The sequence below is a fragment of the Symphalangus syndactylus genome, chromosome 3, assembly GCF_028878055.3.
Source record: "Symphalangus syndactylus isolate Jambi chromosome 3, NHGRI_mSymSyn1-v2.1_pri, whole genome shotgun sequence".
NCBI lineage: Eukaryota > Metazoa > Chordata > Mammalia > Primates > Hylobatidae > Symphalangus > Symphalangus syndactylus.
The window spans coordinates 66,047,680-66,119,768 of NC_072425.2; the positions used below are offsets into that span (position 1 = coordinate 66,047,680).

The 72,089-nt window shown below is 44.1% G+C and overlaps 1 protein-coding gene across 2 annotated transcripts; it reads right to left on the reverse strand.

The window, feature by feature from the left end:
• Window positions 1–22,412: 22,412 nt before the first annotated feature.
• PSAT1 (phosphoserine aminotransferase 1) lies at window positions 22,413–56,081 on the reverse strand. Of its 2 annotated transcripts, XM_055272196.2 has the most exons (9): window positions 55,854–56,081; window positions 52,475–52,535; window positions 51,128–51,197; window positions 48,225–48,430; window positions 46,696–46,868; window positions 44,535–44,704; window positions 34,684–34,812; window positions 24,307–24,444; window positions 22,413–23,529 (listed from the first exon to the last, which is right to left on the reverse strand). In XM_055272196.2, exons 1-9 carry the CDS (start codon window positions 55,911–55,913, stop codon window positions 23,424–23,426), a joined length of 1,113 nt encoding a protein of 370 aa, XP_055128171.1. In that variant the 5' UTR covers window positions 55,914–56,081; the 3' UTR covers window positions 22,413–23,423. The 2 variants fall into 2 exon arrangements, with proteins under 2 accessions (XP_055128171.1, XP_055128172.1); XM_055272197.2 differs by lacking the exon at window positions 24,307–24,444 and having other exon boundaries at window positions 55,854–56,012.
• Between the last annotated feature and the right edge of the window lie 16,008 nt (window positions 56,082–72,089).

A 72,089-nucleotide genomic window follows, 5' to 3' on the forward strand; every position in this document is an offset into this window, starting at 1 on the left:
GTTCTGTCACCCAGGCTGGAGTGCAGTGGCATGATCACTCATTGCAACCTCGGCATCCCAGGTTCAAGTGATCTTCCCACCTCAGCCTCCAGAGTAGTTGGGACTACAGGCACACATCACCACGCCCGGCTAATTTTTGTATTTTTTGTAGAGACAGGGTTTCTTCACGTTGCCCAGGCTGGTCTCAAACTCCTGAGAGTTTGCTCAAGCAATCCACCTGCCTTGGCCTCCCAAAGCGTTGGGATTACAGGTGTGAACCACCACGCCTGGCAAGATATGTAAACATTCTACACCTATGGTACAAATTGGGCTGTCTTAGAGGCACTCCCCCCCAGCCCCCAGCCCTTGCACAGTGCACAACCTGCCCAATTGTATGCGGCAGTCCTCCCCTTCTCTCTCTCCTCAAGCCTGAAAGGAGAATGAGGCTAATTTGCCCTGCCTTTGATCATTTCTTTCTGCTTCACAAATTTCTAAGATGCTAAAGGAAACCCAGGAGCTGACAATACCATCAAAATTCAAGCCTCCTTGGGGTTTGGTTTGGGATTGACCTTTCTCCACTCTGGGGTAAAGATTCAGAAAATAAATCCCATACTGATCCTTCTGATTTTCTAGTCCAGCCACAAATATGTGACAGGCGTGAGATACTAGTAACATTTTTTTTCCGTCATTGCTGAAGCAATAGATAAAACAATTTTATAGTTGTGTTCTGCTATCCCTAAAGCAGGCAATATTAATTAGGAAATAAAGCAGTGACAGGGTGTGCGTTAATGGGCTATTAATGCCTGCCATGGGTGCCCCGCACGGCCTGAAGCCAAAGGTCGAGTGATTTCCACCACCCAGTAAGTGCTCTAATAGCCAATTAAAGCCTATCCTGAACTGGCTCCTTTCTCTTGGTCAGGAATTTTTTCAATTTAAAAAGTCATGAAGTTTCCAAGTAAGCATAGATTTAGTTTTAATGCAAGTTCCTTCTCTCTTCCTGCAATAAAAGAGAAATCCACCCACAGAGGATAAGGGAGAGAAATCAAAGGGAAGGCCTGGGGTGACAGGGACTGACATACCTGCCCTTGTAGCAATTCTTAGACCCTGCTTGCTGGACGCAAGAGGTCCCTAGTGTGGGATTATTTACTCCAGCCATTCCCTTCCTGTTTGTGCAAGCTTCAGGAAGAAAGGAGACTGACATTTTTGTAGGAGCTTTTGTTTTAGAGTATATTTAGTCCTGTTTACACTGTATCTTCTAACAATACCTGTCTCCTAATAAAAATAAGAGCTGAGATAACATACACTGGATGCTTACTTTGTTCTGGTGCTGCTACGGGCATGCATCTATTATCTCACTTAATTTCAATAACCCAGCCTCCTGGGGGAAGGTCTATTATTATGCCCATGCTGCTGATGGAGAGAAAGGCACAGAGAGGTTAAATAACTTACCCAAGATCACACAGCTGGCAATTGGGAGAATCAGTTTTTAAACCCAGATCATCTACCTCTAATTCTAGCAGCCTGGAGCTGGAGTCAAGGCCTGCAGAGCTCTTCTGCCTACCTTGACTTTGTAGTACAGGCCAATGCTCATGAAGCAAGTGGATTATAGTATTCACATTGCAGATATTTTCTACTCCTGGGGTCAGAATGCAAAATCAACACACAAAAATCAGTTGCATTTCTATACACTAACAATGAACAATCTGAAAAAGGAAATTAAGAAAATAAAGCCATCTATAATTACATCAAAAAGAACAAAATACCTAGGATTAACCAAGGTGACAAAACTCTTGTATTCTAAAAACTACAAAACAAAGCTGAATGAAATTAAAGAATACACAAATAAGTGGAAAGATATCCCATGTTCACAGAGTGAAAGACTTAATATTGTTAAAATATCCATATTACCCAAAGCAACCTGTAGATCTAACACAACTCCTACGAAAACCTCAATGGCATTTTTTTTTGGCATTAATGGGGGAATATTGTTAAAATTCATCTGGAATCCCAAAGAACCCTGAATAATCAAAACAATCTTGAGAAAGAAAAACAACCCAGAGGCCAGACATTTCATGATTTCAAAACATATTACAAATCTACAGTAATCAAAACAGTATGGTACTAGAATAAGGACAAACACATAGACCAATGGAACAGAATAAAGAATCCAAAAATAAGCCCTCACATATATGGTGAGATGATCTTCCACAATGGTGCCAAACTACATAATGCAGAAAGGGTAGTCTCTTTAACAAATGAGTTGTAAAAATGGAATATTCCCATGCAAAAGAATGAAAGTGAATGCTTATCTTATACCATATGCAAAAATTAACTCAAAATTAAAGTCCTGGCTGGGCGCGGTGGCTCATGCCTGTAATCCCAGCACTTTGGGAGGTCGAGGAGGGCAGATCACAAGGTCAGGAGTTCGGGACCAGCCTGGCCAATACAGTGAAACACAGTCTCTACTAAAAATACAAAAATTAGCCAGGCGTGGTGGTGGGCTCCTGTAATCCCAGCTACTCAGGAGGATGAGTCAGAAGAATCGCTTGAACCCTGGGAGTGGAGGTTGCAGTGAGCTGAGATTGTGCCACTGCACTCCAGCCTGGGCGACAAGAGTGAGATTCCGTCTCAAAAAAAAAAAAAAAAAAAAAAAAGTCATAAATATAAGATGTGAAACTATAAAACTTCTAGAAGAAAACATAGGAGAAAGGACTCATGACATTGGATTTGGTTTGGCATAATTTTTTATATACAACACCAAAAGCACAGGCAACGAAAGCAAAATAGATAAATGTGATTACATAAACTTTAAAACTTCTGCCCATCAAAATAAACAGCAAAAAGGCAGTACAAAATGGTAAGAAATATTTGCAAACCATATAATATGGTAAATAACTGGATTAATATCCAGATTACTTAAACTATAACTGAGCAACAACAACAAAAATAACCTGGCTGGGCATGGTGGTTCACGCCTGTAATCCCAACACTTTGGGAGGCCAAGGCAGGTGGATCACCTGAGGTCAGGAGTTCGAGACCAGCCTGGCCAACATGGTGAAACCCCATCTCTACTGAAAATACAAAACTTAGCTGGGCATGTGGTGGCACATGCCCGTAATCCCAGCTACTTGGGAGGCTGAGGCAGGAGAACTGCTTGAACCTGGTAGGCGGAGGTTGCAGTGAGCCAAGATCATGCCACTGCACTCCAGCCTGAGCGACAAGAATGAAACTCTGTCTCAAAAACAAAAATTAAAAAAAAACAAAACAATTTAACAATGAACAAACAACTTACATAGATATTTTTCCAAATAAAATATACAAATGAACAGCAAGCATATGAAAAAATGCTAAATATCCCTAACAATCCAGGAAATGCAAAGGTAAACAACAGTGAGATATAACTTCACACAAATACAAAAAAAAAAAAAAAAAGAAACAGAAAAACAGAAAACAACAAGTATTGGAGAGGATGCACAAAAACTGGAACTCTTGTGAACTATTAGTGGGAATGTAAAATGGTGCAGTTGATATAGAAAACAGTATGAACGTTCCTAGGAAAATTAAAAATACAATTACTATATGATCCAACAATCCCAGTTCTGGAATATATCCAAGAGTTAAAAGCAGGGTTTTGAAGAGACGTTTTACACCCATGTTCATAGCAGCATTATTCATAATAGCCAAGATGTGGAAGCAACCCAAATGTTATTGAGGGATGAATGGATAAACAAAATGGGGTCTATACATACAATGGAATATTATTTTGCCTTTAAAAGGAAGAAAATTCTATCACTGCAACAACATGGATGAAACTTGAGGACATTTTGCTAAGTGAAATAAGCAGATCATAAAAAAACAAATACCGCATATGAAGTACCTAACACAGTCAAACTCTTAGAAACAGGAAGTAGGGTGGTGGTTGCCAGGGGTTGGGAGGGAAGGGAAGAAGGATGGTGGTTGTTCAATGGGCATAGAGTTTCAGTTTAGCAAGATGAAAAAGTTCTAGAGATCTGTACTACAGCACTGTGCGTATAGTTAACCCTACTATTCTAGACACTTAAAAATAGTTACGATGGTAAATTTTGTTATGTGTTTTTTACCACAATAAAAAAAACTGACATTAAAAAAGAGCACAAGGCAAATGTGAGAAATGAATTCATATTGTGAAGTCTCTGAATTTGGAGACTTAAAGAAAAAGGAATCTGTTTTTCTGGGTTGCTTAAAACACAGTACCACCAGGTGTAGTAGGGAGTGAACAGAGGGCATCTCAAGGTCCCTTCTGGACTTAGGATTTAATGCCCATTTATTGAGAACCTCTTGGTGCGTTTGCTCAGTACTACATCAAGATGGAGTTGTTCTATGTGCCCTAAAAGCTTATGATCTAAAAAGGCCAGAGAAACAGGAGAGACATAAAAAATGCCAGAACAATGCAACAACCTTAATCAGACTGTCTTTGCTTTTCTTTGCTTCTAAGTCCCTGGCTTTAAATTTAATATTGTGTCATGTCTTTATTTTTCTTGAGTTTTCTTAAAAGATCATATAAAGATTTTCTTCCATGCTAAGGCTTTTATATTGTATTTTTCTTAAAATGGAGTATGGTACATTTACCCTTCATCCAAGGATTGCTTATAACTCAACTTGCTTTATTAAGAATGCTGCTAGAGGCTTCTATGCCCCTAGTAATAAAAATGCATTTTCAGGCCCATTCAAACCAATGAAATTCTGAGTTTTCAGAGCACAAGATAATGAAAATTCTCTAGATCGGTGTCTTTTAGTACTTTTAATCTGTTAACAGACACTGAGTGTCTCGGATGAAAGGGACACTAGCGTGAATTGCTATCATTAATAGCATTCCATCCAGGTAACTCTTGATTATTCCAATTTCTTACAAATTTGGACACTTTTACTGTCTCTATAACATCTCTAGGGGGTGAGAAAGAAAAGGGACCGGTGCAATTTATTTCTCAAAATATACACGGAAATATAATTGCACATACATACAGGAAAGCATTATAAATAATGGATGAGTAGCAAGGGAATGCCAATAATAGAACTTCTCATGTAGCAAGACAACACTCATCACTAAATGTCCCCTCACAAAAATGGATTGAGAATTCTTAGGGGCCACCAAGCCAGAGATGGAGATTTATAGAAATCTGGGATGTTTGAAAAGTGAGAGGTTGTGTGACCTCCTTGAATAAGATAGCAGTTATCTTCCAAAATTTCAAAAATGGTTCCAACTAGTCTCCTCCTTATATCCTTCCCTTTAGCAATGTGACTTTACAGCTTCTCCCATCAAGGGGTGGAGTCTGTTTCCCCATCCTGTGAATCTGGGTTGACTCTGACTTGCTTTGGCCAATAGAATGCAGCAGAAATGGCCAGGTGTAGTGGCTTACATCTGTAGTCCCAGCATTATGGGAGGCTGAGGCGGGCAGCTGGCTTGAGCCCAAGACGTCAAGACCAGCCTGGGCAACATGACAAAACCCCATATCTAGAAAAAACACACACAAAAAATAGTAGGGCATGGTGGCACGCACCTGTAGTCCCAGCTACTTGGGATGCTGAGGTGGAAGGATCCCTTGAGCCGGGGAGGTCGAGGCTGCAGTGAGCTGAGATCACACCATTTCATTCTAGCCTGGGTGACAGCGAGATCATGTCTCAAAAAAGAAAAAAAAAAAAAAAAAGAATGTAGCAGAAATGATGGTGGGCCACTTGGGAGCCTAGGCCTTTGGAAGACTTGCATCTTCTACTCTCCCACCTGGAGCCCTGCTACAGCCACAAGCACAAGCCCCTGCGACCTGCTGGATGATGACAGACATGTGGCTCATCAGCCCCATGAGCTGCGCTGACAGCCAACCCCTAGCTGACCCCACAGATGCAGAAGCAATTCCAGCCAGGATCAGCTAGGTTTTGGGAAAGAATTAAGAATTCACTCTGTGGCCGGGTGCGGTGGCTCACGCCTGTTAATCCCAGCACTTTGGAAGGCCAAGGCAGGTGGATCACAAGGTCAGGAGATCAAGACCATTCTGGCTAACATGGTGAAACTCTGTCTTTACTAAAAATACAAAAAATTAGCCCACCGTGGTGGCAGGCACCTGTAGTCCCAGCTACTCCGGAGGCTGAGGCAGGAGAATGGCATGAACCCGGGAGGCGGAGGTTGCAGTGAGCCAAGATCGTGCCACTGCACTCCAGCCTGGGCGACAGAGTGAGACTCTGTCCCAAAAAAAAAAAAAAAAAAAAAAAGAATTCACTCTTGTATGTGAATATGCTGTATGAGCTCCTCTGCAAACAGACTATTTTTCAAAAGCATTTTTGTTATTGTGAATACCTGTATGAACATATCAAAAATAGCACATCAATGATTATTAGAGAGTAATGATGTAAATTGAAATTGAGGGTGAAATATAATGATCTATCCAAACTCACAAAATTTTGTATATATTTATATAAATATATATAAATTTTCTTCAGACAATCATCTGAAGGAAAACAGACTTGGATGAAAAAACAGTCCAAAGAATAAGAGCAGTAAAGGAACAAGTTAATTTAACCCAACTGGTGCCTCTAGAGTATAATGGGAAGTATATGTTTGGTTCTTTGTATAATTTTGATCACACATGCATTTTATGAGTTGTAGATATTCGGAAGAAAACACAGCATTAAGATCATCAATAAAGAAGGATGCCAGGAAGGTAGCCTAGGGCAGGAAGTCACTCCCCATGTTAAACTGATTGACAGGGCAACCCAAGGAGGTGGATATGAAGTTTAACTAGGGCTTGGCAGTAGGAAGAATCCGGGGACTATCCTTGGGCTGGTACTGACCTTCCTAAGAAACGAAAGGACAGAAACCTGACTGGAGTCAAAACAGAGAACCGCAAAGGGCAAGGCTGGGTGTGTAACATGTGGATCCCAGCATGTGTGTCTCTACACCTCTGAGGCTCTGTGTGGCTGCTAATTTTTCCATCCTCCATGATGCCCATCGGTATAAATAACTCAGGGTTGGCTCACTCGGGTGGCCTCATCACTTCCACCTATCCATGGAGTTGACAGCCACTTGCTCAAAGTCCATCTCCCTGGGCTTACAGCCACCAGGGAGGGATGAGATCACCACAAGTCAGGGAGAAACACAGATTGTCACCAACAACCAGATGAGAAGGAGGAAGACACGCTCAGTGGAGCAGCTGGGTGGACTGATGACATGGGGTTGAGTTCTGAAGGCCCAGAGGAGGTGGACGTAGGAAAAGAACAAGGGAAAGGCAATCATGAGGATACAGACAAGCCCCATAATATGGATATTTAATTTATATATCTTATATAAACTCAATTAAATTTGTTCTGAATTAAAAAGAGAGAAAATGATCATTGAAACCATGTCCATGATTTCACTCACCAATCTGCTCAATGAGTTCAGAGCCTAGAGTCAGAGGGAAATGGGAAGTGTCAATCTGCTCTTCTCTCAAGAAGTCCCAGTCCTTTGAATGTCTCATACGGACACTTGAAACTCAACTCACCCATATTAGTCAATGTTTGGTCAGAAAAACAGCCCACGAAAGGTCGTTCAATGAAGCATATTTCACCTGATGACGGAAAAGCCAAAAGGCCAAACGGGAAGTCAAGACAGCCCAAAGAGTCACAACAGCTGGAAGCCACAGCCACCCCATGGCTGGGGGTGAACGAAGGAGATGGTGTGGCCAGAGCCCTAGCACAGAGCTGCCCGGTGAGGTAGGGACTCCAGAGATAGAGCAGCCAGTAGCCTGCGGCAGGTGCAGCTGCTGGAACAGCCTGAGTAGACAGAGAGGAAGAAACACTCTGGCTTCTCTCTTGCTCCTGTTCTCCAGCGTCCTGCCAATGCTTTCCATTGGCTGAACCTACCTGGAAGAGTTGACAAAGAGCTCTGGGAGGTGACATTTTCAGGGCCAGCCCCCTGTGACACTGAGCAGAGCAGTGGAAAGCCAGGGAGTGCATCTGAATCAAACAGGCAAATGATGCACGATACCCACTTCTTCCTTTGTCCCCTATTCCAGTGAATGGACCATCTTACAGTTGCATGGTGTTAATATTTCATTTTGTGAATGTACCATAGTTTGTTGAACCCATTTCCTCTGTTTGAGCATTTTGGGTAGTTTCTAATGTGTGGCAAGTATCAATAATGCTGCAGTCAAATAACTTTTTGTGCATATGTATTTTCATATTGTTAGAATTGTATCTTTAGGATAAGTTCCTAGACATGGGATTGCCAGGTCAAATGTTAAATACACATATATTTGTTAAGATATTGCCAAATTGTCTTTCATCAGAGTTATACCTTTTTGTATTCCCATCAACAATATATGAGAGTGCTTGTTCTGTGGCCACTTGCAAGAATGTCAGCCTCTGGAGGGTACCATATTGCTTGTATATTTTGAGTATCACATACCAACTCTCTTAAGAGAAAGTCAAATGAAAAATGTCCTTTCAAAGATGCCCAAATTGCTCATCTCTCCTTAATCGCTTTTCAAAAAAATTAACTCCTGCTCTACCGTTCAGATCTTAGCTCAGATGTTACCTCCCACATCCCAGTTTGGATGGTGCCCCTCTGACATACAGTGTCCCATCTCTGTATTGCTTTACTTCGTATTTTACATCCAATTGTTTACTTGTTAATGTCTGGCTCCCCAACTAGGCTGTAAGCTGTAAGAGAGCAAAAGAAAGCAGAGATTATTTGGCAAACTACCCAGGCTTCCATATGGTTTAGGTGTGCTTGACTCCACACCCAGTTACAAGGTGGGCCCTGATTTTTATTCCTGCCAATTAGCATAGCCCTTCCTCATTGGTTTAGAAATGAGAACCTGACTTAAGACGGTCCTATCAGAATGTGCCTCGACATCATCACTGGGAAGGCTGAGAAACCCGTTTTCGTCACCTGGGCAACCTCATATGAAGAGGCAATGTCAGGAATGTCTGTGCCCTGTGGTTAGAATAAAACAAGACATGAAGAAGGGCAAAGTCACTGAGCCCTAAAAAAGCAGGCCCTTTGGAGCGAACCATACCTGGGGCTGGCCCTGAGTTCTGATTTAGATATGGTGTGTCTTTGCAAAATTCATGTTGAAATTTAATTGCCAGTGTAAACGTGTTGAGAGGTGGTGGGATCTTTTTGGTTAGTTTGTTTGTTTGTTTGTTTGTTTAGATCCAGGGACAAACTGGAAAAGAGGCATTTGAGTCTTGAAGGATCCACCCTCATGAGGGATTAATTCAGTCTCTCCGGAGAGTGAGTTCTTTCTCTTGTGGGACTGGATCGTTGACCGCAAGAGCAGATTATATCAATCAACAATTTTTCTTCTTCTTTTTTTGGCTTTAGGTAGTTTGGATCAAGTTTTCTATTTATTGTGAACATCAAATCCTAATTGATACAAAACATTCATTGTTTTGCTTGTCCCTGTATCCACAAGAACCCTGCACATGGAAGATGCTGAGTAACTACTGTATCTGTTGTATAATGTGCAGCCGGGAGAATTTGGGGTGGCTTAACACAGGGGGTGACAGCTGAAGCCTTAATTTGAACCTATTTCCTTAGAAAGTGTGTAACATTGCCCTAGATTTAAATGCATCTGAAATCCTAAAGTGTTTCCCTGTGTATTTTATAGCAGAATGTTTGCTACCTGAAATTAACCTGCTCACCTGTCGTTTCCCAATAACTCCTGAATATATTTCTGCTTCAGCCCTGGACTTTCAACCTCAAGAAACTAGGCTTTTAAACTTGGGGAAGGGAGCAGAAAGGAATGATTTGGCTCTATCTGCTGTTCACTCTGCTGGATAAGATAATCTTTTTTTTCTCCCCCAAAATGACCTGTAAATTCTTAGATTTCAACTTCAAGTCTCATTTGTCAGGCATTTAAGATGCCTTGGGCTTTTTACCCGGCTAGATGGAAGCCAAGATTTTATTATTCTCTTGGGGACCATTCTGCTGAGCCAGAGCCATCAGAGGCAGCTTTAACTTTAGGCTGTTATATGATATCTTTCAAAGTATAATCAGGCTGTATGGCTCATGATCTGGCTATTCAATTAAAGGTATGTGTTGCCAAAGGGCTGCACTTCTGAAAATACTGAGAGATAAACAAACTTGACCAAATGAGGAATGAAAATTCTACAAGTTGAGTCCCTATATTTTGATCAGGGAATTCTTTTCCTCCTTTCCTCGTTCACCAAAAACCACACTTGCCCAGACTATTTACATTCTCAAATGCATTTGTTACTCTCAGGGTTGCTGGAATATATATCCTACAACTACTGATTTTTGACTTTCCAATGTATCTTTTGCACACTTTTGCTTCTACTTTAAGGTGTTTTTTTTTTTTTTGGGGGAGGAGGAAGAATAGGTTGCAAGAAATACTGGTAGAAAAGCAGTAATAAATCACTTCACCTTTCCCGTCAAATAATTCCTCTTCTATTATCCTTTTTGTGGGACATCTATGCAATTGGTTTGGTGACTATCAGGATATTTAGAGTCTTAAAACATCTCCTTATAATCACTTATTAATTACAAAGAGACAAGTAATACCTTGATAGTGGAGAAACCTCGTGGACACCACATGAACCAAGACACCAGGGACTATATCACCAATAAGACGAACCAACATCAGGTGCCTCCTCCCAGGATGCACTGAGGAGGACACAGTATCGCTTCCATGGTAACCCTGCCAAAAATGCTTAACCTGAAACAGTCATGAAGAACTAAATTTGAACAAACCCAAACTGAGAGATGCCACAACTTGCCTATACTTTTTCTTTTCTTTTCTTTTCTTCTTCACTTTTTTTTCTTTTCTTTCTTTTTTTTTTTTTTTTTTTAAGACAAAGTCTCACTCTGTCACCCAGGCTGGAGTGCAGTGGAGCCATATGCAGCCCCAACCTCCTGGGCTCAAGTAATCCTCCAACCTCAGCCTCCAGAGTAGCTGGGACTACGGGCACACGCCACCCCTAAGCCCAGCTAATTTTTTTTTTTGGAGAGATGGGATCTCATTATGTTGCCCAAGCCAGTCTCAAACTCCTGGGCTCAAGGAATCCTGCCACCTTGGCCTCCCAAAATGCTGGGATTACAGGTGTGAGCCACTGTGCCCAGCCTGGCCTATACTTTTCAAAAATCGTCAATAAAATGAAGAGTGAAGAAGGTGATGAACTAATTCATATTTAGATTAAGAGACATGAGAGGTAGGTGCAACGCATGACTGTGAACTGCATACTGAGCTGAAATAATAGCTACAAAAGATGTTACTAGGATAATTGGCTAGTTTTGAATATGGACTGTAGATTAGTTAAATGTATCAATGTTAAATTTCTCATTTAGATAATTGTGCTGTAATTACATAGGAGAATGTCCTTGTTCTTAGGAAAAAAACACTATTTAGAGATAAAAGGCCACAATGTCTTCAACTTATCCTTAAACAGTTCAGGAAAAAAAAATATATATATATGAAAAGAGTAAATGCAAAAGGCAATGAAGCTAGATGTTAATAATTGGTGAATATGGGTGAAGTAAAGAATAAGAGGTATTTGCACTAATCTTGCAAATTTTCTTTAGGTTTGAAATTATATCTGTATAATATATAGAGATACAGATAGCTGCAAATATGTAATATACACATCATTCAAAATAAGTTGATAACCCAGTGCATCAACCTAAAATCCAACCTAGTCCTCAGGTTAAGGTATTCTTTTTTAAAAAACAATTTTTTAAAATTATTATACTTTAAGTTCTAGGGTACATGTGCACAACTTGCAGGTTTGATACATAGGTATACATGTGCCATGTTGGTTTCCTGCACCCACCAACTCATCATTTTCATTAGGTATTTCTCCTAATGCTATCCCTCCCCCAGCCTCCCACCCCACGACAGGCCCTGGTGTGTGATGTTCCCCACTCCGTGTCCAAGTGATCTCATTGTTCAATTCCCACCTATGAGTGAGAACATGCGGTGTTTGGTTTTCGGTCCTTGTGATAGATTGCTGAGAATGATGGTTTCCAGCTTCATCCACGTCCCTGCAAAGTACATGAACTCATCCTTTTTTATGGCTGCATAGTAATCCATGGTGTATAAGTGCCACATTTTCTTTATACAGTCTATCATTGACGGACATTTGGGTTGGTTCCAAGTCTTTGCTGTTGTGAATAGCGCTGCAATAAACATACGTGTGCATGTGTCTTTACAGTAGCATGATTTATAGTCCTTTGGGTATATACCCAGTAATGGGATCGCTGGGTGAAATGGTAATTCTATTTCTAGATCCTTGAGGAATTTCCACACTGTCTTCCACAATGGTTGAACTAATTTACACTCCCACCAACAGTGTAAAAGCATTCTTATTTCTCCACATCCTCTCCAGCATCTGTTGTTTCCTGACTTTTTAATGATTGCCATTCTACTGGCATGAGATGGTATCTCATTGTGGTTTTGATTTGCATTTCTCTGATGACCAGTGATGATGAGCATTTTTTCATCTGTCTGTTGGCTACACAGATGTCTTCTTTTGAAAAGTGTGTTCATGTCCTTTGCCCACTTTTTGATGGGGTTATTTGGTTTTTTCCTTGTAAATTTGTCTGAGTTCTTTGTAGATTCCGGATATTAGCCCTTTGTCAGATGAGTAGATTGCAAAAATTTTCTCCCATTCTGTAGGTTGCCTGTTCACTCTGATGGTAGTTTCTTTTGCCGTGCAGAAACTCTTTAGTTTAATTAGATACCATTTGTCTATTTTGGCTTTTGTTGCCATTGTTTTTGGTGTTTTAGTCATGAAGTCTTTTCCCATGCCTATGTCCTGAATGGTATTGCCTAGGTTTTCTTCTAGGGTTTTTATGGTTTTAGGTCTAACATGTAAGTCTTTAATCCATCTTGAATTAATTTTTGTATAAGGTGTAAGGAAGGGATCCAGTTTCAGCTTTCTACATATGGCTAGCCAGTTTTCCCATCACCATTTATTAAATAGAGAATCCTTTCCCCATTTCTTGTTTTTGTCAGGTTTGTCAAAGATCAGATGATTGTAGACGTGTGGCATTATTTCTGAGACCTCTGTTCTGTTCCATTGGTCTATATCTGTGTTTTGGTACAAGTACCATGCTGTTTTGGTTACTGTAGCCTTGTAGTATAATTTGAAGTCAGGTAGTATGATGCCTCCAGCTTTGTTCTTTTTGCTTAGGATTGTCTTGGCGATGTGGGCTCTTTTTTGGTTCCATATGAACTTTCAAGTAGTTTTTTCCAATTCTGTGAAGAAAGTCATTGGTAGCTTGATGGGGATGGCACTGAATCTATAAATTACTTTGGGCAGTATGGCCATTTTCATGATATTGATTCTTCCTATCCATGAGCATGGAATATTCTTCCATTTGTTTGTGTCCTCTTTTATTTCACTGAGAAGTGGTTTGTAGTTCTCCTTGAAGAGGTCCTTTACATCCCTTATAAGTTAGATTCCTAGGTATTTTATTCTCTTTGTAGTAATTGTGAATGGGAGTTCACTCATGATTTGGCTCTCTGTCTGTTAATGGTGTATAGGAATGCTTGTCATTTTTGCACATTGATTTTATATCCTGAGACTGCTGAAGTTGCTTATCAGCTCAAGGAGATTTTGGGCTGAGACAATGGGGTTTTCTAAATATACAATCATATCATCTGCAAACAGGGACAATTTAACTTCCTCGTTTCCTAATTGAATATCCTTTATTTCTTTCTCTTACCTGATTGCCCTGGCCAGAACTTCCAACACTATATTGAATAGGAGTGGTGAGAGATGGCACCCTTGTCTTGTGCCAGTTTTCAAAGGGAATGCTTCCAGTTTTTGCCCAGTCAGTATGATATTGGCTGTGGGCTTGTCATAAATAGCTCTTATTATTTTGAGATATGTTCCATCAATACCTAATTTATTGAGAGTTTTTAGCATGAAAGGCTGTTGAATTTTGATGAAGGCCTTTTCTGCCTCTAGTGAGATAATCATGTGGTTTTTGTCATTGGTTCTGTTTATGTGATGGATTACCTTTATTGATTTGCATATATTGAACCAGCCTTGCCTTCTAGGGATGAAGCCAACTTGATCATCGTGGATAAGCCTTTTGATGTGCTGCTGGATTCAGTTTACCAGTATTTTATTGAGGATTTTTGCATCAATGTTCATCAGGGATATTGGTCTAAAATTCTCTCTTTTTTTTGTTATGTCTCTAGGTAGGCTTTGGTATCAGGATGATGTTGGCCTCATAAAATGAGTTAGGGAAGATTTCCTCTTTTACTCTTGATTGGAATAGTTTCAGAAGGAATGGCACCAGCTCCTCTTTGTACCTCTGGTAGAATTCATCTGTGAATCCACCTGGTCCTGGACTTTTTTTGGTTGGTAGGCTATTAATTATTGCCTCAGTTTCAGAGCCTGTTATTCATCTATTCAGAGATTCAGCTTCTTCCTGGTTTAGTCTTGGGAGAGTATATGTGTCCAGGAATTTACTCATTTCTTCTAGATTTTCTAGTTTATTTGTGTAGAGGTGTTTATAGTATTCTCTGATGGTAGTTTGTATTGCTGTGGGATTGGTGGTGATATGCCCTTTAGCATTTTTTATTGCATCTATTTGATTCTTCTCTCTTTTCTTCTTTATTAGTCTTGCTAGCTGTCTATCAATTTTGTTGATCTTTTCAAAAAACCAGCTCCTGGATTCATTGATTTTTTTGAAGGGTTTTTTGTGTTTCTATCGCCTTCAATTCTGCTCTGATCTTAGTTATTTCTTGTCTTCTGCTAGCTTTTGAATTTGTTTGCTCTTGCTTCTCTAGTCCTTTTAATTGTGATGTTAAGGTGTTGATTTCAGATCTTTCCTGCTTTCTCTTGTGGGCATTTAGTGCTATAAATTTCCCTCTGCACACTGCTTTAAATGTGTCCCAGAGATTCTGGTATGTTGTGTCTTTGTTCTCATTGGTTTCAAAGAACATCTTTATTTCTACCTTCATTTCATTATTTACCCAGTAGTCATTCAGGAGCAAGTTTTTCAGTTTCCATGTAGTTGTGCGGTTTTGAGTGAATTTCTTAATCCTGAGTTCTAATTTGATTGCACTGTGGTCTGAAAGACAGTTTATTTAAATTTCTATTCTTTTACATTTGCTGATGAGTGCTTTACTTCCAATTATGTGGTCAATTTTAGAATAAGTGCAATGTGGTGCTGACAAGAATGTATATTCTGTTTATTTGGAGTGGGGAACTCTGTAGATGTCTATTAGGTCTGCTTGTTGCAGAGCTGAGTTCAGGTCCTGAATATCTTCGTTAACCTTCTGTCTCGTTGATCTGTCTAATATTGACAGTGGGGTGTTAAAGTCTCCCATTATTATTGTGTTGGAGTCTAAGTCTTTGTGTAGTTCTCTAAGGACTTGCTTTATGAATCTGGGTGCTCCTGTATTGGGTATATATATATTTACGATAGCTAGCTCTTCCTGTTGAATTGATCCCTTTACCATTATGTAATGGCCTTCTTTGTCTCTTTGATCTTTGTTGGTTTAAAGTCTGTTTTATCAGAGACTAGGATTGCAACCCCTGCTTCTTTTTGCTTTCCATTTGCTTGGTAGGTCTTCCTCCATCCCTTTATTTTTGAGCCTATGTGGTCTTTGCACATGAGATGGGTCTTGACTCTTTATCCAATTTGCCAGTCTGTGTCTTCTAATTGGGGCATTTAGCCGATTTACATTTAAAGTTAATATTGTTATTTGTGAATTTGATCCTGTCATTATGATGTTCACTGGTTATTTTGCCCATTAATTGATGAGGTTTCTTCATAGCATTGATGGTCTTTACAATTTGGCATGTTTTTGCAGTGGCTGGTACCAGTTGTTTCTTTCCATGGTTAGTGCTTCCTTCAGGAGCTCCTGTAAGGCAGGCCTGGTGGTGACAAAATCTCTCAGCATTTGCTTGTCTGTATAGGATTTTATTTATCCTTCACTTATAAACTTAGTTTGGTGGGATATGAAATTCTGGGTTGAAAAGTCTTTTCTTTAAGAATGTTGAGCTGGGTGCAGTGGCTTATGCCTGTAATCCCAGCACTTTGGGAGGCTGAGGCAGGTGGATCACGAGGTCAGGAGATCGAGACCATCCTAGCAAACACAGTGAAACCCCATCTCTACTAAAAAATACAAAAAAAAAAAAAAATTAGCTGGGCATGGTGGCAGGTGCCTGTAGTCCCAGCTACTTGGGAGGCTGAGGCAGGAGAATGGTGTGAACCTGGGAGGCGGAGCTTGCAGTGAGCAGAGATCACACCACCGTACTCCAGCCTGGATGACAGAGTGAGACTCTGTCTCAAAAAAAAAAAAAAAAAAAAAAAGAATGTTGAATATTGGTACCCACTCTCTTCTGGCTTGTAGGGTTTCTGCTGAGATATCTGAAGTTAGTCTGATGGGCTTCTCTTTGTGGGTAACTCGACCTTTCTCTCTGGCTGCCCTTAACACTTTTTCCTTCATTTCAACCTTAGTGAATCTGATAATTATGTGTCTTGGGGTTGCTCTTCTCGAGGAGTATCTTTGTGGTGTTCTCTGTATTTCCTGAATTTGAATGTTGTCCTGCCTTGTTAGCTTGGGGAAGTTTTCCTGGATAATATCCTGAAGAGTGTTTTCCAACTTGGTTCCATTCTCCCCATCAATTTCAGGTACACCAATCAAACGTAGATTTGGTATTTTCACATAGTCCCATATTTATTGGAGGCTTTGTTCATTTCTTTTTACTCTTTTTTCTCTAACCTTGTCTTCTCACTTTATTTCATTAATTTCATCTTCAGTCACTGATATCCTTTCTTCCACCTGATCCAATCAGGTATTGAAGCTTGTGCATGTGTCACGAAGTTCTCATGCTGTGGTTTTCAGCTCCATCAGGTCATTTAAGGTCTTCTCTACACTGTTTATTCTAGTTAGCCATTTAATCTAATCTTTTTTCAACATTTTTAGCTTCCTTGCAATGGGTTCAAACATCGTCCTTTAGCTCAGAGAAGTTTGTAATTACTGACCTTCTGACCTACTTCTGTCAACTCGTCAAATTCATTCTCCATCCAGTTTTGTTCCATTGCTGTCGAGGAGCTGCAATCCTTTGGAGGAGAAGTGGTGCCCTGATTTTTAGAATTTTCAGGTTTTCTGCTTGATTTCTCTCCATCTTTGTGATTTTTATCTACCTTTGGTCTTTGATGTTGGTGACCTACAGATGGGTTTTTGGTGTAGATGAACTTTTTGTTGATGTCGATGCTATTCCTTTCTGTTCATTAGTTTTCCTTCTAACAGTCAGGTCCCTCAGCTGCAGGTCTGTTGGAGTTTGCTTGAGTTCCACTCCAGACCCTGTTTGCCTGCGTATCACCAGCAGAGGCTGCAGAGAAGGAAATATTGCAGAAGAGCAATTATTGCTGCCTGATCCTTCCTCTGGAAGCTTCATCCCAGAGGGGCAGCCACCTATATGAGGTGTCTGTCATTCCCTACTGGGAGGTGTCTCCCTGTTAGGCTACACAGGGTTCAGGGACCCACTTGAGGAGGCAGTCTGTCCGTTCTCAGAGCTCAAATGCTGTGCTGGGAGAGCCACTTCTCTCTTTAGAGCTGTCAGACAGGGATGTTTAAGTCTGCAGAAGTTGTCTGCTGCCTTTTGTTCAGCTGTGCCCTGCCCATGGAGGTGGAGTCTAGAGGCAGTAGGCCTTGTTGAGCTGTGGTGGTCTCCACCCAGTTTGAGCTTCCTGGCCACTTTTTTTACCTACTGAAGCCTCAGCAATGGCGGACGCCTCTCCCCTAGCCAGGCTGCCACCTCACAGATTGATCTCAGACTGCTGCGCTAGCGGTGAGCAAGGCTCTGTGGGCATGGGACCCACCGAGCCAGGCATGGGAGAGAATAGCTTTGTCTGCTGGTTGCTAAGACCTTGGGGAAAGTGCAGTATTTGGGTGGGGAGTGTCTCATTTTCCCAAGTAGTCTGTCATGGCTTCCCTTGGCTAGAAAAGGGAAATCCCCTGACCTCTTTTGCTTCCCAGGTGAGGTAATGCCCTGCCCTGCTTCAGCTCACCCTCCATGGGCTGCATGCACTGTCCAACCAGTCCCAGTGAGATGAACCAAGTACCTCAGTTGGAAATGCAGAAATCACCCGTCTTCTGCGTCAATCATACTGGGAGCAGCAGACCAGAGCTGTTGCTATTAGGCCATCTTGGAACACCCCCCAGGTTCAGTTATTCTTAGGCAATGTATATAGAAACAAAGGCAGGCTACCCATAGAGACAGGGTCAGTGGATACATTAATCAGGGCCCTGCCTATATTCCTATTAACTTATTTTGTCACTAGACTAAAACATTTTACACTTCCTTAAACCTAATGCAGATTTCTTATATGTTTAAACACTCAAAGCACAAATTCCATACTTGTCCCTAAGTGAAGTCTAAGTTTGTTAATATTCTTGTGTGTGCTAACAAATAAGCAGAGCTTTCTGCATAACCTAACTTTTGCAAACATAAACTTCTTCTAATATGCCCTATTTCCTATTTTCTTAGAAAATCCAATCAACATCTCTAGGATTTCACATACCACAAGCTCTTATTTCTGTCACATCAAATGAACAATTTTATTCTTTAGCTTCTTAAAATAAATTCAATAAGCCTTTGCTCATTGCTAGCTTTTCTATCTCTCTTCCAATCTCTTTGATCAGGATCAAGATCAAGATTCTGTCCACTCTGGAATAATAATCCAGGGGTAATTAGAACTTCTTACCTTCTTTAGCCCAAAAGAAGCCAATTTATCACAAACTCTCAGGAATTCCATCTTTAAATTACCAAGAGCCCAATTACTGACAGAAGCCAGGAATATCTTCCTCCCAATTAAAATGATTGATTTCTTAGCAGACTCAGTAGCATTTCACTTTTTAATTATACTCATTCCCATCAAATGTGAAAAACTTCTTCCTCGTTTTATTTTCCTTCCAAAGAACGTGATACAACAAACATTAATCATGGAGGGCAAGGCCAGACCTGGTAATGCCTTTGGCAGAATTGGACAACATCTAATGTTTTGTCCATTTTTATGTGTCTTCAGCTTGTAGAGCCCCTTCAGCTCTAAAAGGAGGGAGGAGGGACTACTTCTTTGTTACCTCACATAATTCACTTAAGTGCATGCCAAACCTACCAGCTTCGGGTGAGTTATGATGAGACAGCATTAGGCATTTCAATCAATGGGCTCTAGCAGGGGATTCAGGCCTTAGGGACAGAAGATGATTTTATTTCTCATGCAAAGAACAGAATTGCAGTATTGGAGACAAAGCAGTGCACAGAGGTAAACACAAGGAACACAAGAAAAAAATTTGTTTTTTCTTGGTTGTATGGGATTATAATGATTACATGTTGTAAATGGTTGTATTTTATTTAATTAATTAATTTATTTTTTTGAGACAGAGTTTCGCTCTTCTTGCTCAGGCTAGAGTGTAATGGCACAATCTTGGCTCACTGCAACCTCTGCCTCCTAGGTTCAAGTGATTCTCTTGTCTCAGCCTCCTGAGTAGCTGGGATTATAGGCAAGTGCCACCACCCCAACTAATTTTGTATTTTTAGTAGAGACGGGGTTTCACCATGTTGGTCAGGCTGGTCTCGAACTCCTGACCTCAGGTGACCCGCCCACCTCAGCCTCCCAAAGTGCTGGGATTACAGGCGTGGGCCACTGCACCCAGCCTTAACCAATTTTAAAAGAAAAAAAAATTTCCAAGTTCCATTTGGGGAAGAAGTACAATTTAGAGGCTCCAAAGGAACACGAGGCAGCCCCTCTCCCAGCCTCTGCAAGGCTGCAAAGACAACTGTCAGTCTACCTTGCTTTCCATTTTAATCTTCAAGGAAAGACCAACCAGTTCTGGCTCCTGCAGCTTGCTGACCTAGAAGCCTGTATGTTTATCTCCCCTTTTCACCCCTCTCTGCCTGGTCAGCAGGTTGGCATCAGTTCATTCCCTCGAGACATACAAAGGTCAAGTTTTTTGCTCTGATGAATATTTTCCAGCAATATCTATTCCAGAACCTCCCTGTTTGGCCAGACACCAGTGATTACCCCTTGTCCATATGTGGTAGTTAACCATTTTCCAGAAGCTTTCAGATTTATAAAGATGGTTCTGGGGGAACTCACAAGATACTAAATTTCCTCATTCAACCACAGAATCATATTTGACCATTTTAGTAGCAAATGAAATTGGGTACTAAGCTCTTGAAAAAAAATATATGTTAAAAGTCCATGTATGTGATGGTGGCTCATGCCTGTAATCACAGCACTTTGGGAGGACAAGGCAGGTGGATCACTTGAGATCAGGAGTTCGAGACCAGCCTGGCCAACATGGTAAAACCCTGTCTCTACTAGAAATATAAAAGTTAGCCAGGCGTGGTGGCAAGTGCCTGTAATCCTAGCTACTTGGGAGGCTGAGGCAGGAGAATCACTTGAGCCCAGGAGGCAGAGGTTGCAGTGAGCCAAGATCACACCACTGTACTCTAGCCTGCGCAACAGAGACAGACTCCATCAAAAAAAAAAAAAAAGATCCATGTTATGTGACAGATCATACCTCTCTGCCTTTATTCCAAGCTCAGTTTACAATACTCAGGAAGACCAACGTGACCTACATTAAGATTTTTCATTCAGTCAGATGCAGTGGTTCTTGCCTATAATCCCAGCACTTTGGGAGGCCAAGATAAAAGGATCGCTTGAAGCCAGGAATTCAAGACTAGTCTGGGTAACACAGCGAGACCCTGTCTCTAACAAAAATTTAAAAAGTTAGCCAGGCACAGTGACATACACCTGTAGTCCTAGCTACTGGGGAGGCTGAGGCAGGAGGATCACTTGAGCCTAGGAGGTTGAAGCTGCAGTGAGCTAGTATCACATCACTGTACTCCAGCCTGGGTGACAAAGTGAGACCCTGTCTCGAAAAAGAACAGACTTCACTGGGTGAAAAGGCCTTACTGAGCATCTTGCAGGGCAAGGCAGGACACTAGGTGCCGGAGGTAGGGAACCATCGTTCTTTCCATGCTGCTCTATGGGGAAGGCACATATGCAGCCACCTTGGCACAGTAAAGAACAAAACAGAGATGTATAATGGGAGAAAAGGATTCCCCTGGTGAGAACAAAGGAAAAGAACATTGTCCCAATGGAAAGGACGCAAATGAGTTTAGGAAGAGATTGGCGGGTGTCATCTGGTTTTCCTAAGCGGGCACAGAAACTCCAGGCTTATGTCATAGTGTGGGCAAACGCATGCCACTTTCCAAGAATCACAAACACAGGAGAGGTGCAAGAGGCCAGGTCCCATGCTACAAAGTCCTGACTGCCAGGCTAGGAGTACTGGACTTTGTATGATTCAACAAAGAGCACAAGGGGAAGTCATAGTTCAACTGGCTATGGTGGGAGGGGAATATGGGGGCAGAGAAGAGGCTGCTGAATAATCCACTGAGGGCTGACATAGCAGAGCTAATGTGGCAATGGAATGAAAATAAGCAGATATTTAAGAAGCACAGGTGTGATACAGATGACAGGGATGTGCAACCACATATGAAAGGGTGAGGAAGGTGGGGAGGCTGACTCTGAGCATGACTTTTACGTGTGAACACTTAGTCGGAATCCATGGACTGCCTGGCTTTTGTTACTCAAGACTTCACTGTGGTTATTATTCACATCCTGCATCGAGCCCTTGTTTTAAACTTTTAAACATCCTTAAGTGGGGAAGTTATTTCAACCCTCCTATTACAGATGACAGAACCAAGCCTTGGAGGCTGTGACCTGAACAGAGGAGCCAACTAACCAGTGCAGAGATGGGACAAGACACTGGTGGAATCCTCATTATGCAATCAAATAAACCAGGAAGATAGCTCAAAACAGTCCTAGTGGCATGTTTCTGGGGCAAATGGGACAGAGCTCACAGAACTTTACACCTTCAGAGCCAGGCATGGTGGCTCACGCCTGTAATCCCAGCACTTCGGGAGGCTGAGGCGGGCAGATCACCTAAGGTCGGGAGTTTGAGACCAGCGTGACCAACATGGTGAAACCCTGTCTCTACTAAAAATACAAAAATTAGCCAGGCATGGTGGCCGGCACCTGTAGTCCCAGCTACATGGGAGGCTGAGGCAGGAGAATTGCTTGAACCTGGGAGGGGAGGTTGCAGTGAGTTGAGATTGTGCCACTGCACTCCAGCCTGGGCGACAGAGTGAGACTCCATCTAAAAAAAAAAAAAAACCAAGAACTTCACAACTTCAGCTGCAATGGAAGGTGGTTTGCTGATAATGCCCATTCCAAAAGCAAATGGAAAGCTCCCACACTGTGTTGAATTTTTTTAAATGGATGCGCAAGAATTAAGTCTTAGATCTTTGGTTGAACTAAATTACCCTTAGCAGGTGCTATTTTTAGACCCCAAGCTTTCCCATCATAAAGTTTTAAAAAGAACAATTTGTCTAAAAAGCAGGTAGAGAAATTCATCGACAAGGGCTTAGACGTTGTAGGACTTTAATGTTCTTTACATATTCAACATACGATACTGACAATAGATAAACAATAGGGGAAAGACTCTTCAGCAAAGTATCACTCTCATCGTCAAACATTACAAAGAAAACAGTCAAGAGAACAAAGGATAGGGTAATTTAACAGAAATGTTTAGTTCAATGGCATAATTGAAAAACAACCAACCAATCACCTTTCTCTTCTACCTATGGAAAGAACGGTAAAAATGAATCAAGAAGTTCTAGATCTTTTTCATAAAACAGCTTAAAAAGAGGAAGGGGAAGACTGGGGGAGGGGGTACAACTGTTGCTAATGGAATGCTATAATGCACAAGGCCAAGGATTTAATAAATTCTAAAAGTGTCTACATATATCAGTGATAACTGGATTATTAGAAATATAAATGTATAGAAATATAAAGTATATGGTATTAAAAACAGACCTTGCTAATATAAACATATATAAAGTATGTCACTTCTCTTGCAATAACAGTATAAAGATCGATCTACAGTTTGCCCTTTGCCTGGCACTCTTAAACCACTCCTCCAATGGTCAATGTTGACCTTGAATCAACAGCCGCTGAACCCAGGAGACCCCACAGATGTCTAGATTCAGCACCTAGAGGGCCCCACCTACCCTCTATGCTGTGTGTTCCCATGACTCCAGAAATAATTAATTGCAACTTGCATTATTAAGTCCACAGGCAAGTTTGAAATCTAACTAGAAAAAGTAGCAGCAAAGGCAAAATAAGCGGGAATTTGTTAGAACAGGAACAAGATTTCTTAAAATGCTTCCAGTTCAAGTCAGAATTAAGGTGACATTAGGTCCCACCAGCTTTACAGAGTTGTAGATGTTTTGCTGTTGTTCTTTCAAAAAAGAAGAATCTACAATAAACATGTTCATTTGAGAAAAATACTGTGTTAACTTTTTGTAGCCATCCCCAAGTTACTTTAAACTTTGTATGTTGTTCAAGAACAGAGTATATCCTGGTTAGGATGTGTTCATAGCTGATGCGTCTCCAAAAATTTTTTCATGAAGGCAGCCAGCTTCTGAACATCTTCAATTGTGACAGCATTATAGAGAGAGGCCCGGATGCCTCCCACAGACCTAGAATGACCAAAGATCCAGGCATTGAGAACAAAAACATCTAATTTAGCATCAAAACGACTTTTTCTAGCCACTGGCTCCTGAGAGTTGCAGCACCTGAGATCATCATTTCCAGTCTCCTACCTAAAAACTCCTGACACCTGGCACAGAGCTTCACACGTCTCAGTCATCAGAAAACTCTCCCTTAAGCTGTGAAGGTTCACCATGTTCACATTTAGAGTCATTAGAACTATTCACTCTTGGCAAAGAAAGAAAACAAGATGGGGTGAAGAAAAGATAAGTTGGAAGAAAGTAGCAATTCTGTTCACCATTCATGAGCCTGCCGTGACAGTGCCAGCAAGATGGAGGCTGGGCATCTCCCTGCTGCTATTCTCATGTGAGGACATTTATTTTTCATAGAGCATGCAAGACTAGCTACTAATTTGATGTTCAGTTGGAATAATAATGATGCTCTACCTCCAGAACAGAGTGGTGCTGGCCTCATCAGAGATGGAATGGCAACCTCTGTGCTATACGAGCAGTGTAAGAGATTTTCAAAGGTAATTTTGCCAAAACCCTCATGGAAGATGGAGCTCCATTATACTCTCAGCTGGGGAATTATGCAAAGGGTTCCATAAACAACAGGAAGAAGGCACATCCTTATAACAGCTAGGTTGGCCCAACAAATTACATAACTGCTACTCCAAGCTAAGCAGGCTTCTATAAGATTTGTTTTATTCTGCATTTGAAAAACTAAGCTAATTCTTTGCCAAGCTGGTGCATTGCAGATGTACTCACCTATGCCCTTTCAAGGACAACATATTGAGTTCAAGAGCTTTATCAAGAAATCTTTTTTCTAAAGCATCATCTCCTTTGGCATTGCCAATGCGGAATGGAATATTCATCTTGCTTCTATTTTGGGGCTCCACTGGACATCTGAAAAACATGTTTATTATTCCAGCTACTTTTCTGAAATGTACGGGTTGTCATAAACAAATCGACAGATTTTTTTTCTTAACACTTCCTAGATGCAAGGAGAAGATTTTTTAAAAAACAAAAAATCTGCCCCAGCACATTTATTGTTTACTTAGGGAAAACAAACTCTTGCATATGGAACAGTGGGTTATCATCCCCTGGTATGACTTGTACTTAATTTCCATCAGCCTCAGTTTCCTCACCTGAATACTGGGAATAATAATATCTCCATTTCAGACTAGTTGTGATGGTTTAGTGGTACTAGATATATGAAGCTTCCAACACATGGCAGCTGCACGGCAAATGTGACTGACCTCTTTCTCTGCAAGGCTGCAGAGAAATAATAAGTTGGTCCTATAGTGGCTGTAAGGCAAAAATAATGAGCAGCAACTTCCAAAGGACTTACCATGGTGTATTGCCCCAAGCTGTGTGACCCTGAGCAAGTTACTTGACCTCTCTGCTATGCCTCACCTTCCTCATCTGAACAGTGGGGGTAATAGAGGAACCTACCTCAACCACCTCAAGTTGTTGTAAGCATTAAATAAGTCAGTCTTTATAGAGAATTTTTGCGGCCCATTTAAAAATAAGAAGAGGTGGAATCTAGTTTTCCATCTTTTGAATCTGGGCTGGCCTTTTGACTGGCTTTGGCCAAGAGATTTACAACAGACTCTTTGCACCGTCCAAGCCGAGGCCTCAAAAGACCTTACAGCCTCTCTTCCCGCTCTCTTAAAATATCACTGTCATGGCCAAGCGCAGTGGCTCACATCTGTAATCCCAGCACTTTGGGAGGCCGAGGCAGGTGGATCACGAGGTCAGGAGTTTGAGATCAGCCTGACCAACATCGTGAAACCCTGTCTTGATTAAAAAAAAAAATACAAAAATTAGCTGGGCATGGTGGCACATGCCTGTAATCCCAGCTACTCAGGAGGCTGAGGCAGGAGAATTGCTTGAACTCGGGAGGCGGAGATTGCAGTGAGCCAAGATTGCACCACAGCACTCTAGCCTGGGCAACAGAGCAAGACTCTGTCTCGAAAAAGTAAATAAATAAATAAATAAATAAATAAATAAATAAATATTGCTGTCACTTAAGCATGTCTGAGCTAGAGTGCTGGAGATAAGTGTCCCAGCCAACAGCCAGCACCAATTGCCAGATATGTGAAACCACTGTAGACCATCTGGCTCCAAATGAATAACCAGATGATGACTTCAGTAGAATGAGGCATCCCAAGACCAGCAGAAGAACCCGCTAGCTGAGCTCAGCCTAACCTGCTGACCCAAAAAACTATGAGCAAGCGAATGGTGGTTGTTTTCAGTCACTTAAGTTTTAAGGTGTTCTATGACGCAGAAATAAATAACTGACACAATTTAAAACTATGCCTGCAACATATTAAATGCTATATATGTACCTGTTAATACATCTGTCTTTTTAAAAATTTTTATTTTAAATTTTTCTGGGTACATAGTAGGTATATGTATTTATGGGAATAAATTCATCTTTTTATTCCCAGCACTTTGCATAAGGTACATATCGACTCTCAAAAATGATTATGAGTGAATTTTTGTCTAGTAAAGTTTCGTGCTTGACTTCAGTTTCTGCTTTGGAAAATAAGCAGCCAAAATTATTCTTCACTGGCAACCAAAGGACACAAATGGAAGAATAGCTGACATTACTCTGCAATTTTTTAAAAAAAAGGTACAATGTGTAATAACCCTCTCTTTCCCTTTGTTCAAGTATATCCTCTTTTTTTCTTAAACTTCGACGGGTAGAATTCATTAAAATTACAGCAAATAAAGGCAGTGTGAGAGGCCCCCTGAGGGCACGTCCGTAATTCTTGTTAAAGTTAATGAGAGACTAGTACACAGCTTCAAGCAACAGAGAGGCCAAAGGGGGAAACAAATATGGGGAAAAGACTTCGAGCCTGAATTCCAGGCCCCACTATTTGAAGTGGTAGGTTTCATGGCTGACATTGAAATTAAACATTCAGCGGCTACCCTCTTTTGATATTCCACTGCCTCAGGCTCCCAATGTGAGGCCCCAATTAGAGAGGTGGAGCAACAAAAAGCACATTTAAGAGAAAAAAATTGAAAGCAGGAAGAATTAAGCATCTGTATTTACAGTTCCTCTCCCTCCAATTTACCCATCCTATCATGAAAGTAGAAGATATCACAAAGCAATAATGTCATAAAAGTGAGAAATTAAAGACTAAGTTGTCATGCAACAAATATTTATGCACTACCCATGGGAGAGCGTCTCTAGTATGGGGCTGCGGGGAGAAAAGATTAAGGGAAATTAACTGCTCCCAATCTACAGAGAGATGGCTCCAGAGGGAATCACAATTACACGTAAAAAGTGCTGTAACAGCCAAGGGCTGCAAAGGCAGACAAGCCAGATAAGGAATCCTGCAGAGGCAAGGTTGACAGGTTTCAGGGGAGGGGACGAGGCGTGGTTACAACAGATGAGAAGGAAGGGCATCTGGCAGACAGCTGCATCTGCAAAGGCACAAAGGCTTCCGGCAAGTCTGCTGACTTAACTGGAGCACTGGCTTCCTGGCTGGGGTGGCTGGAAGAACTACACGGCCGGGGCTGTGGAGTGCCCTGCTGGGAACTGGACTGGATCCTCGAGCAATGAGGAGTAATCCAGTTTGTACAACAAAATGTGGTCTGTGTTTTAGAAAAATAATTATAGCACACAGAGGAGAGACTGGGGGGTGAAGAAACTGGGAACCCACAGACCTGCTGGAAAGCTCTTATGAAGAACTTTCTAGGGTTCCAGTATCTAATATGGCCACAGTAGTCTTGATGACCAAAATCATTTTTTTTCATCTTTAGGAAGCTACATGGGAACACCCAAATCACACAGCCCTGAAGCTACTGTGCAGGTGAATGAACCTGTCTTCTGCTTCATTCCTGAATGCTGCACATCTATTTTGGATTGTATATTGAGTTTGTATATTTACACTTTGATTCATAGTAACGTCTCATGCTATGGGTTTGCACTGAACGCAAACTATAAATTAAAAAAAGGAAATGGCTGGAAACAAAAAAAAACTTTCTAGGTCAAAAGAGCTAGGGCCTGTACCAAGGTGCCGGCACTGAGGAGCTTCAAGCATGGGCAGCAAACTCTAAGCCAGCAGGTCCCCACACCACTCACATAAATGAGTAGCACAGGCCGGTGTGGAAGGTGCAAACAAGCTCTCTCACATTTTAAATGTGGAGGACTAGTCTGAAAAAGAGGCTCTCCCCTTTTTTTTTCCTGAAACATATGGCTGTCCCTGTCAAAGTTTCTTTTTCCCATTTTCACAGGCACATGGATTATGGAATAAGAAACCAGACCTCTAAGTATCTTCCAAGAGCCCAATATTGGCTCAAATTGTGTTTTTAAACATGGGTGACCCCCGTCAAGCACCACTGTGGGCTGGATCTAGCCCCTGCTCCCCAGTGAGCAATCAATCCCTGGAGTTAACACCAAATTTCAGAGGTGACCAGGTCTGTTGTTTGAATGGGTTGAGGGGCGAGGTAGGAGAAGGGGCCAAGGCAGACTGAGAGGCTATGTGGGCTATGGATGGGCATGGAACCAACTGGTAATGCCAGGGCTGCAAAGATTTAAGGAGAAAGTCCAAGTGGGAACCAGGGAAAGAGCCGCGCTTCCCAACGTCTTGGTGGAGCACGGAGAAGATGTCAACAGGCATTCTGGGAAAGCAGTTCCATGGCCAGAGAAACTTAGGAAAGCTGCATTCACAGAGCTAGGCAGGCCTCCTCACTCCTGACTTCCTGAAGCCTCTCAACAGCTCACCGACCACGTAAATGAGGAACCCCAGGAGGTCAGACAGGAACGCAGTGTTCCTCCATGACTGAAAAACCCTTCCTATTGTGGGGATGAGAGTTCCAGACAGTCCCCTCGGAGACACGCTGCTCAGGGGCACACAGGACTTCCCAAGGTACTGGAGGAGGGGAACATGGCGGAGGTACACCTTCAGCCAGGGACACCCATCCCATGAAGGTGGTAAGGCTCAGAAGGGAACACAAGAAAGTCACAGGAGATGAGCAGGCGGTGAAGAAACATCACTCCACAGTCAGGCCCCTCTGAAAGGATGTGTCAGATACACAGGGAACGCGAAAGAAGTGTGAAGAGAAGCCTACCAAATGCAACCCTACGTAGGCCTCTCCTTACTGCCTGGTTTTGTCAACGAAAAATTAATTTTAAATTTGTACATGATTATGAAAATCTAGAATAAAAATATGAAGATCTGCCACCCCTCTTCCCACAAGAGGTGGCTACCCTAATGGTCTGCTGTGCATTCCTCAAGATCGTTTTAGATATACACATGTACGTCTGTGTGTATATGCGTGTATACATGTATATGTGTCTATATATATATATGTATGTATATATAACTGTTGTAGGTTTTTTGTTTTTGTTTTTGTTTAAGACAGGGTCTCACTCTGTCACCCAGGCTGGAGTGCAGTGGTCCAATCTCAGCTTACTGCAGCCTTGACCTCCTGGGATCAAGCGATCCCCCTGCCTCAGCTTCCCAAGTAGCTGGCACTACAGGCGTGCACACCACACCCAGCTAATTTATTATTATTATTATTTGTAGAGACGAGGTCTCACTATGTTGCCCAGGCTGGTCTCGAACTCCTTGGGGTCAAACAATTCTCTCACCTTGGCCTCCCAAAGTGCTAGGATTACAAGCATCAGCCACTGCGCCTGGCCTTGTTGTAGTTTTTAAAGACTAATAGATTTGTCTTTTTCTACACTTGCTCTTGCTCCTTTTGGTCTGATGACATAACACAGTCATCTTCCCATGTCTGCTAAGAGACCCGCTTCATCCTTCTCAATGCAGTTATTCCATATTACCCACAGATCCCAATTTTTTTCATCAGACCCTTACTGATGGGCACATCTCCATATTTTCACCACTATATCCTACATTGGACTTGTTGGTCCCTAATTTTGTGCACATCACTGTACCCAGGCAGCGTGCTGGGGAAGGGTAAATGTGTAGACATAAAAATCCTTGGTCAAAGCGCATGTAAGTTTTGAATTATAATGAGTGCTGCAATCTTTGCTCCAAATTTGTCCAGATTTATACTCTCACCAAAAGTGCAGTCCCTTGCTGGCACCAGATGTTATCAATCCTTTTAATGTCTGCAGATCAAAGGCAAAACATATCTCACGGGTTTAATCTGCATTTCCTAAGGAACTAATGAAGGTGGCATCTTTCCATTTGTCTGTGAGGCAGCTTGCATTTCTTCTGAGTTGTTTCCTCATACTGTTAGCAACCACTACATCCCCACTTTTATGTCCTTATCCTTTTTCATTCATCTGTGGGTTCTTGCCTATATTAAGGATAGTAACGTTTATGTTTTATATACTACAAAATCTTTCTCATTCTGTCATTTTTAATTCTGTTTATGATGTCTTAAGCCATATACAATTTTAAATTTTTCATGTAATTAAATATGTCATTCTTTTACTTTATGGCTTGAGTTGTACGGCCTCTTTAAGGCCTTCTGCACTGTTAGACATAGACAGCAGCAGAGGTTCTGGAATGAGCCTTCCACCCCCATGTTCGTAGCCTGGCTGGTCCCACTTCCCAGCTGCATCCTTGTCCTATCTGTGCTTCTGCTGCATAGGGCTCAATGTCTACTTCACAGGGTTGTGACGACAACAAAATGCATTCACATGTGTAAGGTGCCTAGGACTCTGCCTGCTTCATTTTATTTTAGCGTCTTCACTAGACCCATCACGTGCCTCCTTCTCTTTCCTAAGGCCTGGTACCCACATAAGGTGATAAAGGTGACCTCAGATCCAGACATGGAATCTGTCACTTGGACATCCCTATATAATAAAATTAATATCTATTATACACCTATATAATTAATTATATTACATAAGCTTATATTATATAAGCACTGTGTGTCAGGAATATCATAATTGCTTTATATAACAATAGCCACAAATAATGATATTAAGAGCTAACATGCAAGGAATGCTTCCTATGTGCCAACCACTGTTTCTAGCACTTTATACAAATTAACCAGCACAAGAGTCCTCAATCCTTAGTGTAAAAATGCTCTCAATTCTTATATTATATACTCTTGACTCAGAAGCATTTCCTTTAAATTCTCTTGACAATTTTAAGAAGTATGTATCATTGTACAGATGAGAAAACTGTGGCTTAGAGCAGTTAGGTCATTTGCACGAGGTCACGTGCACCACAGTGGCAAAATGGGGCTTCTAAGCCCAAGGTGCTAAACCGCCCACGTGGGCTCAACATGGGGTCAGTCAGCACAGTGTGGGTGACTGGGCTATGGAATCAACTTGGAGGCTTTGATGGTTGTCTTATCTAGTCCCGGAATTCCCTGCCAAGGTCACTGGCAGGGCTGGTGAAACCCCCAGCAAACAACCTGGAACTATGTTAAGTAAAGGGGCTGGCTTACGAGTCAGGGGGCATGGAAGTGGGGAGAAGGTGTATCTTCTCAGAGACAAAAATGAGGAGCAAAGGTGGTGGTAAATTGCAAATTCTAATTCTAGGTATTCCTCTTTAAAAGTGCCCACCTCCCGTGGGGCCATGTTGCTCAACTATTTCCATAGTTCCAAAGAAAAGAAGAATTTCCTGAAAATCTAAGTGAGTTCAGGCACAGCCTGGGAGTCTCCAGCTATAAACAGAGAAGAGACAGAGTATAGCCTCCTCTCTACTCCAGTAACAAGGTCCCACAGGACACCAAGCGCCTGGGATGACACTTTCCAGGCAGGCAACCGAGGGGGTGGTGGGAGTTCCTAGAAAGAGGTTTATTCTTAAAAGGACTGGAAGTCCTGGGTCAAGGCAGTTCATAAATGAGTGAAGAGCTCTGGGGGTGAAGGGTGACCAGATTCCCCAGGAGATGACCCACCTGCCACATTAGTTTGGCAGGCTGCCTTCTGGGAGAGGCCCAGGTTTAGTGCTTGCAGTTAAAGGACCTAGGGGCAGCAGGGGGGATTCAGAGAGTCCCAGAATTCCTTCTATGCTTTCTTATTTTGTTCCTGATGCCCTTAATTTTTTTCCCAGTGGTATCACCATTCTTTCTGTCCTCTAACATCATGTCTACACATCTCCTGAGAAATATATAGAGCTAAAAGCTAAAAGAAAAATTGGTCTCCCATCCACTATACCCACCAAGTGCTTTTACTCACATTGTTTCTCAGCACTTTTTAGGGAGCCAGGGAAGATGATTTATTCTTCTCAGTCTTCCAGGAGCCTAGGACAAGGCTAGTCTACGGAGCAGGTCCTCAGGAGCCATTTTATGGATGGATGGACGGTTGGACGGATGGATGGATGGATGGATAGGTGGATGGGTGGGTGGGTGGATGGGTGGGTAGGTGGGAGAATGGATGAGTGGATGGATAGATGGATGGATGGATGGATGGATGGATGGATGGACAAGTGGGTAGATAGATGGGTAGATAGGTGGAAGGGTGAATGGACAGATGAGTGGGTGGGTGGGTGGATGAATGAGTGGATGGATGGATGGATAGATAGATGGGTAGATAGGTGGAAGGGTGAATGAATAGATGGATGGGTGATGGATGGATAGATGGATGGGCAGGTGGGTAGGTAGATGGATAGATAGGTGGGTGTGTGGATGGGTGGGAGGGTGAATGGATGGATGGGTGGGCAGATGGATGGATGGATGGATAGATAGATGGATGGATGGATGATTGATGGATGAGTGGATGGGTAGATGAATGGATGGATGGATGAATGGGTGGACAGATGGATGTATGGATGAGTGGATGGGTGAATGAATGGGCGGGTGGACAGATGGGTGGATGGGTGAATGGGTAGATGGGTGAATAGGTGGGTGGAAGGACGGGTGGGTAACGGATGGATAGATAGATGAGTGAGTGGGTAGATGGACGGATAGGTAGGCAGGTGGTAGAGGAATAGATGGATGGGTGGGTCAGTGGTGGATGGATGAGTGGATGAATGTATAGGTGAATGGGTAGACAGATGGATGAATGAATGAATGAGTGAATCAGTGGATGGATAGATGGGTAGGTGGGTGGATGGGTGGGTGAATAGATGAATGAATGAATAAATAGGTGGACTAAACACACCCTCACACACTTCCACAGACCTTCTTCCCAATCCCAGCATAAACCATCCCCTTCAAGCAGCCCATGCTCTGCTCCCCAAACACACTGTACACTCTTCCCTCAGTGCCTTTGCGGGGATGATTCTAACCTTTCTAAAAGTACTTCTGCCCTCTTCTCTGCCTAATTCCAGTCGTGACCAGGACTCATAATAAGCTCATGCAAAAGCCCTCTCTTCACCTCCAACCAAAGAGTATCCCCCTTTTCCAGGCTCATGCCACATTCTTTAGCCCTTGGCTATGAAATCTTTGGATACCTACTGCTAATCGTGCACGTTAAATGGCTTCAGTGAGCACAGGCAGGGTATCCTGGCCTCCCAACTCACACATCAAGGTCTAGTGTGGAAGCTTCCCCAGCACCGAGCCCCCAGCCTGCACTTGCTTCTCTGTTGCACAGAACCAGAGAACAGGCAGTAATGCAGAGTGTGTACCCCTTCCCTGAGATGGTGCCTGGGAAAGGAGCCCAAAGGCCAAGGCATCCTGCCAAGCCTAACTCCCCCTGGGCTTGCAGCTGGAGGAGGGCCACTGCATGTCAAGAGCTCACAGAAGCAGGTAACAAGCATTGCAAGAACAAAAGTGGCAGCAGCATGCCATCTAAAAAGTACACCACTGCCTGCCCATGGGTGGTTATGGAGATGTGTTAGTTAAGTCTTGGCTAAAAAGTACAATTCTAAGTTAGGATTGAGGCATCGTTTTGTCGGTCCCATGTGGCCACTGAATTATCTGAGAGAGGGCAAATTTCCAACTTACCATCAAGCAGATATTTTTGTTACAATAGACTGAACCTCAAAGAGTAATGACCACTAAGAAGGGGGTTCTCAGTTTGGTGAGTTTAAGCATTTATGTATATGTGTAGGTGCACATACATGTACACAGCACAAAGTCTGGTCTTTTTATACCTGTACCCACCTTAAGGGAAAGGGAAAAGCAAATGAAGATACCACCTGTTACACTTCTCTGCATCCAAGGAACTGCAGTAGGTGCTTCCCATCTGGCATTTTGGTGAAGGGCCTATTGTTGTGGATTGAATGGTGACCCTGAAAAGGTATGCGCATGTCCTAACCCCCAGAATCTGTGAATATGACCTATTTGGAAAAAAAGGCCTTTGCAGATATCATTATGTGAAGGATCTCAAGATGAGATGATCCTGGATTATCTGGACAGGCCCTAAATCCAAAGACCTCTCTTTTTAAGAGGCAGAAGGGAAGACACGGCAGAAAGGAGGCCATGTGAAGACAGATGTGGAGGCTGGAGTGATGCAGCCACAAACCAAGGGCCACCCGGAGCCACTAGAATCTGAAGGAGGCAAGGCATGGCTCTCTGGAGGGAGCAACACCCTGCCGACACTTTGATTTTGAACTTCTGGCCCCAGAAGAGTGAGAATAAGTTTTCTGATGTTTTGAGCCACTAAGTCTGTAGTACTTTGTTACACCAGCCCCAGGAAACTAATACAAGACCCACACATTTTCTGCAGAATTCCCAGGTGCAGGGGCAGTGGTTAAAACATACTCATTAATCATTTGGTCATGGGAATATTTAAACTGGAGTCAGCCCATGCCAAAGCCAATTCCATTCACAGACTCTGGGATAACAGCATCTGTCTTATAATAAGGAAAGGAGTGAACTTTCTTAAAAAGGGAGATAACGCAGAAGAGGAGGCCAGGAGTGAGTATTTATCCTAAAGATCTCTAACAGGAGTCCTTAAATTGACACATTTCAGAAAGTACATTTGTTTTTTTTCCCAGAAAATATACAAAGGAGGGAGTAGACGGGACCTACCCCAGGGGGTGAACTGAGATTCTTCCCCAGGGCAATGTCTTTGGTGTGAGAAACATCACCACCCACTGGGACACAGGTCCCAAAGCCTGAGAGCCCCGGGGTGGGGTACAGGAGGGAAGAACTCACCACCCATTCCGCTGCTCCTGGGGCCCAGGACCACCCACACTCACCAGTATTTTAATGTCTCAGAGAAAGGTGAATATGTCCACTTTTCAAAGGTACACAGTATATATACGGTTTTAAATTCACAAGAGGCAAAATAGGAGATAAAATCCATTGACTTACACGTAGAATCCTTGAGAATTATCAATAATCTCATAAATTGTTTGAGATTTGATGGAGCTAAGCTTCTCCATGGCTGCGGCACCTCCATTGTTTTTAATCCACTCCAGAACCAAGCCCATGACGTAGATGCTAAAATGAAGATTTTTTAAAAATCCGTTTAGCTCATCTTTGCAAAAGTAGAACTATATTCAAGCAAACTGCTGTTTAAGGTGCATTAAAACAGACTTAAGCACATTATTTGAAATAGACGAGATAGTCAGGTGCAGTGGCTCATGCCCGCAATCCCAACAATTTGGAAGGCCGAGGCGAAAGGATCGCTTGAAGCCAGGAGTTGGAAACCAGCCTAAACAACATAGCAAGACCCATTTCCATAAAAATTGAAAAATTAGTCAGGCGTGATAGCATGTGCCTATAGTCCCAGCTACTCGGGAGGCAGCGCAGGGAGGAATGCTTGAGCCCAGGGGTTCGAGGCTGCAGTGAGCTATGATCACACCAATGCACTCTAGCCTGGGTGACAGAGCGAGACCCTGTCTCCAAAAAACATAAACCAGGGCCCATGTGAACAAGAGCATGTCATCAAGCAAGGACTAGGGTCAATCCAATTCTAGACCCCTGAGGGCCATTCAGAAAAAGGTTTAATGAGATTTTTCACTAAACGTCATATCAGTCCCTCCTTGTCTAGCTCAAGCCCTAATGTAAACTCTTCTTGACAGCCAGAACACACTTCCTTATCTCCACCAGAAGGCATTAGCAGACCCCAATCCCACCCCTACCCACAGCGAGCTCTTCACTTTCTGAACTCCCAGAGTGCCTTGCCCCTATTATCTGCACAGTTTTTTTCCACTTGCTCTTTTAAGTTTCTGTGTGCCTGTGGTTTGGCCTCTGTGGTCTTGGAAGGCTAGAAGCCCACACTGTTCATCTTTTCTACCCACAGCCTTAGCACAGTGCCTTCCAGCCAGCAGAGAGCACTGTGGCCAAGTGGTTAAAAGGATGGGCTCCCCCCCCAGTCCTGACTCCCATTGCAGGGCAGCCACTCACTAACAGACTACCCAGAATTAGTCACCTTGGCTTTCCCATCTGGAACTGGGAGATCCACCTACCTGTGGTGGACACCTGGCATTTTATCCACCCTGCTCTTCCCAACTCCACCCTCCAGCCAGTATGCAGATCCAGCAAGGCCCCTGGCTCCCTGGTCTCAGAGTTCAGCATAGGACCTGACTGGGCCAATCAGGGCCTTCCCTGAGATTTTCTGAATTGGGTGTGGGGAGAAAGAGTGGGGAGAGCAGAAAAAGAGGCAGAATACTAGTGCAACTGCGAGACAGGAGATGAGAGCCCTAGGGGATCATGTTTCTAGGAAACATCTGAAGAAGGCCCATCTGAAAATGAAGCCAACATTCCCACTGAGAGAAGCCAGGATCAGAAGTGGAGAGCAGATGGAGGAGGATTTGTGTCCCTGCTTCCAGGAAGTCCAGCTGCACCTGGGCCCTTCCCGCAGCTTAGGACCGTCCCTTTCTGAACCAAGTGTTTCAACTTCTTCCTGCCAGACCAATGCGTAGCACAGGGCCTGGCATGTGGCAGGTAGGCCACACAAATGGCAGTCAGTAGTCCCTTCAAACTTAAGCTGAAAATATGAAACACTGAGGAGTGATGCATGGTTTTCCCCAGTCTGAAAGCCCCTCTCCTTAAAAAGATGCTAAAGGCTCCACGTGTACTCAGTAAAAGCCCAGGGCACAGGAGGAGAGGTTGCCCAGGGAAGACACCATCTCCCTTAAGCTTGGAGTCTGGAGGTCAGCTGCCAACTATGCCCTCTCCAGAGGTGTGAATCAAAGGCCCCCTATGGGAATTGTGCAAAAATTTACTGGGAGTCAATGCTCAGCTAAGATCTAGGGTGGGGATACCCAGCTGCTTCCTCCTTTATTAACAGGAGGGGACATTATGGGGTCTGGAAAATGCTCTAACAGCCAGCAGCTTGTCACAGGGAAGCCTCCTATACCAACTGGCTCATTCACTGTCTCAAGTGGGACCCAAGGCCTGGGTGCGGCGGCTCATGCCAGCTCATGTTGGCAAAACCCAACACTGGGCTGCCCAGAGGGGCCTTAGGCAGGGAGAACCCAGCACCCACAAACATCCAACAACGTCTCCTGAAGCTTCCCCAGCCTACTCCCCCAGACAGCACTGGGAAGAAAGAGCAAGAGTGGCTGCTGGCAGAAAGGGAAGGCAGGGAGGAAGAGAAAACAGCCCCTGAGAAATCCACAGCCTCAGCGGTAGCTCTCTGGCTAACATCCAAGAAGTCAGAGGGACAAAAGAGAAAGAAGAAAGAGAAGGGAATGAGTACTTCCTGAAGTCTACTGTGGCCTCAGCCTATTTTTATTGATCACACTAATCTTCGGGTTAGAGCCACCATCATCCCATTTTCCAGATGAGGAAACTGAGGCCCAGAGAGCTTAACTTGCCTCAAGTCATCCAGCGAGCAGCCTAAAGCCCGGACCCCAACTCTAGCCTGTCTGACTCCAAGAGTGCAAGCTCTTCCCACAAGTATCCAGGCCCTCTGCTTTGCCAGGGGCTGCAGGGCTCCAGCCACTAGCTCCCCTGTGAGTGGGACTGTAGGGCTATCACCACACACGTCACAGTGGCCAAGTCCAGCACACAGCACACATGCATGTGGGTGTGCATTCCAGACACGAGGCTGCCCAGCCCTCTGTTCAGCAGATGCTCTGCAATTCCCACTTCACTTCCAACTGCTCCTCTCCCACACCTGCAGCCTGCTCACCCCCCACCTCCACACAGAACCACAGAAACACACCCTGCCATGTGACTGAATCCAAGTAGAGCCCAGGTCACCAACAATACTTCCAGGTGACCAAGCTTCCCTTTTGGCTGCAGCTCTGTGTTAGCTCAGGGTTTCAAAGCTGACATGGGCCCTTGCTGCACTGTGGATTTGGTTTCTCTAAATCCAAAGTGCAGCAAGGGCCCATGTCAGGTCCACCATCCTAGCCAGACCTCAGTACCGACGCCTGAACCCCTAGCTGGCTGCTGCGCTGACACTCGCCACCCATGCCCTCTGGCTTTCTTAATGGGATCTGAGGAGGCAAGGCCAGCAGAAAGCTCACCCACTTTTAGGGGCTGCCTGGAGCCAGCACCCGTAACTTGGCTCTATGAAGCCTCAACAAGAGGCAGACAACTCAGAAGCAAGCAGGCTGTCCTGAAGACTGAAGACATCCCTGGGGTAGGAGGTCCTGCCTCCCCTCCCACCCAGCCCTCTGCAGAGCACTGATGTCTAGCCCCTGTGACTCTACTTAACACAAGACCCGTGTGGCTTCTAGTTCTTTATTAACTCATGTTTCAACTCCCATACCATCTAAAATCTTGAAAACACAAGGGCTGTAAAATGCTTGCACAGCTTACAGTGTGGTCTCAATTCTTCCCACTACCAGTGTGACATTTTTAACAGATTTATGCCTTCATTTCTAAAATGCCACCTGCAAACACATAGGATAGGGTTCCTAACTCTGCCTATTAAATGATTAAATAAATCGAGGTATGTCCATTCTACAGGACACCATATATATTTTAAAACAAAAAAGGGCCAGGTGTGGTGGCTCATGCCTGTAATCCCAACACTTTGCGAGGCCAGTGTGGGAGGATAGCTTGAGGCCAGGAGTTTGAGACCAGCCTGGACAACATATTGAGACCCTGTCACCATAATTTTTTTTTTTTTTTAATGTAGCCAGGCATAGTGGCACTTGCCTGTAGTCCTAGCTACTTAGGAGGCTGAGGTGGGAGGATCACTTGAGCCCAGGAGTTTGCGGTTTCTGAGAGCTATCACCACACTGCTGCACTCCAGCCTGGGCAACAGGGCAAGACTCTGTCTCTAACAAAAATAAAATTTAAAAGTAAAAAATAAAAATAGGCATTTGAGCTGACATAGCAGAATGCCCATGGTATATTATGGAATGGAAAAATAGAATTCACAGAACAGTTTGTATGGTAAAGTTCAAGTTCCATTTGCATGATTAAATATATGACTGTATATTTGCATAAGCCCAGTTAAGGGTCTGTTAGGATACAAAGCAAGCAGTGAATAGTGGCTATCTTGGTGACTCTGCCCACTTGCAAGTGTTTGCTAAGAGTTTGTTACTGTTTGTTTGTTCGTTTCTTTGTTGGTTTGTTTTTTGAGGCGGAGTTTTGCTGTCACCCCGGCTGGAGTGCAGTGGCACGATCTCAGCTCACTGCAACCTCCGCCTCCCAGGTTCAAGTGATCTCCCGCCTCAGCTTCCAGAGTAGCTGGGATTACAGGTGCACGCTACCACGCCTGGCTAATTTGTGTATTTTTAGTAGAGACAGGGTTTCACCATGTTGGCAAGGCTGGTCTCGAACTCCTGACCTCAGGTGATCTGCCCGCCTCAGCCTCCTGAAGTGCTGGGATTACAGGCGTGAGCCACCACACCCAGCCTAAGAGTATGTTACTGTTATAAATTTTTTAAAGCAATACAAAATAGTCCCTGTGCACCAGGGCTTAGAAAAGGACACCAGAAAATCCCCTGGAAAACTCCCTGGCTGTTCTAAGACTCCAACTCTGCAGATGAGGTTCTGAAGTTGATGTTATGGCACAGTTTTCTCAGGAATCGGTGAATGTAGCCACTGAGTTGAGCACTTTTCCCAGAGGAAAGCTCCCAAAACTGGATCCACTACACACCCCTCTGTGAATTCCAGGATTCCAGGCATCCCCATCCCACCGGGAGAAGGTAGTGGGATGGGACCAGTGAAGCCTTCCAAACAGGCCCACAGACTTAATTTGCATGCTCCCATTCTTTTATTTATTTATTATTATTATTATTTTTGAGATGGAGTTTTGCTCTTGTTGCCCAGGCTGGAGTGCAATGGCGCAATCTTGGCTCACTGCAACTTCTGCCTCCTGGATTCAAGCGATTCTCCTGCTTCAGCCTCCCAAGTAGCTTGGATTACAGGCATGTGCCACCATGCCTGGCTAATTTTTGTATTTTTAGTAGAGACGGGGTTTGTCCATGTTGGTCAGGGTGGTCTCCAACTCCCGACCTCAGGTGATCCACCCGCCTCGACCTCCCAAAGTGCTGGGATTACAGACGTGAGCCACCGCACCCGGCCTGTTCCCATTCTTTTAACAGGCGGCCTAAAATTAATGGTCTATTTGTTTTGTATTCTTATCAGTTACTTCACCTCATACTGCAGCTAAAACAAATGTATGCTTGTGTATTCAGTTAGTCATGGTAAGTAAAAAATATTTTGTGCAGTCAGAAGGGAAGTTTAGGGATCTTTTTCTCTATCCACTAATTGGGGTTAGTGTGTTCTACTGAAGGGTTAAAGAGAACAGCAGCGTGTCCTTTATTCCACTCCAGTTCATCACTCAGGGCTACGGAGCAATGATTTGAAGGCAGTTTTATCCAGCACAATTAAATCAAAGTTCCCAGGGCCTATGGTCATTAGACTCTGTGGGAAAAAAAAAAAAAATGGCATCTTTTCAAAAGTGAGGCCTTTTCAAGAACTCTACTATGTGATACAAAGTTCTGAAGGGTTCCAGGTACCCCATCAGCCTCACATCACGGAATGGGGAGGGGATTTTGCACACATCTTGATGTCTCCATTTGCAGCTTGTTCTCATTGGGTGAGCAATGATTTTCTAACCTTGCATGGTTTTTGTTTTGTTTTGTTTTTGTTTGAGATAGAGTCTCACTATCTTGGGATTCTCCTGCCTCAGCCTCCTGAGTAGCTGGGACTACAGGTGCCCGCCTCCATGCCTGGCTACTTCTTGTATTTTTAGTAGAGATGGGGTTTCACCATGTTGGTCTGGCTGGTCTCGATCTCCTGACCTTGTGATCTACCCTCCTCAGCCTCCCAAAGTGCTGGGATTACAGGCATGAGCCACCATGCCTGGCCTAAACTTGCATTTTTAAGTACTGCAAATGAAATCCATTTAAAGTCATAGATTTATGGTTAATCTTCAATCACACAGAATTAGACAGAACATTTTTTTTTTCTTCCTATGGGGTAAAAAGAAAGCAAAGCAACTTCCAGAGAGCACCTTGGAGTCAGAATACATTACTTTGGTATCTTTCATCTTCTCTATTTATAAATTCTCATCATATTATTAACAATCCTGACTGGCCCTGAAATGGTCTCAATGATCACTGTTCTGATCTGTCTAGGCAAGAAACTTGGCCCCTTTTCTGCCCTTGTTTCTGGCTCTGTCCTTCCTCAGGCAGGAAAGCTCTGGAAGGGGAGTTCCCACCCTCCCCCTACCCCACCTCCCCACCCTAGTGGGCCAGAGGAGCCCAACCACTGGTCAAGGTCAGGCCAAGGCCTGCACAGGAGGTGGTAGGGGAGTCACCACATGAGAAACTCTCTTCTACGACAACTTTCTGTGTCTCCGGGTCTGACTCCAGCCATCTTCATCTCCCATTAGAAAGACTGGCCTGCTTTCTCACTGTTCCCCTAGTGGTCTCTGCCCCTAATATTAACAAACACCATGTGTTAATCTGTTCATTTCTTTTTTTTTTTTTTGAGACGGAGTCTTGCTCTGTCGCCCAGGCTGGAGTGCAGTGGCGCAATCTCGGCTCACTGCAAGCTCCGCCTCCTGGGTTCACGCCATTCTCCTGCCTCAGCCTCCCGAGTAGCTGGGACTACAGGCACCCGCCTCCACGCCTGGCTAATTTTTTGTATTTTTTAGTAGAGACGGGGTTTCACCATGTTAGCCAGGATGGTCTCGATCTGACCTCGTGATCCGCCCGCCTCGGCCTCCCAAAGTGCTGGATTACAGGCGTGAGCCACTGCGCCCGGCCGCGTTCATTAATTTTTTAAAAAATGCTCTTCAAGGTAACCCTTGGAGAAGGTACCAGGGAGTGACTGTCTGCCCTGCCCCAAGCTGTACCCTGATCACAACTTGCTGGCCTACAGGCTGTGGGACAGTTCAGGAACAGCACTCTTTCCCTGCCCGCTCCCACCTTCTCACTTCTGAAATGGGTGATGGTCTTGGTCTCCTCTGAAAGCCTCCTCTAGCTGCAAGGCAGGCCCTGGCCCCATCTCCAAACAGGTAAGGACAGCCTCCTCTACCTCCACCTGCCATGTGCAGCCTGGCATCTCGGCCCCTTCTCTAGGAGGCTAGGGCTTGAGGTCCCCAACTGCACCTCACCACTCAGCCTGCCCAGTTCTTGTGTCCCAGTTGGCCAGTGACCACTGGTGCTTCCCCAGAGGTAAGACGGGTGAGTGAGAGGTAGGACTCAGCCCCACCCCCATCCCTACCATGAATTTTAGAAACATTTCAACCAAGGTGAAAGACAGTAGGGTTTAGAGGTGACCAGGAGAGTGCATCCCAGAACACGCCCCTGAAGAAAGTGGGAGACACAATGTGAGGAGCTGCTGCTCTGCATCGTGTGACCAAGCAGAAATCCAGTGGAATTTTCACCAGAATTCTGACACTGAAAAAAATTCCGGCAGTAGCTCACGCCTGTAATCCCAACACTTTGGGAGGCCGAGGCAGGTGGATCACCTGAGGTCAGGAGTTTGACAGCAGCCTGGCCAACATGGTGGAACCCTATCTCTACTAAAAATATCAAAAGTAGCCAGGCATGGTGGTGGGCACTTGTAGTCCCAGCTACTCGGGAGGCTGAGACAGGAGAATTGCTTGAACCCGGGAGGCGGAAGTTGTAGAGAGCCAAGATAGCGCCACTGCACTCCAGCCTGGGTGACAAAGTGAAATTCCATCTTAAAAAAAATTTTTAAAAATTCTTTCCTTTCTATAGTAAATTATGTAGAAGATATTTTCCCTAAGCAGCACCTGGAGGAGGGGAAGCTCTGACAAAATCCTGGCCCAGATGGAACCACTAACTGCACCAGCCTGAGCCCCCTCTTTCCTACGCTCCTTTAAGAGAACTTCCACCAAGACGGGAAAATCCTGTTGAGGGAAGAGCTGGACTCCAACAGTGACCTATTCTCCTAAGGCAGAATCCTGCAAACACACACAAATCCACACTCATCCTTTTGCTGGTGAAGAGAGAGCAATAATGGCAGAATGTACATACCCAGTATCTAGAGGCAGACGGCCTGGGTTCACACCCCAGCCAAGCCACTTCCTAAAATATGACCTCGGCTTCCTCACTTGCAAAATGGGAATCATGATCATAACACTGGCTACCTACTAGGGTGGTTGGGAGGATTAAACAATCATATACATAAAGCATCATGGTCCTGCATTACAGTGGCCCTGGAAAGATAAATCTACAAACTCCAGCTCTTCCCTTGTGTCTGCTCCTGCTGAGGCTCTGAGAACTCAAAACAACAATAATAATATAGCAGTTAATATTTATCAATCACCAAGTGCCAGGTACTCAGTGAAAAATTTAAAATGTTTATATATATATATATACACATTTATTTATATGTATATATATACACCCACATGCATATAAATAAATATGTATATATATAAATAAAATATATGCATATCTCAACTCATTTAATCTTCACAGCAACCCAATGAAAGGGGTACTATTATCACTTCTAGAACCTACTACACAGACATGTTAAGTGACTTGCCTAAGGTCACACAGCTAGTAAATTCTAGACTGTCTTAGGCAATTGTAAGTCTTAAGAGTCATGAAGATTTTCTCAAAATACCCAAGTTTGGGAGTTACAGGATCCTGAGGCAGGGCAACCTTGCTCTTCCTGAAGTGCTGCAACACAGCTCCCACTCAGCAAATGAGAGCCAGGCTAAAAGGACCCCTTCAGATTAGTCTAAAAAACAGAAAGATGTTGGCTGGTTGTGGTGGCTCACGCCTGTAATCCCAACGCTTTAGGAGGCCAAAGCTGGCAGATCACCTGAGGTCAGGAGTTCAAGAGCAGCCTGGCCAACATGGTGAAAGCCCGTCTCTACTAAAAATACAAAAATTAGCTGGGCCTGCTGGCACGTGCCTGTAATCCCAGCTACTCTGGAGGCTGAGGCAGGAGAATCACTTGAACCTGGGAGGCGGAGGTTGCAGTGAGCCGAGATCGTGCCACTGCACTCCAGCCTGGTGACAGAGTGAGACTCCGTCTCAAAAAAAAAAAAAAAAAAAAAAAACCCAAAAAGGTATTTAAGCCAGTATGTTCTCTGTCAGGCAGCCAGCTTCCCACAGGCCCAGCAGAGAAAGAAATGAAGGCAGGGGAAGCCCAGCCTTTGAAAGTTCTTCTCCAAAGCCGCACTGGCTGTTTGAGATGCAGGCCACAGCACCTCATGTATAGAGAGCTTTTGGGTTAATGGTGAACCACCGGGTCCTGGATTACAAGACTAAACAAAAAACATCCCCAAAAAAGAGCAAGAGGAAAAGCTGATCAAATGGTAGAGGGTGCAGAGGGAGAGGTGAGCTGGGCAAAGAATCTGATAGGATATCTGGGGCATTTGGTCACCAGCTCCTGGAAACATGCTTTACTTTATTTTACTTATTATTTGTTTGTTTGTTTGTTTATTTTGAGATGGAGTCTCTCTCTGTCGCCCAGGCTGGAGTGCAATGGTGCCATCTCAGCTCACTGCAACCTCTGCCTCCCCGGTTCAAGCGATTCTCCTGCCTCAGCCTCCTTAGTAGCTGGGATTATAGGCATGTGCCACCACGCCTGGATAATTTTGTATTTTTGGTAGAGACAGAGTTTTATCATGTTGGTCAGGCTGGTCTCTAGCTCCTGACCTCAAGTGGTCCATCCACCTCGGCCTCCCAAATTGTTAGGATTACAGGCGTGAGCCACCGCGCCCAGCCTTACATGCTTTACTTTAAAATGTAACCTCTGCTTTGATGAAAAATAGTGAGACCCCTCCCTGGGTCCACAAGACTGACTCCCAGAGTTACCTGAAACATGGAGGTGTGTTGTACAAGGAGCTGTTTCCAGCCTGCACCTTGTATTCTAGGACCGAGGGGCACTCTTGGAGGGCAAATCCCAGCAGGTCATCACGGACAATCACCACGGTGACCCCAGCAGAGCCGACATTCTTCTGGGCACCAGCAAAAATCACACCAAACTTAAAAAGAGAAAGACATGCTGTTTAAGAAGGATTTGGCCATTTTTCATACATGTATGCAAACTTCCCAACTCTTCCCAAAGCACAGTTTTTTTAAGGAAATGACTCTATCCTGTGTAGGGAGCAGTTCATACTCTAAAGCAATCTCCATGTGGACAGCAAACCCATACTCAGAGTTCCAAAGCCTGAGGATGATCCGTCGGCCTGGTCCTCACCTGGATGGGGCTAACCCAAGCCCATCACTGCAAAGTCCTGGCACATACTCACATTCACTCTGCATACCTCCCTTCTACCCCCAAATCAGTCTTTAAAGTGGGGCCTCTAACTCTCCCTGGTAACCAAGAGAAGAAACTTTTTTTTTTTTTTTCTTTTAGATGGAGTCTTGCTCTGGCACCCAGGCTGGAGTGCAGTGGTGCAATCTCGGCTCACTGCAACCTCCGCCTCCCGGGTTCAAGTGATTCTCCTGCCTCAGCTGCCGAGTAGCTGGGATTACAGCGTGCACCACCATGCCCAGGGAATTTTTGTATTTTTAGTAGAGACGGGGTTTCACCATGTTGGCCAGGCTGGTCTTGAACTCCCGATCTCATGACCCGCCCTCCTCGGCCTCCCAAAGTGCTGGGATTACAGGCCTCAGCCACTGCGCCTGGCTGAAACAGATTTTTTAATCTATTTACCTCTGTATAAAAGAACAGTCAGAAGGTGTTGAGAAAGGGACTGCTATGACAAAGAGAAGGGATGGGACAAGCTGCCTGAGGGAGAAGAAATTATAGAAAACAGAGGCTTAAAGGTACTTTAGGTAATTCTGTTGTGCAAGATACAGAACCTGTCCCATGCCTCTCTCCATGAAACCCTTAGGAATGAGCGTCGGCAGGAAGTTGGGGGTAGGGGAAAGTAATTTATAGTTATTTAAAATTGCCAGTGCCTGGCGATAATAAAAAGCAGACCATAAACCAAATACAGTATCTCTAAACAATTACTATTCAGCCTTAAAAAAGAAAGGAAGTTCTGACACACACTACAACATGGATGAACCTTGAAGACATTCTGCTAAGTGCAGTAAGCCAGACACAAAAGGACAAATAGTACATGATTCGCTTCTGGGAGGTACCTAGAGTAGTCAAATTCACAGAGACAGAAAGTAGAATGGAAGCTGCCAGGGCCTGGAGGGTGGGAAGAGAGGGAGTTAGTGTTTAATGTACAGACTTTCATTTGGGAAGATGTAAAAGTTCTGGAAATGGATGGTGGTGATGCCTGCACAGTAGTGTGAATGTTCTCAATGCCACTGAACACTATACTTAAAAATAGTAAAAATGGTACATTTTATATTAAATGGTAAAATTTATTATAAGTATATTTTATCCCAATTAAAAACACAGAATACCATTCAGTCAGTTCAACTGTTGTTCTTAGATTCTTTTTTTTGACCAAATTAATAAGTTTTTAATTGTTTTTTTTTGACCAAATTAGTAAGTTTTTAATATATTTTTTTTTATACTATTGTTCTTAGATTCTTTACCCGCATCGCCCCCTGGGGCATGTACCTAGAGCACTGGTCCCACTGCCCTGCCTTGGCCAGCCACTCATAAAACAGTATCCTGTTGATACTTTTGGAGGTGGGTACCAGGCAAAGGGAAGCTCCCTCACATAGGTCCCCTGGGCTCGAGATAATCTGCATCTGCCCTTGAAGACAAGTCTTTCCTCGTCTGTTGACCAAACAAGTTTCTAAGAACCACTCTCAAAAGCAGGTAGTTCCCCAAGGACTCGAGTGGGACCCTGTGAGGCAAACATCACCACAAGGCTGGGAACAGCAGGACTCAAGCACTGCAACAGCTGGGAATTCGCACCTGGCAGCCTGCTCACTGGCAGCTGCCCTGGCTCAAGGGTTCTGCAGACCCCAAACACCCATGGTTGTTCCCGCTCTTGTATATATTAAGATGTCCCTGCAGAAACCGAGTCAGTGGGTTCCCCCCACCCTGCCTTTTATACTCTACCTTGGAAACATCCACTGGCTTGGACAGGAAGTTTGAGGACATGTCACAAACCAGTACTGCTCCCTTGACATCAGGTATAAAGTCAAACTCCACACCATGCACCGTCTCATTTGCGCAATAATACACGTAGGAGGCATCTGGGTTGAGGTTCCAGGTGCTTGGATCTGGAATTTCTACAACAGAAGACAAGTTTGAGACTTTGTACTTTTCACTCTCCTCTTTCCTTACATAGATGGGAGTCAACCAGGAGACTGACAGGCCTCCCCTAGCAGGGAAAGACTAACTGACTCCAAAGCATTGCACAAGTGAAAGCACCCTCCTAGCCTCATCCTTTGTTACCATCGTTACCAACATCCTGAGAGGATGAGTGATCCAACCTTTCGACTTTTACTGGGAACAAATCATCTTTAAAAATGGCATGGGAAGGTGGGCATGGTGGTATGTGCCCATAGTCCCAGATATTTAGGAGGCTAAGGTGGGAGGATCACTTGAGCCCAGGAGCTGGAGGCTACAGTGTGCTATGATCGTGCCTGTGAAGAGCCACTGTACTCCAACCTGGGCAACATAGAAAGACTCTGTCTCAACAAAATAAAATAAAGTAAATTTTTTCAAAAGGCATGGGAGATATCTGAGTTTTTACTTGTCGCCCAGTATCCATCTATCCTACATCCACTGATGGACTAGTAGCTTCTTCTGGGAACCCCAGCCCTCACCCACTCTCAGCCCATGTAGTTCAGGGGAGCCAATGAAACCCACAGCCCAGAGGTAGAATGCAACTCAGGCATGGCCACAGGGACTGATTCAGAATGGGGCACAGGACATAAGACCATTACTGGGAATGCTCCATAAAGGCATTGAAACTTGGGAGAATATAAGGTCAGGAGCAGCTGCAGCCACCTTTCAAGAGAGGGACAGCTTTTTCTGTCTGTGGAGCCACCAGGTCCTGGAGACATTGTTGGGGTCCCTGATCAAGCCATATCTAAAGCCAAACCAGCCCCTGGACTTTTTCAGCTAATTAGCTGAAAAACTACTACTAACTACTGACTAGTTTCTGCAAGAAGAGTATGCATAGGCCAGGCTCAGTGGCTCACGCCTGTAATCCCAGCACTTTGGGATGTTGAGGTAGGCGGATCACCTGAGGTCAGGAGTTCAAGAGCAGCCTGGCCAACACAGTTAAACTCTGTCTCTACTAAAAATACAAAAATTAGCCAGACGTGGTGGCGGGCACCTGTAATCCCAGCTACTCGGGAGGCTGAGGCAGGAGAATCGCCTGAACCTGGGAGGTGGAGGTTGTGCCACTGCACTCCAGCCTGGGTGACAGAGCAAAACTCTGTCTAGAAAAAAACAGAAAATAAAATAAAGTAAGAGTATGCATAGGCTCTAGTCTTAGCTAGTACAGCCACCCAATCTAAATGGTAATGAACTAACAACTGTCAAGGGGAGAAAATAATTGAAAACTACAGATTGCCCTGGGTCGGGGTAACCCACCATTCAGCATGTCACCACCCAGCTCAGCTCCCAGAACTTACTTGTATAACTCCCAAGTTTAGGGTGAACGATATTTATAGTCCCAAACTTCTTGGCTTCTTCTGCGGCCTTAGCTGACCAAGCTCCTGTCACCACATAGTCTGCACACCTTCCTGCTTTCAAGCCAATCAGGTTTAAGGGTACAGCACTGAACTGGCCGGACCCACCTCCTTGCAAAAAAATCACCTTATAGTTGTCTGGAACGGCTCTGGGCAGAAGCACAGGTAACAGTAAATACATAAACTCATGTGGTCAAAGATTGAGAACAAGTGATGCTCTACCAAGTGCTTTACCTTGGGTGGATTTACTACAAGAAATATGGTAATGTTCCAATACGACTTTGTCTTCCCTAATTCACTCATTTATTTATGCAATCCTTGGACAACTATTTACTGGAGACTGTGTTGAAAGCCTAGGGTTACTGTTTGACCTGAAGCTCTTCCTCCTCTTCCTAGTAACAATAGCCTGATGTTCCTTTAGGAAACTACCCTTCTGCCACTCTCAGTCGACATGGTTCAACTGTGGTCAACCCTGGCTCAAGGGGATGAGCACCTGCCCCAAGCTGGCCAATGGAATTTGGTATTGAGACCTTTACTCAAACTTCTGGGTAAGGAAAGCTGTTTCTATTGAGGAAAAGAAGAAACTTGTAGGAGCTAATCCTGCAACCAATGGTGGCCACCCAGTGAAGAGAACACATAAGAAAGCAGAGCCAGAAGATGGGGGAAAATCACCTTCCTGCAATCATTTAGAAGCACCTAAATCCTCCTGCATTTATCTGTTAGGTGAGACAATACATTTCTTTTTTACTTAAGCCAGTGAGTTGGGAGTCTTAAAACTTGCAACCAATAATCCTGTGTTATGCACCATGCTATGAATCAGGTGGATGTTGGGCAGGGGGTTTTGATAATGTTTTAGGCCTAGCCGTGAAATCATATATCTATTATACATCAAAATAAAAAGCAAAATTATTTGACTCCAGGATGAAAAATTAAGATAATGATGAGAATGGCTACAGGCAGTAGAAATAAGCCCAGCTCCAAAAGGACAAGGCCATGGAAACTGGACCCAAGCCTTTGAGTAAGGTCAGAGCCTGCGAATAGGTGTACAGAAGCCAGATGGCCAGGGAACAGAGCTCCAGCAAAGATATAGAGGTAAATTAATAAAAGGCAGGGCAGTGTGGCAGGGTCTTGCGGAATGGGGTGGTAGGAGTGTAAATATCTTGTCCTGAAAGATGCATGACCTACATTCAGTGCTTAGTAGGATAGCAAGCAACCAGCAGGTCTTAGGAGACTCGCCATGAGGTTCTTAGCAGCTGGGAAGACCGATAACCCAAGACAGAGTTCCAGATTCACATTATTCAGATGCAGGGCAGTTAACAAGGCCAAGAATTAGATGGAAAGAAACCAGGCCGAGGTCTACGTACAGGTATACAAGGTAGGAACCAGGTTAGGAGAAGAAAAGATAGGCCCTTAAATTGAACTGGGACCACAATCAGAGGAATTTCATAGCCATTTGGTCAAATGCCATCTCTCCCAGGCTAATGTTCCAAATACCCACTCCATGAAGGACAGGATTGTCCTGTGAATGTGACATGATACTCAGCAGGCCAATGGACGAGAGAAACCAAGCAGATGGCTACCAGCTCTGAACATTCACATTGCAATTAGTGTCTACGGCTCCGCACAGAAATATCACCAAGCCTGCCCCATCTGAATCATTTTATCAAGCAATTTGAAAAAGAAAACTTGAAATAATCAGTATAATTCCGATTTTGTTAATGTAATAATGCAAGAATGGGTCCTAACATATTAGTGATTATCCCTGATTAGTGGGGTTAAAGTTAATTCCAGTTTAGTTGTGAGCTACAGTGTTTTTCCTACCATAAATGTGCATTATTTCTGTGAGCAGGAAAAAAAAAATGGTATGCTTTCAAACTTGCTATATTCGTAGGTTTATGTGAACGTGTTTATATAATATATAAAAATCTCTCCTTTAAATAGCAATCTATTTAAGAATAAGGTATTCTCTGGATAGGAAAGGCAGTACAGATAACCCAGGAGACTTCGTCTAAGCAGCAGTTCCTACAGTTCAGAACTCTTAAAATTAGCCAAAGAGCCTGTTAAAAATAAAGTCTCTCTGGAGATTCTGATTCAGCAGGACTAAGTGGTGCCCGCCACTTTTTTTTTTTTTTTTTTTGAGACGGAGTCTCACTTTGTCACCTAAGCTGGAGTGCAGTGGCACGGTCTTGGCTCACTGCAAACTCCACCTACCTGGTTCAAGCGATTCTCCTGCCTCAGCCTCCCGAATAGCTGGGACTACAGGTATGCACCACCATGCCCAGCTAATTTTTTCTTTTTTTGTATTTTTAGTAGATGGGGTTTCACTGTGGTAGCCAGCATGGTCTTGATCTCCTGATTTCATGATCCACCCACCTCGGCCTCCCAAAGTGCTGGGATCACAGGCATGAGCCACCTTGCCCGGCCCCACTTGAATTTTTTAATATTCCCCCTAACCAAGTGACTCTGACAGATGGTATGAGACTCAAACTTCAAGAACACCTGAACTAGTTTATAGTCAATTATGCTGACAAAGATGACCATTTCTTTGTCATTTACATCTCTTTCACACCAGTTTAACTGCCACAGTGCTGAAAAATCTTTCCTAGATACAATGATTTCAAATCTTTGGAAATATCACATAAAATAAAAACAAAACGTACAAACACAAGATGAGGAACAAGTAAAAAGCATTAGGTAGTAATAGTGAATTGGAGAGAATCTTAAAAGGATTATCTCAAATTATGAAATATTCTGAACAAACAATAGAGTGTAGAAAATATTGGAAGACATCTAGGTTTAGGAAGTATTTAACAAAAGTCACATGATTTGGTCTTTTTTAAACTTACAGCAATTCCCGCACAAGATTCTCTGTATTGTTAATAATCTTGGCAAAATCTGATGACCTGTGACTCATTTCTGTGAAAGATAAACAACAATATTAAAAATTCCAGCTCAAAACCAAATGAATGGAAATACCTATGAAATTTGCAAGTAAACAACAATACAGGGAAATTTGAGTTATTCTGCATTCAAATTGTGGGCCAAGGCTCACTTAGTTTAGGGGACCATCCAAACTGATTTTCAAATTGCAAACATTTTAGCTTGATAGTCATGGCAGGAGGATTTTTCAAGTGGTACATTCATTGAGCAAGCTATTTATTAATTCATCACTCTGTGATGCTCTCTGTGATTCTTCTTACCATCTCTTTCTCACAAATAGGAATCCATGTGCAATAGTTGCCCTTTAGGTCTAGAGCACAAAATTCCATGCTGTGATCTCACTTCACAGAAATCTAAGTATATGTCCCAAACCAACAGGAACAAAATTTAACAGAAATAAGCAATACAGTTAACCCTGTGGTCTCTTAATACCATGCAGTCTTCAGAACCACCAAAAATAAAAGAAAATAAGTTTTAGAACGCAGAGGTCCTCTTCCCAAAAAATATAGGGGAAACTTAATAAGATTATCAATGTTCGAGGTCTTCATAAAAGGCTTATGTACTTTTAAACTTTAATGAGGTTGTATTTAAGTACAATAAAAACTGTAAATTGAATGTAAAGCAATATTATAAATGTTTGGAGGCACTGTTATGCAAATATACAGTATCTTCCGATCCTAAATCCTATAATTAGCAAAAACCAATTATGACAGGGTAAGCTGAGATGTCAGAACCTCTCACCAGCATTTATGCTATTTTCAAAATGGTTTCTATCAGACACACAACCCAAGCTATTAAAGTTTAAAAATGTATCTATAAAGGCCTATAGGAAGACCCTATAGGCCCTGTAATTCTATATTTGATGCATTTAAATTAGTTCCCTTTGAGCCAGGGCTCAGTGGCTCAAGCCTGCAATCCCAAAACTTTGGGAGGCCAATGCGGGAGGATTGCTTGAGGCCACGAATTTCAGATCAGCCTGGGCAGCAAAGTGAGATCCCATCTCATGGGATCTTTAAAAAATGTTTTAAACATTTAAAAAAAATTAGCCAGGTGTGGTGACGTGTACCTATAGTCCTAGCTACTCAGAAGGCTGAGGCAGGAGGGTCACTTGAGCCCAGGAGTTGGAGGCTGCAGTGAACTATGATCATGCCACTGTACTCCAGCCTGGGTGACAGAGCAGGACCCTGCCTCTAAAAAAAAAAAAAGCTTCCTTTGAAACATGGACATTCACAGAATTCAAAAGTAAATCTTACCAAGAACACTAATGCCAACTCCTTTGTAGTCTAATAACTCCTTTTGTATCTCTAACAACACCTAGAAAAAAATAAAGGAAAATAGGGTTATTTCAATATGCTCTGCACTGCTTTCCCTCTGCACATATAAACCTGAGGAGGGGACAAGGAAGGGTCTACAGTGAGGTCCCCAGGCATCCATCCCCACCCACAGCCAGTCTCCTTCCTCCCCATGTCCACAATGCCAGCGATGACGCAACTTACACACAAGGTAAGCATGAAATTAGGCAATGTGACTGATGTTGATACACTTTTTCCAAAGGCCTGAATTTACTGATACCCTAGAAAATGTCCCCTTCACAAATCTCATTCACCACTCTCCTAAAGCTAAAGTACAGAATGCATAAAGTTCTGGGTTAAAGGGACAACAATAAAAAAAATTATGCCCAGATTATACAGGTAACTCAATTTTCCAATCTCTTTTGGTCTAAGGTGCTAGACTGGGAAGCGTGGGGTGGGCAGGAAGAAGGAAGAGCCTGCTGTGAATAAGATTTGTCCCAGACTTGCTGCAACAAGTCTGGCACAATGTTGATAGTTGTTGAGTCTCAGAGATGGGTCCTTGGAGGTTCATTACACTACTTTTTTCTTTGTGTATGTGAGGATTCCCATAACAAAAAATAAAGAGAAAAAGCAAAGCTTTAAAAATGAACATAAAATAAGTGCAAAGGCAACCAGCCAGAGAAGGTCTACAAATAGGAGGCACTTTTTTTTCTTAAGATACTTGCTAAGGAGGGCATCATTAAAACACAGCTATAACCTAAACTGGATTGCAACTTGTCTCAAAAAACAGTATTTTAACAATAAAGAATTAGACAAGACCGGGCGCGGTGGCTCACGCCAGTAATCCCAGCACTTTGGGAGGCCAAGGCCGGCAGATCACGAGGTCAAGAGATTGAGACCATCTTGGCCAACATGGTGAAACCCCGTCTCTACTAAAAACACAAAAATTAGCTGGACTTGGTGGTGGGTGCCTGTATCCCAGCTACTCGGGAGGCTGAGGCAGAAGAATCGCTGGAACCCGGGAGGCGGAGGTTTCAGTTAGCTGAGATCACGCCACTGCACTCCAGCCTCGTGACAGAGCAAGACTCTTCTCAAAAAAAAAAAAAAAAAAAAAAGAATTAGATTAAAAAAAGACTGCCTTGATGACTGGGTCTAAGAATGTGTTATTGTTTTCTGAAATGTTGGATGCTTGTTAGCACTAACTGATCAAATAAAATAGAGTGAATCTTTTCTTTTAGTAAGGAGAAACATTCATCTGTGAATAATCTTTGAACTTGTTCTTGAGACTGTATCTTTCTTATAGACAGCATTCGTTGAAAATAGTTCTATAAAATTTTATAACCAAAATAATTACAAGGAGTTTTAAGGACTCCTACTGAAAAATCACACCTCCCTAATCCAGTAGGTTTTTTTTTTTCCAGTTGAAGAATGCATTGCTTTTGTGGATCATAACCAATTTTTTTGTGGTTGTTGTTAAGAGACAGGGTCTTGCTCTGTCACCCAGCCTGGAATGCAGTGGGACAATCACAGTTCACTACAGCCTCAAACTCCTGGGCTCAAGAGATCCTCCCACCTTAGCCTCCTGAGTTTCTTGGATTATAGGCGTGTGCCACCACACCCAGCTCACCACTAATTTTTTTAATGAAACAGAACAGACTAGTGCAGGATAGAATACAAAACAGTGTATGTCACAGGTAATTAGGCTACACATCATTTCATAAGGCATTTATTTTTGTTTGAATGTGTATACTTTGTCATTTTGTAAACATGTTTTTCACTGTAGGTTACAGTCAAAAAAAGTTTGAAAGCTTCTCTAGTCTTTACAATTCAACTAAATCAAGGAAACACATAAAAAGCAACATCTGCCCGCCCCCTCACCCTCCTGCCCCCCAGGTTACATGCAATCGAAGGGCAAAAATCCTCCCAGCAAAATTAATAATAAATAATTGTATTACTGATGACAATTGCCATTACAATTATAGTAATAAATTAATAACGAATTACATAGGGAACAAACATTGGGAACACTCCAAAACATGGGGGGTGGAGGAGGAGGCTACAGGAAATCTCCACAGCTGGAGCAGGGAATCTCGCCTAAAATGAACTGTAACCACTGAGAAAAAATAAGCCCTGTCCTCTAAGCTACTGTGAGCGCTGCCCCTAGAAAAGTAAGAAGTCCTTTCCCCTTTAAAATTGGATTCTCTGTTCTTAGCACAACACAGAGGAGGCTCTGTCCCAGGGAGATTTCTACTCTGCTCAACAATTGATAATTGTAAAATACTTGGCTATGCCTCATGCTGCTCCAACATATTATCAGCTCTATCCTGGTTAGAAAAATAAAAATCTAACAGCAGCGGCAGCCGCCTGACAATGGGCTCAAGGCACATCGAAGACTTTGCCTTCTTCACTGCGGGTGGGGCTGGGGACGGTGGGTTTGGCGGGGGAGGGGAGGAGCCGGGCTGGGGCCTGGGAAGGCAGAGAGTGAGTTCCACCAGCAAGATCTGACTGTGGCCCGGGAGAGAATTCAATCATTTGGTTTACTCCAGAATGAAATGAACAGAGAATTGAGTTAAGCAGCCCAAAGCCTACCAGAGTTCGAATACTCGAACGCCTTTAGGGGACAAGCAGGTTAAAAAAAGGAGGGGGGTGGGGAGAAAGGCTTTAGGAAAGGGTAGGTTCTATGGGGGACAAGGAGGGGAAAGTTGGACTGAAGGTTTTCAAATTTACATTTCTGAAAAGCAGTGTTCCTAAGTGCTGGCTAAAGCAAACACGGGTGTAAGGGGTAGGGGGGCACCCACAGGCGGACCTTTAAGTTTGCAATCCCTTTCAGCTAACGTGATCCACTGCAATATGCAGAACCTGTCATCGGTTCATTCCCATTCATCACTCATTCACACTATGTCCATTCATGCATCCGCTCCACACTGCCCGGGCTCGCCGCACAGCTGCGCGAGGCGAACGCAGAGATCAGAGCTTTTTCTTTTTCGCCCCGCCCCAGCCTCCGGACCGGCCCAGGAGATGGCACAGCCTGGGCGTCTGCAGGTGCGTAGCACCGGCGGGACAGCAGGCCCCGGCCAGCTGAGTCGTGCACTGCCTCGCACCAGCAGTCAGGGCCAGGGGCAGCTGCACGGGCACGCCTCGCCGAGCTTCCTCACCAACTGCATTCTTCCCGAAGCCCCCCTGCCAGAGCTGCTGATCCCGCTGTGCACGCTGATGCAAAGCGCCTAGGGGACTCAAGGCAGGGAGCGGGAATCCGAGTGCCACACGCAGGGATGCAAACCCACCCGCGTACGTGCTCCCGCCTGAACCTCACTCCCGGCGCCCGCTCACGGGGACTTACTGAGTGCGGCAGCTTGGCGGGACCAGGCCCAAAGTTGACCACCTGCCTGGGGGCGTCCATGGTGCGGCGGCGAGGGCGGTGAGTCAGCCAAGGAGGACCGAACGCGTGAACGGCTGGCGTTCCCGGCCGCTACGGTGAGAGTCTGCAGCCGGCTCCGAACCCCCGCCTTGGTTCCAGCGCCGAGTCGGCGCCCCATTGGCCCGTGCAGTCGGAGGCCCTGCGCTGATTGGCTCGCGCGAAGGAGCTCGCATCCCCATTGGTCGCGCTTCTGAGCCGAGTCGGAGCAGTTGCTCCTCCTCGCGTTTACCGTTTCAACCCCCATTTTTGATCAATGCAAGGAACGCGCGAGATTGCGCCAGCCAGCCGAGCCGGCTCGGCTGCGCGCTCGCCCGAGGATTGTGGGCGGCGGGAAGAGACTGCCCCTGCCAACCTGCCTTCGCCCCTTGAGCCCTCAATCAGGCCGGTTCCAGTCCTCCAACCCCAGAGGACCTCAGCTCCTCTCTCTTGGCCGAAAGGGCAGTTGCCGAGCAGATTTGTAGCCCCCATCCACCCACCTCTCCACCACCAGCCCCCAGTTTGGGCTGTGATGTATTTGTTCCAGAACCAGCAGTCACTAATCTACCAAACTTTTCAAAGCACCCCCACGGGCGTCAGATACCCCAGTGGAGAGAGAGGACCCCCCAAGACTGGAAGCGCAGGATGAAGAAGGGCCGCGGGGGGGTGGATAAGGTTCTTTGTATTTGCACGTGGGTCCCGAGTTCCTGCAGGATTAAAGAACGGAGGTGGCCAAGGACGCAGGGAGGAGCTATAGCCTGGGAAGCGCGGATGCCCGCCAGGCAAGTCCTTTAAAGTCGCTGATTCTCCATTTCCTCCTTTGTGAAACGAGTGAGCTGGAACCCTGCGACAGCCCTCAGGTTGCGCCCGCGCTGACAAGCTGTGAGTTTAGAAACGTGAGGAGATATTAACAAGAACGCGATACCCATAGGGCGCTGCAGCCCAAACCAGAGGAAGGTGGCCGCTAGCCAGGCCAGGCGCAGGGCCAGAGCTGCACAAACTTTTCCACGGAAGTGTCCTTCTCAAAAGAACTCCAGTGGAGACCCGCATGGGGTTCTGAAACAGAAAACCCTTCCCCCTACCCTGCAAGAAAGAAGTTCCTTTGAAGTCTGGAATTTCATCATTTTTAAACTGTGAATTCTGCATTCTCTGCCATAATTTAACCTAGTTTCTTTTAATGTAAAAATATTTTCCCTGAGTAAAATTGATGCGCCAGGAATATATACAGTCCAACTGCCCCCTTTAGAGAAGGCTTGTAACTGGACAGGGCTTTGGCTTTTGTTTGCTTTTCCTGATGAAAATGTGGGCGGTATGGGGCTGAGAGCAGAGGCACTGCTCTGGATCTGGGAATTGGAGGGCAAAGTTTCCAGAAAAAGGCAAAATGAACAAGGCCCCTGCGTTCCTCAGCAACTTCATTAAGAAAACCGCAACATTGAAGACAGAAATCTCAGCCCAAAAACTCAGGCATGCAAGAAGCATCACATATCCATTATTTCATGTAAATAACTCAGTTATTATATATTAGTAGCTGCCCCTAGCAGCTAATCTACTGGAGACTAAGGGAGTCAGCTTTCATCCTTCCTGGAGTTAGTTCCTAACACCAGGGATATACACAGTCCCATATAGTGGGTTGGGAGAAGGGACGGCACATCCATTTGGTCCTCTGTTCCCAAAAGATATGGCTGAGTTGTTTCCACTGCCCAAGCTATGTGGCTGCTTGGGTTGATGAGCTCCCTACTACTTCTGTATCCCACTAGGGGCACAGGAATTTGGGGTGGGTGGCGGTGGCTATTGTCTCATCTGCTAAGACATCCCCTGCAGCTATTCCTCCCAGGGGTCCTGCAGTTTCCAAGACGGTATTTCAGGGACACAAGTCACACATACCCTCAGCCTCAGGACCCACTGACCTCTGTCTTCCTCCTGTCCCTGGGCAATCTCCTTTTCAGTCTAGAGAAAATCTGTCTTTTCCATGTTTCTTCCTCACACTGTGCCCACAAACACCTTAAACCAGAGCCACAAACTCAAATGCCTCCAGGGGCCACTCAGGGATAGGAAACAAGTAGTGGGAACTGTGGCAAATTGAGTTCATTTGTCCATTTGTGGCAGAGGGGCATGCGGCCACTGCACATTTATGATTCCCCCCATCCATGGGATAGGGTTGGTGGCAGGAAGTGGCTGCTCAGACCGGCTTCATGTTTCCCAGCTCCCTTTGCATCTAGGTGAGCCACATGACTGGGTCCCCCCAGTGGAATGTGGGCCAAGTGGATGTGTGTCACTTTCAGGCCAGGGCGGTTGAGAAATGGGTGTGCTTCTCCACTTCCTTTTTCCCATTCCACAGGCTGAAAACAAAAAACTCCCTGGCCCCTAAGGACAGTGGAGAAATAGCAAACAGGGAGCCCCAAGTCCCTGAATCACCTGCACCAGACTTGTCATATGTAAGTGAGAAATCAACTTCTTTTGTGCTGTCACTGAAATATGAGAGGCGATTTGTTACAGCAGCTCACATTATCCTAATTATTATGCCATCCTAAATGCAACAGCTGAAGTTCAGATCCAGCTGGTTGTTGCCAAGCAAATGAAGTTGCTTGAGCTATCTTCACATTTTGAAAGAAAACCCAGGAACCCAGATTTTTATGTGACATCTCATTTTTAAACATCTACAAATGTAAATTTCAGCAAAACACTGTACAGATCAATATTCTGAGGGGCAAACTCCAGCTTATCTGAGGCCTTATTGAGCCTACATGTAACAAACTCTCCGAAGGACTGTTTATAGTGTTCTGCCCTCAAATTTCCTCCAGTTCAACAAGGAACACTCTCAGCTAAGTGCTTGAATAAAGAAGCAGCAAAGGAGGAAACATAATTTAATCTCAAAATATTTTGTCCTTCTTGCCTATTTTGCACTGATCTATAAAGACAGTCCAGGCCGGGCACGGTGGCTCACACCTGTAATCCCAGCACTTTGGGAGGCGGAGGCAGGTGGATCATGAGGTCAGGAGATCAAGACCATCCTGGCTAAAACGGTGAAACCCCGTCTCTACTAAAAATACAAAAAATTAGCTGGGCATGGTGGCGGGCGCCTGTGGTCCCAGCTACTTGGGAGGCTGAGGCAGGAGAATGGCATGAACCCAGGAGGCGGAGCTTGCAGTGAGCCAAGATCACACCACTGCACTCCAGCCTGGGAGACAGAGTAAGACTCCGTCTCAAAAAAAAAAAAAAAAAAGAAGACAGTCCAGAGGAACCCCTGCATTGTGTGAGGGATCCTCCCCTCTTAGTAGATTCTCATTTAGCAAGTAAAAGAAGCTTCTTTATGAAATACATATTTTGTAAAAAGGCAGAAATTCAATTTTCACAAGTATTATTCACTGAGTACTTCTATATGTGAAAGATGCTGGGCTCTGCTGCGATTCCCAATCAGATCCAGCCATCTTGTTTAGAGAGGAGTGCGAAGAGAAGTAGGCAACATGAGCAGGAGAGAAAATCTATTTGGAATGAGACAAGATTATTTCTGCTGCCCTTTTTGTAGTTGGAGCTAAAGATCCTTTTCCCTTATCATTATTCCCAGAAAACGTGAGGAAGGGAAGCTGGGCGTGGTGGCTGACGCTTATAATCCCAGCACTTTGGGAAGCCTAGGCGGGCGGATCACTTGAGGTTCGGAGTTTGAGACTAGCCTGGCCAACATGGTGAAACCACGTCTCTACTATAAAAAAAAATTTGAAAAATTAGCCTTGCATGGTGTCTTGCACCCATAGTCCCAGCTACTCAGGAGGCTGAGGGAGGAGAATCGCTGCCCCCAGCTCCAGCAACCCACCATTCTACTTCCTGTCTCTATGAATCTGACCACTCTAAGTACCTCTTGTATGCGGAATCATACAGAATGATTGATCCCGGGAGGCGGAGGTGGCAATGAGCCAAGGAATCGCTGCCCCCAGCTCCAGCAACCACCATTCTACTTCCTGTCTCTATGAATCTGACCACTCTAAGTATCTCTTGTATGCGGAATCATACAGAATGATTGATCCCGGGAGGCGGAGGTGGCAATGAGCCAAGGAATCGCTGCCCCCAGCTCCAGCAACCACCATTCTACTTCCTGTCTCTATGAATCTGACCACTCTAAGTACCTCTTGTATGCGGAATCATACAGAATGATTGATCCCGGGAGGCGGAGGTGGCAATGAGCCAAGATTGTGCCACTGCACTCCAGCCTGGGTGACAGAGTGAGGCCCTGTCTCAAAACCAAAAAACAATTTAACAAAGTGGGAGAGAGGCAGTAATCATAGTTTATGTAGCAAAAAGAACCCAAAAGTCAACGTCCTATTACTTTCTTTATTCTGACCCCAACAGATAGGAGAAGATATCCATCCTACTCTCTTTACCTCAATTTATTTCCTTACCTACTTTGATTCATTTTTTTATTGTGACAAAATATGCATAACATAAAATTTACCATTTTCAAGCGTACAGTTAAGTGGCAGTAAGTACAGTCACATTTTTGTGCAATCGTCACCACCATCCACCACCAGAAACCTTTTCATCTTCCCACACTGATACTCTGTACACATTAAACTATAACTCCCGCCACTCCCCAACTCCAGCAACTACCCTTCTACTTCCTGTCTGTATGAATTTGACCACTCTAAGTACCGCCTGTAAGTGGAATCATAAAGAATTTGCCCTTTTGTGTGACTGGCTTATTTCACTTAGCATGTCTTCAAGGTTTATCCATTGTGCTTCATATTTTTCTTGTAGAGATAGGGGTCTCGCTATGTTGCCCAGGATGGTCTCAAATTCCTGCCCTCAAGTGATCCTCCCACCTTGGTCCAACAAAGTCCTGGGATTACAGGCATGAGCCATTGCACCTGGCCTCATTTTGCTTTATTTTTGAAGATTAGTATAGATCTTTAAAAGATCTGCAAGCTTTGCACAAGTGAAATCCCTAAAGAAGTTATTTAAGAGGCATGCTCTCTGTGGACTAGTGGGCAGAATTACACAGGGGATGCACACTGCTTCTACCTCTTACATCCTAAAAAGATTCCAAAGTGGAAAAAGCATCAGAATTTATTTAACTTTTTTTTTTTTTTTTTTTTTTTAGAGAAAGGGGCACAACTCCTGGCACCATCTCTGTAACGTGTTTACACACTGGTATTCTCCACTCCCAGCCCCGCTGGTTCTGCTCATATGCGTGTGCATTTTTGGGATCAGCACTCTTCATGAGGGCTGCCTCACAGAAGGGTTCCACATGGAAGCCTGAAAACTAGCCACAGACCACTCGTTTCACCACCTGTGCAAAGTCAACACGTGCCTACTTCAGACAACCATCCAGGCTGTTTGAGAACGACTTTTGTAGAGTTAATAGTCTGTGGGTTGTTTTGTTCTTTCCTTTCCTTTATGAGGCCAGAGGAAATACTAAGGCAAAGCACAGAGAGAGAAAATCCAGGGATGACGGGAGCAGAAGCCAGTTCAGGATATGAAAAGTCTTGCTTCTTCCTCTTCTTTTTCTCATGCTTCAAACTGAGTGCCAGCGCCAAAGAACCACGCACACTGCCTCAGAGATAAGCAATGACTGTCATTTAATTGTATTGTTTGGCTTATGTTTTGCACAGAAAGGCAGCAAAGATTAATTAAAAATAACAAGAATTCAAAGCTGCTGGGGGTGAGAGGCATTTCTGTAGCCATCAAAACGAACTGGGCAGGGGTAAGGGGAGCAGCTGGCTGGAGGGGAGGGAGCTGGAGGGGAGGGAAGACTGGCTCAGCATGTTGTGGTGTGTGCATCTGAGGCATATCCAAGCAGGGTGTGTGTGAAGACTTTTTAATGACGTAGGAATACGCCTTGTATGAAATATCAAAATGAAAGAGAAAGCTGCTTCTCATCAGCACAACAATTAACTATCTCCAAAAACAATTTTTTTAAGCCCACCTCCTTGGAGTCACAAACTCTACTCAAACTTAGACAGCAAATTATAGTCCCAAACCAGAACATCAACAGATGCGTTCAGATTCATTCATTCAACAAATACTGTCACGCATCGCTTAACAACAGGGATATGTTTTGAGAAATGCATCCTTGGGCGATTTCATCGTTGTGTGAACATCATAGAGTGTGCTTACACAAACCTAGAGGGCACAGCCTGCACACACCTAGGCTATATGATACAGCCTAAGCCTATACAGCATGTTACTGTACTGAATACAGTGAAGATTTGTTGAATGAAAGAATGAGGTTACACATACTATATCTATTGTGATAATTCTGCTAAAACAGAGAAGTCTGTTCCAAAGTTGATGTCTTCACCCCTAGAGACAGAAAACTGCTTATTATTATTAATTATTCTGCACCCCTTTCAGCAAAGTTTCAAAGGAGGTTTCATCTTTCCTCATCCTCAAATTCAATCTGTTCTGCTTCACAACTTTTCTCCGCTCTATCGACTTCTATCTCCATGCTGCCTGCCTCGTCCAAGCTCCCACGATCTCTTCTAGACTCCTGGGCCTGGGCTCCTTGCATTGACATCACTGCCTTAGAATCCATTCTCCAAACTGCAACCACAGTCAACTTTTGAAAACATACGTAAGGTAGATTATGTAGCTCCTCTGCTCAAAGCCCTCTAACAGCTTCCCGTTACATTTAGAACAATCATCAGACTCCTAATGGGCCCACAAGACCACACTTAGCCTGGTTCTTGGTCGTCTCTTGGCTCAGCCCTTGCTTATTTCTCTGGAAACTCACCAGCCTCTGCAATAGTACTTGTTTGTTGTCCATTTCCACACTAGAACATAACTTCCCAGAGAAGCTGAGACTGCACCTGCCTTTTTCACTGCTGTATCCCCAGCATCAAACATATTAGGTGCTTGATAAATATTTCTCGAGTGAATGTACAGGGCAGGAAGAAGGAAATTAATGAAAATGCTAACAGTCTGTTGCTGGGTTGATAATTCTAAAAGAGTGAGGTGAGGATAGGCATAAGACCACCAAAAACCCCTGAAGATCCTGGGACGCCACTCTGCACCCTTTGAGAGCCTGTGGTTCTCCAGGCCCATCCTCCCACAAGTCATTTCTGCCGAGGCTGAAGGCCTCATCGAGTCCTAACATGTCGCCATGCAATTAGGATTCTAGGTCAGTGTCTTCAATGCTGAGTGAAGCTGCATGTGGAAGCTTACAAATGATATGGTTTGGCTCTGTGTCCCCACTTAAATCTCATGCTGATTTGTAATTCCCAATATTGGGCGAGGGGCCTGGTGGGAGGTGATTGGATCATGGGGGCAGATTTCCCCCATGCTCTTCTCATGCTAGTGAGTAAGTTCTCATGAGATCTGACGGTTTAAAAGTGTGTGGCACTTCCCCCTACCACCCACCACCACTTTGCCGTATTAAGACGTGCTTGTTTTCCCCTTGCCTTCTGCCATGACTCTAAGTTTCCTGAGGCCTCCCAGCCATGCTTCTTGTACAGCCCATGGAACTCTACATCAACTAAAACTCTTTTCTTTATAAATTACCCAGTCTCAGGTAGTTCTCAGCAGTGCGAGAATGGACGAATACACCAAATAATTCACCTCCATTCAGCTTGCACTGGATCCAGTCACACTTCTCTGAATTTGCACGACCACTAAAAGTTCATGGCAGACAGTGGCAAGTTGCAGGTTGGTGAAGGGATGTATTTTGTGGAGGGAGAAGAGTTAGTTAGAGAGCCAGGCCCACAGGGTAGCATATGTTTGTTTCTCAAACTCACAGAACTGGAAGGAATCTTGGAATGTCATCTAGAATCATCTACCCATGCATTCTGAGAGCCAGTCTCTCCCAGAATTGTCCTGAGGCAGTGGGGAGGAAAAATTACATTGCCCTGTAAATCAGTACAAAGCCATTCCTAGATGACTGCCCAAGGATTTGGGTGGAGGCTTGCAGAACTGAGGAGTGAGATGAAAGAATTTTTAAAGTAATAACATTTATGCTGATTCTGTATATCCCAGCATACTTTAACTTTCATTGCCAAAATGGAACTCTTAGGTAACAAAGAATGACTTGGTGTCCCCAGGCTGGCCCCAGTGTCTCAAGTCGCTAAACATGCATAAACTTCCTTGGACAGCCAAAGATGATTAATGAATCCTAATCAGGTATACTAATCATGTGGAATTAAGGAGCCAAAAAGAACTCTGCAAGCATTCTAAACTGTAAGGTTAGAGATCAAAGAAAATCACCAAGTGTGCTTACGACAAATAATGTCAAGAGCACCCACTCTCTTCCAGACAACACAGTGTCATTTTCATGTACCAAAATATAAAGTATTTCCAGTATGTCTTACATATATTTTGGGGTGTTTGTGATTGAATTATCCAATTTGACTCACAAATCTCCGGAGTTTAGGCCAACTCCTTCACTTTCTGATGAGAAAAATGGTACAAGGAGGTAAAGTGATGCTGTGAGGCTGGGCCAGTTCTTCCACCTGTGGCTTCACACATGGACGTCCTGGAACCTACTGGTAACGTATTTTTCCATTTCATAGAAAAAAAAGCCGAAACCCAGATCCAGGATTTGTCTAGGATCACCAGGAGTCTGTTCCGGGCTTTGAACCACGGAGAGAACATCAAATCATTGCATTTCTATTTCAAAGAATATAACTCTTTGTGTTAGGCACACTGCCCTATTTTAAAAATGATGTAAAGGTGTCAGTAAAGTCATTTAAATTGTCCCAGAAGAGAGCAAGCTCTGAGTAATACAAACTGAACCTGAGCAATCAGATGGGATCTAAGAAGTCAAGGGTGTGAGCCGAGGGAGCTGTTGCACAAGCGTGTGACATGCCCTGCCTTGCCCTGCTGCCTGGGGATGCTGCCGCTCCCTCAATAAAATGCTGCATCCTTTCCAAACGGGAGACAAGGCACTCAAAGAGTGCTCTTGTGGCTTTTTGCTGGTGATGCCCTCCTATCTCGCCACCCCCAGATTTTATCCAGAGTCTCTTAAGCAGCCTGGGTTAAGGTTTTCCATTTTTCTCTGTACATTTCCTCTTTTCATGCTCAGCTAATTCTTACCTCTCATTGTCTAACATCAAGTTAGTTGTTGCCATTGTCCTGGACTTCGATGTTTCTGCGATTGCTGAGTGCCATAGGGAAATGTCTAACCATCCTAGGGGTATGGCTCACAGGAGAAGCTATTGGTTTGCAATAAAAATCTTGAGATGTGTTTATGTAGAAGACCCAGTGAACGGAAGAGTCTCCTTCTCTCCTGGTTGAACTTGACATGTTTATACACTGTTTAATACCTGTTTCTTCAGGTACTAAAATACTTTGCCTTTGTTTTTCTAGATCTCCTTATGTAGGAAAAATGTTAATAGCATTTGTTGTTCCGTTACAGTTTTATCCTTTTTAAGGTTTCCTGAGGCAAATTTAACACATGATCACTTTTTTTTTTTTTTTTTTGAGACGGAGTCTTGCTCTGTCTCCCAGGCTGGAGTGCAGTGGCGCGATCTCAGCTCACTGCAACCTCCACCTCCTGAGTTCAAATGATTCTCCTGCTTCAGCCTCCTGAGCAGCTGGGATTACAGGCATGTGCCACCACGCCCGGCTAATTTTTGTATTTTTAGTAGAGACAGGGTTTCACCATCTTGGTCAGGCAGGTCTTGAACTCCTGATTTTGTGATCCACCCACCTCGGCCTCCCAAAATGCTGGGATTACAGGCGTGAGCCACCATGCCTGGCCACATGATCACTTTTAAATGTTCAAATACTACAGAAAGTTGGAGTGTAGAAAGGGAAGAACCAGAAAGTAACTCACCCAAGATTAACCACACATTAACAGTGGGAGTGGAACCAGATATCTCTCCTTTGCTCTTAGTCTAGGGTTCAAGATACTTTTCCTGCTACTCCTTGTTTTCTCATGAAAGGCAGGCAATAGCCTAGTCTCCTCCACCCTATAGGAATGCTGGGTGGCCTGTGCCTAATGAGCTGCACCCCTGGACTCTTTTAATTAAAAGTGACAGATATCCAACTCCAACCAGCTTAGGCAGAAGAGAAATGGATCCATGCATGGAACCTGAAACCAAACCTCAGGGTGGGCGGACAAGGATAAGGCTGCACTTCTAGATCAACCCAAACAGAAAACCCAAATGCTGTGAGGTATCCATCTCTGTATGTCTTCATTTTCTGTTTTGTTTGTTTGTTTAGAGACAGGGTATTGCCCTGTTGCTCAGGCTGGAGTCCAGTAGCATCACCACAGCTCAATGCAGCCTTGAACTCCTGGACTCAAGCAATCCTCCCACCTCAGCCTTCCAACTGGCAAAGATTCCAGGCACATGCCACTGTACCTGACCATCTGTGTATGTCTTTCTTTGGTTTTGTTTTTCCCTTTTCTTTTTCTTTCTTTTTTTTCTTTTTCTTTTTTTTTTGAAACAGGGTCTTACTCTGTTGCTCAGGCTGGAGTGCAGTGGTGCAATCTCAGCTGAATGCAACCTCCGCTTCCTGGGTTCAAGTGATTCTTCTGCCGCAGCCTCCCTAGTAGCTGGGATTACAGGCACCCGCCACTGCGCCTGGCTAATTTTTGCATTTTTAGTAGAGACAGAGTTTCACCATGTTGGCCAGGTTGGTCTTGAACTCCTGACTTCAGTGATCCGCCCGCCTCGGCCTCCCAAAGTGCAGGAACTACAGGCTTAAGCCACTGCACCCAGCCTATATCTTTCCTTTCTAACTTTGCTTCTCTCTTCACATCATTTTATCCACTCAAACTGGCATTCTCTTCAAGCCTATAACCATGGCCAGTGATTGTATCATCTTTGCTGTGAGAGAAGAAGGGACTCTCTTCCCTTGTTTCCAGGTTAAACATCACATCCCAAGGATTTCAATGCCTTTGATTCACACACCCATCCCGTACCCAGGAAAGCAGAGCAATCAGATTGGGACCCACTGAACCACCATACTGAAGTGAGGTAGAAACAGTTCAACCCTAAAAGGGGATGCTCTTGGCAGAAGAACCACAAAGGGCTGGGAAGGCAAACGCTGTACGTACCTCCCCTTCCCTCCTCCTTTACACAGCTCTGCCCAGTGACTCCATCTCAAGGGTAAGGCTGCACTTCTGGGTCAACCCAAACAGAAAACCCAAATGCTGTGAGGTATGCATCTCTGTATGTCTTTATTTTCTGTTTTGTTTGTTTGTTTAGAGACAGGGTATTGCTCTGTTGCTCAGGCTGGAGTCCAGTAGCATCACCACAGCTCAATGCAGCCTTGAACTCCTGGACTCAAGCAATCCTCCCACCACAGCCTTCCAACTGGCAAAGATTCCAGGCACATGCCACTGCACCTGACCATCTGTGTATGTCTTTCTTTGGTTTTGTTTCCTTTTACTCTTTTTCTTTTTTTTTTTTGAAACAGGGTCTTACTCTGTTGCTCAGGCTGGAGTGCAGTGGTGCAATCTCAGCTGAATGCAACCTCCGCTTCCTGGGTTCAAGTGATTCTTCTGCCCCAGCCTCCCTAGTAGCTGGGATTACAGGCATCTGCCACTGCGCCTGGCTAATTTTTGTACTTTTAGTAGAGATATGGTTTCACCATGTTGGCCAGGTTGGTCTTGAACTCCTGACTTCAGTGATCCGCCCGCCTCGGCCTCCCAAAGTGCAGGAACTACAGGCTTAAGCCACTGCACCCAGCCTATATCTTTCCTTTCTAACTTTGCTTCTCTCTTCACATCATTCTATCCACTCAAACTGGCATTCTCCTCAAGCCTATAACCATGGCCAGTGATTGTATCATCTTTGCTGTGAGAGAAGAAGGGACTCTCTTCCCTTGTTTCCAGGTTAAACATCATCTCTCAAGGATTTCAATGCTTTTGAGTCACACACCAATCCTGTACCCAGGAAAGCAGGGCAATCAGATTGGGACCCACTGAACCACCATACTGAAGTGAGGTAGAAACAGTTCAACCCTAAAAGGGGATGCTCTTGGCCAAAGAACCACAGAGGGCTGGGAAGGCAAACGCTGTATGTACCTCCCCTTCCCTCCTCCTTTACACAGCTCTGCCCAGTGACTCCATCTTAATTTTCATCAATAATCTGAATCTTGAGGTGTTTTGCTGATATACACTCTTCCCAGACAGTCCAGTTCATCATCCACACAGGAAGACTACTTAGAATGAGTTACTAGCCCAGCAGAAATCTGAGTTTCAACAGAAAATCAATGATTAACATTTTATCCCAAAGTGCTAGGTAATATTACAAAAGCAAGTAGTTTTTAAAATCACTGATTCCCTATTGCTCTGAATTGCACATGACCTCAAATGGCTGAACTCAGAAGACCATACCTCATTGAGAAATATTTACCATGCAAGAATTCTTTATCCCAGAGCTTTAGCAAAAAGCCCATCTTTCCTGCACTCCCTGTCCTGTCATCTCAGATTGTACTACTGAGATTTATTAGTTTTATATCTCTGACTAGGACAACTCAAAGATAATAAATATTTCACCTCTTTCTTTTGTTAGAAAACTACAGAATTGTTACTTCTGCAGAAATCTCAATGAATCTTCACTTCCATTTATGAATTGCATTGTTACAGATATTTTTCAGCCTCAGGATTCGAGCCTCCCCACATCTCACTAGTTTCAAATTATATGAAGGTCAGCAGTAGTGAACATTCAATGCTCTTCCCTCCACATGAATGGGGGCTCCTGTGTTCTGAGCTCACTGCCTGTTGGCCACAATTGGTTGCTTCAGGATGGATCTCCTGATCCAGGGAGTGTTCATCAAAAATCTTTCCCAAGATTTTTGTTTTAATTGTGGTAATAAACACTTAACATTAAATTTACAACTTTAAACATTTTTCAACTGTATAGTTCCGTTAAGAACATTTACATTGTTGTTCAATCAATCTCTAGAACTTTTTCATCTTGCAAAGCTGAAACTCATTAAACATTAAAGCTGAAACCCATTAAACACCTCTCCATTCTCCTTTCTCCAGCCCCTGGCAACCACCATTCTACTTTCTGTCTCTATGAATTTGACTACTCTAGGTACCTCCCATAAGTGGTATCATATAGTATGTGTCTTTTTGTGACTGGATTCTTTCACTTAGCATAAGGTCCTCAAGGTTCATCCATGTTGTAGCATGTGTCAGAACATCCTTCCTATTTAAGGCTGAAAAATATTTCATTGTATGTATTGTATATACCACATTTTAAAAATCCATTCATCCATCAGTGGACACCTTTGGGCTCTTGTGAATAATGCTGCTATCGACATGGGTGTACAAATATCTCTTCGAGCCCCTGCTTTCAATTCTTTTGGATATATACCCAAAAGTGGTATTACTAAATCATATGGTAGCTCTATTTTAATTTTGATTTTTTGTTTGTTTTTGCATTTAAAAAAGTTTAAATAGACACAAGGTCTCACTTTGTTACTCAGGCTGGTCTCAAACTCCTGGCCTCAGGTAATCCTCTCAAAGTGCTACAATTACAGGAATGAGCCACCCTACCCTGTTCTATTTTATTTTAGTTTTTTAGGAACCTTCATACTTTTTCCCATAGTGGCTACCTCATTTTACACTCTCACCAACAGTGCACAAGGATTCCAATTTCTTCATATCCTTGCTAGCATTTATTTTGTTTTGTTTTGTTAATAGTAGCTATCCTAATAGGTGTAAGATACTTTCCCAGGATTTTTAACTGGAACTGAGAAAATCAGTCTTTCCTATGACAGGAGGTATGCTGTGGAGGTAGAACTCTAGAGTTAATTGTTATGTTTCTTTTTCTTTTTCTTTTTTTCTTTTTTTGAGTCAGCATCTCACTCTGTCGCCCAAGGTAATGCGATCACACACAGCTCACTGCAGCCTTGACCTCCCCAGGCTCAGGTGATCCTCCCACCTCAACCTCCCAAGTAGCTGGTGAGAAGTGAAGCTGGCTGGGCTTCTGGGTCGGGTGGGGACTTGGAGAACTTTTCTGTCTAGCTAAAGGATTGTAAACACACCAATCAGCACTCTGTGTCTAGCTAAAGGTTTGTAAACACACCAATCAGCACTCTGTAAAAACACACCAATCAGTGCTCTGTGTCTAGCTAAAGGTTTGTAAATGCACCAATCAGCACTCTGTAAAAACGCACCAATCAGCACTCTGTGTCTAGCTAAAGGTTTGTAAACGCACCAATTAGCACTCTGTAAAATGGACCAATCAGCAGGATGTAGGCAGGGCCAAATAAGAGAATAAAAGCTGGCCACTGGAGCCAGCAGCAGCAACCCTGCCCGGGTCCCCTTCCATGCTGTGGATGTTTTGATCTTTCGCTCTTCATAATAAATCCTGCTGCTGCTCATTCTTTGGGTCCGCACTACCTTTATGAGCTGTAACACTCACCGCGAGGGTCTGCGGCTTCATTCCTGAAGTCAGTGAGACCACAAACCTTCCGGGAGGAACAAACAACTCTGGGCGAGTCACTTTTAAGAGTTGTAACACTCACTGCGAAGCTCTGCGGCTTCACTCCTGAAGTCAGCGAGACTCCTGAAGTCAGCAAGACCATGAACCCACTGGAAGGAAGAAACTCCAGACACATCTGAACTGCTGAAGGAACAGACTCCGGACACGCCATCTTTAAGAACTGTAACACTCACCGCGAGAGTATGCAGCTTCATTCCTGAAGTCAGCAAGACCATGAACCCACTGGGAGGAACAAACAACTCTGGATGAGCCACCTTTAACAGTTGTAACACTCACTGCGAAGCTCTGTGGTTTCACTCCTGAAGTCAGCGAGACTCCTGAAGTCAGCGAGACCATGAACCCACCGGAAGGAAGAAACTCCAGTCACATCTGAACAGCTGAAGGAAAAAACTCCGGACACACCATCTTTAAGAACTGTGGCACTCACTGCGAGGGTCTGCGGCTTCATTCCTGAAGTCAGCAAGACCACGAACCCACTGGAAGGAAGAAACTCCAGACACATCTGAACAGCTGAAGGAACAAACTCCGGACACACCATCTTTTAGAACTGTAACACTCACCGCGAGGGTCCGCGGCTTCATTCTTGAAGTCAGCGAGACCAAGAACCCACCAGAAGGAACCAATTCCGGACACACTGGGACTATAGGTGTGTGCCACACCTTCCTAATTTTTGTGTTTTTTTGTAGAGACGGGGTTTTGCCATGTTGCTCAGGCTGGTCTCAAACTCCTGGGCTCAAGTGATCCACCTGCCTCTGCTTTCCAAAGTGCTGGGATTACAGGAGTGAGCCACCAAGCCCAGCCACTGTCATGTTTCTTGACATGTGAAGGAAGATGATCCATGTTGAGTGTTTAGGGTACTAATTAATACAATCCTTCTCCTCTCCAAAGTTCTGAATTCAACTGAAACCTGTTCACAGCAGCACAATAGACTCAAATAAAGATGGTAATAGCAGCTTCAGTCCTTTTTAAGGTGGATTGGAGACTATGACTGGAAGCCAAATCCAGATTGGTCTTCCCATTCCTCTTCCCCCAGCAAATGGAATTTACTTACAAGGCAGTGACAAGCCTGCTATGTCCTGCCTGCAACAGAGGCAGAGAAGGCCCCCATGAATCAACTACAGAAATGAACAAGACCAAAGGGAAAACTGCATGCTACTTGGGGACAGGCAAGATCCAAAAGAGAACCAGAGGAAGGAGGTCTGTCCGCATAATGCGCCTTTAGCAATCTCAGCAGCCTGAATGAGTCACTCCTTCATCCTGGGAGGATACAGGGAGTCTGAAAAGAAGAAGGCTTAGTCCCCAAAACATCTGAGGAAGCCAACACTCATCTTTATGGACTCAGGCTGACACCTGAAGAGAGAGGGAAATGTCCCTCTCCCTTGCTTCCCCAGTGTTTGGCTTATGTTTGGCTTTCTTAGTTTTTGTTTTTGTTTTGGAGATAGGGTCTCGGTCTGTTTCCCAGGCTGGAGTGCAATGGTACTATCACCGTTCACTGCAACCTCCACCTCCCGGGCTCAAGTGGTCCTCCTACCTCAGCCTCCCAAGTAGCTAGGATTACAGGCATGGACCACCAGGCCTGGCTAATTTTTATTTATTTATTTATTTATTTAAAATTTGTATTTACTTTAACTTCCGGGATACATGTGCAGAACGTGCAGGCTTGTTACACAGGTACACGTGTACATTTTTTTTTTTTTTTTTTGAGACGGAGTCTTGTTCTGTCACCCAGGCTGGAGTGCAGTGCCGCGATCTTGGCTCACTGCAAGCTCCGCCTCCCGGGTTCATGCCA

What these genes read in the sequence shown, in the direction of transcription:
- PSAT1 (XM_055272196.2), bottom strand. Translation starts at nt 55,913, where the DNA reads ATGGACGCCCCCAGGCAGGTGGTCAACTTTGGGCCTGGTCCCGCCAAG. An exon ending in AGTTGGCATTAGTGTTCTTG is followed by an intron (nt 51,198 to 52,474) that starts GTAAGATTTACT and finishes TATCTTTCACAG; the next exon opens with AAATGAGTCACAGGTCATCA. An exon ending in AATCTTGTGCGGGAATTGCT is followed by an intron (nt 48,431 to 51,127) that starts GTAAGTTTAAAA and finishes GCTTCTGCCCAG; the next exon opens with AGCCGTTCCAGACAACTATA.